This window comes from Loxodonta africana, chromosome 7 (assembly GCF_030014295.1).
Source record: "Loxodonta africana isolate mLoxAfr1 chromosome 7, mLoxAfr1.hap2, whole genome shotgun sequence".
NCBI lineage: Eukaryota > Metazoa > Chordata > Mammalia > Proboscidea > Elephantidae > Loxodonta > Loxodonta africana.
In genome coordinates this window covers 22,672,843-22,744,931 of record NC_087348.1, presented here as the reverse complement: position 1 = coordinate 22,744,931, position 72,089 = coordinate 22,672,843, and the positions used below count along the sequence as shown (strand labels likewise).

Genomic DNA, 72,089 nt, shown 5'->3' with positions numbered 1-72,089 from the left:
AAAGTATTTGATTACTCAAATAGTCTGTGTTAGTGGCAGAGAAATAAACCAAAAAAAGTAGAAGAAAATATTGATTTTTTTTATATGAATAAAATGACATATTAACAGAAAAAAAAATTAAATTGGTACTTCAAATAATTAATAATCTATGCTGGCAGAATATTTTACTGATTTGTAGAAAATAGGTTTAGATAGTCTTTCACCACAAAAAAAAAAAAAATCTAGGTGGGTTGAAAACAGGATTATTTTAAAAGTTGTTTACAAAACAAAAAAAGATTAAAATGTATAAAGTCAATGAAAGGAAATGGAATTCTCCAAGTATATGTAAATAAAGAAATCAAAAAGTAAAATATTTTTAAATATAACATCTGTATGTAAAAACAATCATAATTACAATATGAAAAACATATAAGGTAAACATTTGTAGCAAATATCAAACAAAATTGATACATATATTTAATATATAAAAAGATCATCAAAATTCATCAGTAAAATTCTGGCTCCATTAGACTGAGAATTCAAAAATACAAATAATTTACAAAGATTTCTGGGGTCAATTCTACATCCCACATGTTGCGCAAGAAAGAGAGGGCACAAAAATAATTAATTTTCCACCATCAGGTAACTCAAAAATCAGTGAATATAAATAAACATTTAATTAGAATTTTTATCTAGTCACTTGATATAACTATGCACATTTGAAAAAGCCAAAAGTGGAGGATTTAGTTATGCTAACTTAGACCAACCAAATGTTTGCTATTATTTGATGAACAATGTTATGCTTAGGGAGGGTTGAGATGGTATAAGAAATAGCCATGTAATAATACTGGAGATAAATACCAGGATACAAAGCCATGCATGCGGGGTGCTTTACCAGGGAAATGGACTGAATCCCCCATTGCAAAACCAAACCCACTGCTGTTGAGTCCATTCCGAATCACAGCAACCCTATAGGACAGAGTAGAACTGCCCCATAGATTTTCCAAAGAACACCTGGTAGATTCAAACTGTGGACCTCTTGGTTAGCAGCTGTAGCACTTAACCACTACACCAGCAGGGTTTCCCATTGCATTACATCATCATAAAAGAAGATTAAATAAGAGAGGCAGGGACCACGAGTGCCTTTGACCACAAGTTTCCTACTATCACAGGGGTAAATAATATTTTAAGCCTGATTCAAAAGAAAAATGTTCACAAAGATGTAATGAATGAGGCCTCTATCAAATAAAACAATCTATTCCAATCTCTTTCTTACCTAATAATCTGCATTCACCTAGGAAGAGACGTGAGGATGGAAACAGCATGAATGGTCAGCATCATTCTTGAAATGAAATCATGCAAAATAATCCATTGTCAAGTTCTGGAGTGTATAACTGAAGCTCATTGATTATGGATTTTGCTAATTTTCCATGAGAATGGCAGGGTCTAGGTCCTTTTGGAAACCTTGGTGGCGTAGTGGTTAACAGCTACAGCTGCTAACCAAAAGGTAGGCAGTTTGATTCAACGAGGCACTCCTTGGAAACCCTGTGCGGCAGCTCTACTCTGCCCTACAGGGTTGCTATGAGTTAAAATTGACTCGAGAGCAATGGGTTTGTTTGTTTGTTTTCCTTTAGGACCTTTTAGAAGGCCATGAAACACTATGAGCAAGAAGGAGATGGGATATTGAAAAATAGCAAAGCCTTCATTAAGTATTTTAAATGACTTTAGAAGACGAATTCATCAATTTATGCAAATATAACACCAAAGCTGCTCCATTTGAGGAGATAAGATGATTTCCCATTTGGGAAAATAAGATTCAATTTTCTGCCTGTCTGCCTTGCTCATTCACATTCTTTTTGTATGTTTAGCCTCCTTATCGACGGCAGTGGGTTTAGTGGGTGGAGCCTCCTTATAATTAATTTAGAATTCTGAAGCATTCTTATAAACCTTAATATGCTAACCAGTATAAGCAAGCACTATATTTAAAACATCTTGCAGATACAAAAATAAATACATAAATTTCTAAGTAATATGTTCTATCTCTGGGGTGGAAGGAACAATTTTTATATTTCAAAATGTATTATTCTGAAATTGACAATGAGTACTACTAGTTGTGAAAAAAGGATTAGATTTATTTAAGAGACATGAGAGAACCTTCCATCAACTAAGATAGATTTCTGGCATTAGATTTAGCATACGTCATCACACAGAATGTAAATCCATAGACTCAACAGAACTATTCTACATAAAAAAAAAAGTATGTATATTTTCTTAAGAAATAAAAATCTTAAAAATATATTTTCAACAAAATTAATCATTGCAGATATCCTAATAAATGTTTTCCATCATGCACAATCATGATGACTTGAGGAAATATTCACTACAATTAAATAATTACACACATCTTTTTTTTTTTTTCCCCCTGGAATTGACTGGATGGCAGTGGATTTCAGTTTTTTCTTTTGTTTTCCTGGAAGGGAAAACCTTTATTCAAAGTAGGTGATGCATTTGCCTGTTGCCTCATTTTCTTTTTCTGGCCCAAAGCTTCTTCATGGCATTTTCATCTCTGAATTTCTCAGAGTATAGATTAAGGGATTAAACATAGGTGTGAAAACAGTGCAAAACACCGTCAAGAATTTATCAATGGGTAAGGTGGAAGGAGGTTTCATATACAGAAAAATACAAGGGACAAAGAAGAGGACCACCACGGTGATGTGGGAGCCACAGGTGGATAAAGCTTTGCGCCTCCCTTCCTGACTAAGATTCTTCAGGGAGTGCATAATGACTCCATAGGAGATGAATAATAGCATAAAGATGACCACACATATTACCCCATCATTGGCAATCACAGTGAGACCAATGACATAGTTGTCAGTGCAGGCAAGCTTTAATAATGGATACATGTCACAGCAAAAGTGGTCAATAACATTGGGACCACAGAAGGGAAGATTGTAAACAAAGAGAAGGTGAGCTATACCATGCACAAAACCTCCGACCCAGGTCACCAGCAACAGCAGAACACGCACCTGTTGGTTCATGATCATCATATAATGCAGGTGTCTACAGATAGCCACGTAGCGATCATAGGCCATGACTACCAGAAGTAAAATCTCAGAACCACCAGATAAGTGTTCTGCAAAAAGCTGGGTCAGGCAAGCTTGGAAAGAGATGGTTTTCTTCTCATAGAGTAAGTCTATAATCATATTTGGGGTAACTGTAGTAGAATAAACAGCATCCATAAATGATAATCAGCCAAGAAAGAAGTACATAGGAGCATCCAGTGTTGGACTGACCACCATCATGACAATGAGGAGGTTGCCCACCATTGTCACAATGTAGATGAGCAAGAACACAACAAATAATACCGTCTGACCCTGGAGACTCTGAGTGAGCCCCAAGAGGGCAAACTCAGTCACATTGTTCCATTGTTCCATACGTTCTTCGGTGTGTCCTTATTTTAGACGTCAGGACAAATTTACCTGTAAATGTAATCACAACTAGTGACTTTATGAAATCTCCAAATAAATTGTTTATTCATTCAACAAATAGGCATGATGATTTATTATGTTTCAGCACAGTACAATTTTTTAGGAAGATAAGGCTGATTAAAATATGGTCCGTAACATCAGTGATCTTATCAAATAACAAAGATAAACAAGTATTTAGAAACATATGGGAAAAGAGCAGATTATGAAATAAATAGATTTAACACGCTAACTTGCCACATCTGGTAGAAAATAAAATTGGGTATATATACTCAATACTGTTTATAAAAATAAAATGTAAATAAAGCTTTAGTACAAAAATAAAGGAAGATTTACTTAATATTCACTTTCATGTTAGTAAATGAGATTTTTTTTTCTGCATTGTAGGAATGGCAGAATCTTTTTAACTAATAACTGAAATCCACAAAGGACATATTTTACAATTTTAAAAACACTTATCACAAGTACTGTTGAAAAACAAAGAAATAAGCATGAAATTATGTATAATGCTATTATAAAACAAAATAAAAATAATTATGTGAGCATGAATAAAACAATGATAACAAATTTTTGTTGAAAACCATTTACTTTTTGCTGGTGATGTGTGTGCAGGAGTGAAAAAGATTAGAGAAGAGATTCCAAGGAAAAAATGAAATGAAGATGATGAAGATGGCACACACACACACACACACACTCACAAACTATATCATAAATATCTTCAATATTAGCCAACCCTGGTTTCTCTTAAAATAATCCTAGTAATGATATCCAGTTACTCATGAAGCCCCTATTGACATTTGCTTCAATATCTGACATCACAATTCTTCTGGACCTCTTCTTCACAATGCATGAATTTTCTGTTTCCATGACCAAACCCTCTGTGTTCACTAGATCCCATCTCTTTAACACTCTTAAAATAGTCCTCCTGTAATTGTCTCTTCCATTTTCTATGGTAACAATTTTCCTCTCTATATTTAAACAGTGTAGTATCTCCATTGTTTAAATAATTAATCCATCTACTCCACATCTATTTCAAGCAAGCAACCCAATTCTGTGTTCTTTATTGTAAAAACACGATTTCACTATTTGCTAAGCCTACTGATCAATTTCAGTTCTCTTCTTACCCAATCTATCACTCCCATGAATTGAAGTAATAACTTGCTTGCATAAGTATCATCTTAGGTCCTTGAAAGCCACTCATGCAAGGTTTAAAGATTTACGTTATAATCTAATCATTAACAGATTACAGAGCACTTCTGTTGATCCTATATGAGCTTTACAAATCTCTGCCTATTAGAAAAACCCCCAAATACCCTTACGTTAGTTTCTAAGAATACTGATGTAAGAGGAGGTAAATGTATTTTAGGTCTTTCCACTATGAAAGTATCCAAAAGGGTATTTCAGAATTAAGTCAATCCCCATATTTTTATCGACCACAAAGGTTCTCTAACATGGCTCATTATCAAAATCACTCAGCAGACCTTTTAAAAGACTATGACTTTTCAAATCACAGTACCAATGTACCCTTGCATCATATAGACTCTAATGAAGACTCTTATGTGTACAAATACTTCCTAGGTTACCTACATAATGAAACAGTCATTCATTCTAAGTTCTGAATTGTGGTTCCTTCTCCCTTGTCCTAAAAGATAATAGCCTCATACACTGATGCCGTCTCTGTGAACACAGAGAGTAAGATAGTACATGCACCATCACCTGAACTAGAAGTGTTTCTCTGTGACCAAACTTTCCAAGTTTCAGGAAGTGTGTCTCAATCTTTCATAAAATTGTTACCTTTTAAATTATTGGGACTTCTAACACAAATATCAAAAATGTCCTCTAACCAAAAGAAGTCTGAATCTTCATTATAAGCAGAGAGCGCCAAAGACCTCAACACGGGGATAATTTGTTCTAAAAAATCAAATGTTAAATAAGTTTGTATGAGGTTAAAAAAATAAATAAAAAGTCAATTTTGTGCGAGAGAGAAGTGTGAATAGAAAAATATTTTATATTTTGTGGTTTAGATGTGAAATAGCCCTTACAATATTTTGATTCTCAATCTGTTATATTGGTCTGACTTCCTACAAAAAAGTCAAACTTTGGTTTGTCTGAAGGATGGAGAATAGTTTCATTTTCATATGTCATTACGCTTTGGGTCCAACATTTCAATTCCTGAAAGAACTAGTCATGTAAACACTCACGTAGGCAAGCACTCTCTGTGGTAACATAAGAATCTTTGGCATTTTATTTACACTTGAACTACAAAAAATATTTTTGAGTCATTTAATAGATGCATCTTAAATAGTGATGCTTCCATCATTAAATTCATTGTGACCTTAATCATAATTCTGAGAGTAGGTTCTGCATCTCCAGAGATGTTGCAAGGATAATTACCCATGTAAAATAGGATTTATAGGACCAGGTACTCAGGGGAGAAAAATCACAAAAATATAACCTGTGGCCAAATCACCCAAAGGGAAGAGTCCAGATTGGGAATAATTTAAATAGGTAACAATTCTATTTTTTAAGTCATGATCTCCAAAATAGGCAACCCTTTTGAATGTGTACTTTTAAGTTATATCTTTGCAGATGATGTCTGAACTCGCTCCCACTGGACGAAGACTATTGATTTCAGAACAAATCATTGCAAATTCAATTCAAATATATGTAAAGCAGAGTTCTCACTTATTATGGATTGAGTTGTGTCCCTCACAAACATAAGTTGAAGTCCAAACCCCCATACTTGTGAACGTGACTCTTTTTTGTAATTAGGGTCTATGACAATGTTATTAGTTAGATTAATAAGAGATTTTACTGGAGTAGGGTGAGTCACACTGGTGATTTTATAAAAGAGAAGATACACAGAGATAAAGAGAGAAAGATAAAGGACTTCATGTGATGCTGCAGTAGCAATTCAGGAATTCTTGGAGCTACTAGGAACTAGGGTAGAGGAGGAGAACAGACCTCCATCAAAGCCTCAGAAAGAATCAACACAGTTGACACCCTGATGCTGAACCTCCACCTCCAAACCTGAGACTAACTTTCTGTTGTTTAAAGCCACCTACTTTGCATTATTTTGTTATGGTAACCCTAGGAAACTAATATATCATACTAGCAGTAACAGTCTTGAGTTTGTCACGGTAAGAGTTTCAGACAGGCAAATTGGTAAAATCTGTATTAAACATGAAATAAAGGAAGTAAAAAAAATTAAAGGAATAGCTTGCAAATCTAGGATTCTTAGTGTTAGACCTTATATTTCCAGGGAAATCAGTAGTCCCAGATTTAAAAAAAATTAAATTTCCCAGCATTCTTTGAAAACTAAGGTGGCATAAGATAATTGCTGAGTAGAATTCACTGTCCCTAAGAAACCTACTCTGTACTTCTTTTGTAAACAGAAAATCAAAACTCTACCTTGTTAGGTCACAGTTCTTTTAGATCTTTCTTACTAGCAGCCCCCAAATCATCTTAATTACACTTCAGAATGTATGGTGAAGGATTCTGTGCCATGTCCTAGTTCTATTTCAGGCTGCTCACTCTTGATAGAAATGAAAATTGTTGCATACATCCATGGTTCCCCACTATCTAATTTCCTTGTGTAATCAATCCTATTGTCAAAAATCATGTGTGTCTATTCACAAGTTAAAATATGCAGCTTATTTTTTTAAACATTTCATACAATTTTATTAGCCATTATCCATAAAAGAGTGCTTAAATCGACAATTACCTACATTTCATTCTGAAGAAATTTTTAGAAATAAATATTTCTAGATTGGAGTATAATTACAGACATAAATTCATTTTAAGGAAATGATAAAATCACTGCAATTTGTACTACAAAAAGAATTTGTATACAATTATCTCTTAACATTAAATCAGATTATAAAACTCAACCCAAAATTCCTATAATAATTCTAAAATGAGAAGTTATAGTTTGTACAATAAAATGTTGGGTAATGATCATCTGACTTAAAGCTTTATATTAAACCAATAAAGACAAAAGTAAAGTGACGGTATGGCAATAGAGAAGAGAAAGGAAATGTGGGACTATTCTATTTATCACAAAGTCCTCATGGATCATTCACCAAAATAGACAATATCCTAGCACAAAACAAGCTGCAATACATTTCAGAGGACTTATACAGAAATATGTGTGATAATATTAACATTCAACTAGGAAATTTGATTAAACAAGTAACCATACACTCCCCAACTATTTACAAATTAAAAAACACAGTTCTTAATAAGCTATGGATCAAAGAAAAAGTCACAATGAAAATTAGAATGTATTGTGTACATTATTATATTATAAAAAATACTAAAATTTGTTGGATGCAGCTTACTTAGTGCATAAACAGAAATGTATACCTTAAATTGCAAATATTAGAAAATAGGAAAGATTATTAAAAAAATGAACTAGCTTCTATCTCAAGAAGCTAGAAAGGAAAGAGCAAAATAAACCCCAAGAATATTGTAGAAATGAAACAGTAAATATAAAAAAGAAATCATAAACATAGAAATTAATTTAAAATAGAGAAAATACATAAAACTAGGAGTTGGTTTTTGACAAGACTAATAAAATGGATAAGTGTCTAATAAAATGGATAAGTGTCTAACAAAATGAATTTAAAACAAAAGAGGAAAAACAAACCGAGATCTGGTAGAGAAGAAAGTGTCATCACTGCTGATTCTGTATATTCTAAAGGATAATAAAAGGATATTCTAAACAAATACATGCCAATATTTTTCTCAACTGAGAAGAGGTGGAGGAAGCCTTTGAAAAATACAACTTTCTGAACACGCACACACAAAATTAAAAATCATAATAACATGATACCTGTTAAATGATGCTTTAATTGCTCCCCCCTCCCCCCCCCAGAAAAAAAGATCCATTCACATATACCTTTATCAATGAATTCTACTCAACATTTCAGCAAGAAATCCTTTTGGGACAAAAGAAAATTAAAATACTTTCAAACTCATTTTCTAAACACAGCATAACTCAAGCAAAGATAAAAAAGGAGTTACAAAATTTTGTAAAATTCATCAAAATACCCTCAAAATCTCTCAAGTATTATTTACCAATTCAAATACAGCCATATATTTTAAAAATCTAACATGACAAACTAGGTTTTATTTTAAGAAAAAAATCTGGCCTTAATATTTGAAATAAATTGATATAATTCAAATGACTACAGGAAGCACCGTAGCCTTTCACTTGCCACTTTTTTGAAAAGTAGTGTCTATTTTGATAATCTTGCATTCCCTCCCATTGTATGTTGTGTGTGTGAAAGAGAGAACATGACTCCAGTTCATATATCTTTAAATACAGAGAAACAATAATTTAGGAGCTGTACGAAATGAACTGTACCCAAGGAGTCTCACCCATACCTGATATGGATTTAGAAATTGAGGTCCTGAACTTCAAGCTGAGGCAAGAATGAGATAAGATGTTGGTGAAGAGGATGAGTGTACCTTGCCTGTGTATGATTGTTATTGTGACCTTAGGAGAACTGATACAAATTGTATTTCTAAAGGTGGACACAACTCTTCTATCTTATACTTTTCTACATGTTATGTTAAAACTACCCAAAGATATGGTGTCAGTTTCTTCACCCTTATCAACCTGGACAAGTATATGGTTGCCTTGGTCTCTAGAATATGACAGAATGTTGAGCCATTTGTGGGGATCGCCCTTAACTAGCCTGGCAGCTTCTATGTGCTCTCTCTGAGAGGCATGAGTAGTCATTTTAGAAGTCTAATAAGCTCACTGGAGAAATCTTCTCTACATAGCTCTACATGGACTACAGAACAAATGTAATTAACACTCTGTTACACTGTTGCACAATTACACAAACAGTTGAACAAAATTGAACACAGAGTCTAGAAATAGAACCACACATATATACTCGTGAATTTTCAACAAAGTTTTATTAAATTCAATAGGAAAGTGAAAGACTTTTAAGGAATGGGTATTCGAATACCTGGATACCCATGTTGAAAAATGAATCATGTGAATCCAGCCTACATTACATCCTAGACAGATGCACCATGCCATCTTTCTGCAGCAAAGACCCAAAAAACTAAGTAAAAGAGGTACAAACATCAATCCTGGAACTTTAAGCATCAAATGAAGGGATGAGGAACTAGGTCAAATACTGAATGAAAGAAGATATTGACAGAAAGCAGAGAACTAAGAGAGACATGAAGTAGAGGTCCCTGTCAACTATTATGAAACAGCCAACAATGACCCCAGAGAGGGAAGACGGGAATCAACTTCAAAGTGCTCACAACACAATGCAGAATGCTTCATAACCAGAAAAACAAGCTTTTTCACACCTCACCCTTCAATACATATGCCACTTTTTCCCCTTTATCTTGGACCCCCTCCCTGCTGCCAAGGCTAGAGCATCCCCAACACTCAGGCATACCTCCACCCCAGACTCCCATTGCATGTGCCTTTTCACCACTCTACCAACAGCTGAATGGTGGGCAGTGAACCTGTACCAACACCCATCTGACACCCTGTTCCATATGGTGAGGGGTTGTGAATGCTTCCACACCTCTGGACCAACATCAGAAAACAAATATTACCCACCCAAGCAACCTTCACCCACCTCACCAAATCAGTGTAGAAAGAAGTGGCCTTACCCTGACTGCTGCTGCTCTGCCCACCAGACAAGGTGGTGAGAACTATTGTGTCCACAACAAGCAAGCAGCAAGCAAGCCCAGCCTACCCACCCTGACATCAAAACAAAAGAGAAAAACAGGATGAAACAAACAAATATACAATCAATAAACAAAGAAAATGAGACCTTAACGTCTTAGAGACAGCAGAACAAGTTGGCTCCAGAAAGTGACAAAAATAAAGAATCAGATAAACTTCTGGTAGAAGAAAAGGCAGTGGAACTACCTGATAATACAAAACACTAATATTTAGAGTTCTCCAAGACATTAGGAAAGAGATAAAGAAACACACACACACACACACACACAAAAAAAATACACAAAATTGTGAAAAAAATATAGATGAAACCAAGAAAAACAAGGGCCAAAAAAAAAAAAAAGGAACACAGACAAAAATATAGAAGAATTCAGGAAAACAATACAAGAACAAAACTACACAATAAATAAAGAATTAGAAATCATGCAAAAAAGGCAACTAGAAATCAGAAAGATAACAAAATTTCAGAAATAGACAACTCAATAGAAGGCTTTAGAAGCAAAATTGAAACAATGGAAGACAGAATCAGTGACATCGAAGAAAAATATATGGACACCACTTTGAGGAAAAATTAGAGAAGACAATGAACAAAAATTATGAATTATGTGGGATACAATTCAGAGCAAAGTTTGCACATGATTGGAGTTCCAGAGCAGGGGAAGAAAGTGGAAAAAACAGAGAAGATTGTTGAAGATGTGCTGACAGAAAACTTCCAAAATAGCATGAAAGAAGAAAAACTGACCATCCAGTAAGTTCAAAAACCCCATATAGGATGGACTCAAAAGAAGTTACCATGATATATCATAATTACACTTTCCAAAACCAAAGAAAAAGAAAGAAAACTGAGAGCAGCTCCAGAAAAACAAAAAGTCACTTACAAAGACGAAAAATAAGATTAAACTCTGATTACTCAGCAAAAACAATGCAGGCAAGAAGGTGATGGGATGACATATAAAAAACCTCTAATTAATACAATTGCCAACCAAGAGTAATATATCCTGCAAAACTCTCCAATAAAATAGCAAAATTAGCACTTATCCAGATAAACAGAAATTAAGGGAATTCTAAAACCAAACCAAACTTACAGGAAATATAAAGGGAGACCTTCTGTTATAGAACTAACATCAGACAACAACCGCAGTCTAGGACAAAGGTAAGCATCAGCCAGATACCAACCTAGGCAAAGAACTCTCAATAAAAAAAGAAAGCTAAAGACTCGAAAAGGAAAACAGAAACATCAATCAATAAATGATGGCAATGTCAAAACAATAAAAAGGATAATAAATGGGTAGGTATAGAACTTTCAGATGGAGAGGCAGTCAAGGCAATATCAAGTAATAAATGACTGATTCAAACATAGGAAGATAAGAGTAAAATTCAAGGAAACCATAAAGAAAGTTAACAAACCTAACCATCCAAAAAAAAAAAAAAAACACACACAAAGACTCAGTAAACACAAAATTTATAGTAATGAAAGAGAAGAAAAGAAAAACCACAAACAGAAGGAACTCAGCATGGGAAAGTAAGACAAAAAAGAAAACGTCAGCACCACAGAACAAAAGCACAGTGTGACAGCAATAAACTCATACCCATCTAACAATAATTACACTGAATATAAATGGCTTAAATGCACCCATAAAGAGACAGAGAGTGGCAGAATGATTTAAAAAAAAATAATTCACCAATATGCTACCTACAAGAGACATATCATTAACAAAAAGACATAAAAATACTAAAAATTAAAAGACAAAAAAAATCAAGCAAACAGTAACCAAAAAAGAGTAGGAGTGGAAATATTGTTCTCAGATAAAATAGACTTTGAGGTAAAATAGAACATAAAGACAAGGGAGGACAGTATATAATGATTAAAATGACAATCATATATCTATACATTCAATGACAGGGTTCCAAAATACATAAAACAAACTCTAAGATCATGGAGAAGAGAAATACTCAGTTCCACAATAATAGCAGAAGATTTCAACACATCACTGTAAAAAGGACAGAACATCTAGAAAGAAATACAGGAAAAATGCAGAAGATATAAAGGCCATGATCACCCAACTCTACATCATAGAATTATATAGAACACTCCAGCAAACAACAGCAAAGTGTGCATTTTTTTCAATGCACATGAAACATTCTCCAGAATAGACCACATTTTAGGGACAAAACAACTCTCAATAAAATCAAAAACATTAAAATAATACAAAACATTCTTTCTAATCCCACCACCATAGAAGTAGAAATCAACACCAAAAGAACAAGGGAAAAAAAAATCAAATACATGAAACCTGAATAACATCTTACTTAAAAACCACTGGCTAATAGAAGAAACCAGAGAGGGAATCAAAAAAATTCCTGGAATCAAATGAGAATGTAAACATATCATGTCAAAGCCCTTGAGAAACAGCAAAGGCAGTGTTCAGAGGTCAATTTATAGCAGTAAATGCACACATCAAAATAGAAGAAAATATCAAAAGAAAAATAGTATCTCTACAACTACAACAAATAGACAGAGAATAGCAAAAAGAGGCCACAGTCAACAGAAGAAAGGAAGTAATAAAGATTAGAGCAGAAATAAATGAAATATCAGAAAAAAAAGAATATAAAGAATCAACAAGACCAAAACTTCGTTCTTTGAAAAGACCAAACAATTCTGCAAACCATCAGACAAGCTGACGAAACAAAGAAAAGGAGAGAAAAAAATAACCCAAATAAAATGAGAAGAGAGACATTACAACAAACCTATCTAAAATAAAAAAGATCATAACAGAATACTACGAAAAACTGTACTCCAACAAATTGAAGAAACTAGTGGAAATAGTTAAATTTCTAGAAACACCCTACCTACCTAAATGAACAAAAACTGAGATAGAAAATCTGAAAAATGCATAACAAGAGAAGAGATAGAATGGGGTAAAAAAAAAAAAAAAAAAAGAACTGCCAGCAAATAAAAGCCCTGGCCTGAATGGCTTCACTGGATAATTCTACCAAATATTCGAGAAGAGCTCACACCAGCACTATTCAAACTATTTCAGAGCAAAGAAATGAAGGAAATCTCCTAAATTCATTCTATAAAGTCAGTAAAACCCTGGTACCAAAGCCAGGAAAAAACATAAATTAAAAAAATAAAAGTACGGGCTAAATTTTCTCTCTCATGGACATAAATGCAAAAATGCACAGCAAAATTCTTGCCTACAGAATTCAGCATCGTATTAAAAAAGTAATACACCACTATCAAGTGGGATTCATACCAGGTGTATAAGGATGGTTCAACATTAGAAAATCAATCAACATAATCCATCATACAAAAAGAATGAGAGAAAATAATCACATGATTTGACAATTGACTTTTTTTTAAAGCCCAACACTTATTCCTGATTTAAAAAAAAAAAAAAAAAAAAAAACCCTCAATAAAATAGGAATAGTAGAGAAATTTAAGGAACATTTATACAAAACCAAAAGCCAGCATCATTCTCAATGGATAGAGGTTGAAAGCATTCCCCCTGAGAACAGGAACAAGACATGGAGGCCCTTTATCACCACTCCTATTTAACCTAGTGCTGGAAGTCCTAGCTGGAGCAATAAGGCAAGAAAAATAAATAATGGCATCCAAATTTAAAAAGAATTGTTATAACTATCCATATACAGAGATGATATGATCCTACACATAGACAACACCAAATATTCCATAAGGAAACTACTGGAATAAGAAAATCTAAACAATATTCTTTAAGGATACATACATACATAAACTATTTTTAACTATGGTTAAAAATTAGGATTGGGATTAATTCTGAGAAGAGGTGGAGAAATGGCATCAGAGAAGTGAAATCACGTAGTTTTGATGATACTGATAATATTCTAGGTAAGAGGCTACAAGATTTATAAATAATTGCATATGTAGCTGGATATACATGAAAAATTATGCACTAAGATTTAAAAAATAAGAAATGTTCTAAAATCTTTCTTTTAGTTAGAAAAGTAAACTCTTGTTAAGCATAGATAATGTTCCATATTACACTGAGAAAATTCTTTCCACTTTCTGGTTTCTGATGTTCCTGGATGGGCTGTAGACTAAGAAAAACTTATTTTTTTTATATAATATTGAAAAAATAAAATTTTTGTTTTTATCAAAACAAATCATTACTAAGTGCTACATAAAAAAGCATTTAAGTTTAATACAACTTTTAGGGAACATGCTGCTTATGAAAAATAAGACATTTCTACATCTTCAATTTCATGGAGATAAAATCAGAAGCTCTATTTAATCTTTTAAGAACCACAAAAAATGCACATAACAACTAATGAGGAAAATATAAATATGTTTATAACTTAGATTAATGTCATTTTCAACTCCAAAGGGAAAGAGTAGTATCTTTCCTCTAATCGAGAACTAGATTGGGTTTTCCTCATCAACCACATCGCATCTATCAAAATTGCTCACTGATGGTGTCTCAAACCAAACACAATATCAAGTCCCACTAAAATATGCAGAATTGTAAATACATAGACATTGCCCAGAGGAACAGACGTAATCTTAAACACAAAACGGATAGTGGAGCTAAAAAAAACTGTTGTGCTAATAGAATAATGAACAGTAAAATTTTAAAACCACACTCTTGGCCTCAAAAATTTGTTCTAAGTATTGGCCAAAGAGGTTTCTCATTAATTTGGATGATAGAAAATTTTTGCAAGTAACTTGTTTTTTCTCTTTTTAAAAGGAAAAAAAATAATTTTTTCTAAGCCCCGTTTCAGTATATACTGAGAAAAATAAAATTAAATGTGAGCTTATTTTTTTTTATAACAGGAAAGATACGGCTTCTGTCCAGCCTCCAGAATGTCTTGATTACTTTCATTCTAATGTCAAAGGATAATTTATTCTACATTTTGGATGCCTTTACATCAGTAAACAGAAGTATTCCTAGAGAATCCATTGAATTGACTTAATCATTCCATGTAATAATTCATTGCCTATTACTTGCTTTAGAATTACCAATATTTTCAGTGTGGATGCAAATTCTTATTCTACATGTGGTTAACTTTCTACTCCAGATTTTTTCCATAGCATTTTTCATCTCAGAATTTCTCAGAGTGTGTATCAGAGGATTCAACATGGGAGTGATAACTGTATAAACCACAATCATAAATTTGTCAGTTGGAAAGTTGGAAACAGGTCTAACATACATGAAAATACAGGGAACAAAAAAGAGGGCAACCACTGTAATGTGGGAGCTGCAGGTAGACAGGGCTTTGCGCCTCCCTTCCTGACTGTGAGTCTTCAGGGAGTTTAGGATGACCCCATAGATTAGTAGAAGGATAAAAATTACCATACAGATGGCTCCACCATTGGCAACCACAATGAGGCCAATAAAATAGGTGTCAGTGCAAGCAAGTTCCAATAACGGGTACATGTCACAGCCGAAGTGATCAATGACTTTGGGGCCACAGAAGGGGAGGCTGTACACAAAGAGAAGTTGAACCACAGAGTGCAAAAAACCTCCAACCCAGGCCACCACCAGCAACAGAATGCAAACCTGTCGATTCATGATGGTTTAGTAATGCAGTGGCTTACAGCTGGCCACATAGCGATCATAGGCCATTGCCACCAGAAGAAAGATCTCAGCACCACCAAATAAGTGCTCTATAAAGAGCTGGCCCATGCAAGCTGAAAAGGAAATAGTCTTTGTATCATAGAGTAAGTCTACAATCATTTTGGGGAAAATGGCAGTGGAATAAACAGCATCAATGAATGACAGGTAGGCAAGGAAGAAGTACATGGGGGAGTCCAGGGAGGGGCTGACAACAACAGTCATGACAATGATCGGGTTGCCCACCATTGTCACAATGTAGATGAGCAAAAACACGACAGTTAACACTCTTTGGCCCTCAGGATCCTGCGTGAATCCCAGGAGGACAAATTCTGTTACATTGTTACTGTGTCCCATTTACTCTTCTATAAGACCTACTTCAGAGATGAGAGCTCAAGAGAACAAGACCTGTAATGAAATCATGAACATCACTGTGAACATGTCCATTAGGTCTTAGAGTTCTTCTTCACTATTAATCTTGTGCAGTGGCTTATTCATAATAAACATTTAGAAATATGTACTGAGTTTCTATTCCAAAGATCCCAGTATGTCTTCCCTTAACAATTCTACTTCTATTCATGTGCCCATGAATAACAGGTTGATCTCTAAATCTTAGTGGATCTTCTACAGAGAAGATCAGTCAGGGGCTCAACAGTCTTTCATTCATTTAATACTCCTATTTTAAAACATGACAGTGCTTGGCACAGAGGTCAGCAATGACAAAGAAGGAAAGGAATTTTGCTCTCAAGAAACATTCTCTGGTGGCGAAGATAAACTCTAAACAAATAAATTGACATAAAACCAGTACTTACAGTTGATAATATTTGTGGTGAGTCCCTTTACAATATGATCTATATAGCACCAAAAATAACCCCTCTTCAGGAATATCTCACTAAATATTGTGATATTCCACTATTAGAAGTTTGGTCCTTCCTGCCTCAAATGGTTTTCAATCTTTATGAGTCTCTCATTAAATTTGAAGAGCCTGGACTTTGAAATGCATCAGATAACTACAAAATTATTTAGTATATTATTCCCTGTAGCAATTATTTGGACATAGATTTTCTGTCTCTTCTTAAGAACTCATAATGCCTTCCATTTTCTGTTTGCTTATCCCACAACTCCTAACATACTTCTATATTCTATTGACATACAGTCAGTACTTTGAGTTGGTAGTGTTTGTGGTGAGTGCCCTTACAATATGATCTATATTTTCAGCAAACATTTTTGAACTGAAGTCAACTGACACATAAGAATTAACAACTAGTACCTTAGCAGCCAGCATTTTTCAAATCCATTGCAGGTGTGCTGGGTAGCCATGGGGGAGAAAATAGACACTGTAAAGAGAGATAGAGGACAAAGGAAGAGGGATATATAGATAATACTTAGGCACTGAGAGTGGTCAGAATTAGACTTCGATATCCAGACCTTGAAAAGGAACGTACTCAAAGGAAAAATCGAAACTCAGTGTAAGAAGGTATGAGTTTTAGTTATTTTCTTTATTTAGCCACAAATCTGTCTCAATTTACTCATTGGAAAATAAAGAATTGAACTAGATGATCTTAGAATCCTTTCTAGTCCAACTGTCTATGATACTATCAGTGAAACCCCATCTTATTTTATTCTGCTGGATATTTCTATTTACATATTTGTAATTAAACAACAGTCTCGAAGCTCATCAATGATACTTTAAAAAATGCTAGTCAGTGTTGGAATTGGATCACTCAAGTGACCAAATAATGGTTAGCTTTCTCACTCAGTGTGTGCCTGTTTAAGGCCCAGGACACCCCTGGAAACAGCGCACAGCACAGTGATGAATAATGTGTACTCTGTGGCAACACTGTGTTTGAATTCCACCTTCACCACTTACGGTCTCTGTGACCTTGTGCAACTTCATAATCCTCTTTGTGCCTCAGTTTCATAATTTGAAAAATGGGGAAATCAATCGTATGTATCTCTGAAGTTAGTGTGTGTGTGTTTTTACATGCAAAGTACCTAAAGCACTGTCTGGATCCTGATAAAGAATCAATAAACGATAGCTTTTTATTATTGTCCTTGAATGTTTCTCTATGGACATTTGATCAGAACAAATTATTTGGATCATTTTCACATTAGGAATAAGTATTTTACTTATAAAAAGAATATTACATATTTATAATTCACAGACACACATTTTTGGACATAGGATAAAACTGTACATTATAAGAATTATCTATTTTATTGAATGTGTGTCTTAATATCTACCTCTAATGGTGAGTATATTGATGAAAGTTAAGCAGAAAAAAAGGAAAAACTTGTAGCCATGCATCAGATGGAGACCTAAAGAGTAGAAAATGAAAGAAAAGAAGAATCAAATCAGGAAGCAGAAAAATTATATTTAAGAAATTAATATACACAGGTAATGGGGATATTAATGTGTTAAGTGGGGATAGCTTTCTTAAGAAATCTTCAGAAAGATTTTCTCATGAAAGAGTGCTGGAAGGCCAACCACTGAGGCTTCCTGAACTTACTCAGGAGGCTTCTTGGGAAGCCATTACAATTAAACACAGAGTCCATCCTACAAAATAAAGAATAAAAAGGGAAAGGAAGGGGAAAACAGAGATGACAGTGAAACAAACAAAAAAAAAAGAAGAAGAACAAGAGTGGAGGAAAGGAGAGAAGGAAAGAGAAAGGAAGTGAAGGAAAAGGGGGAAAAAGAAAAGAAAATTCAAAGAAAAAAAAAAAAAAAAGAAGAACATTGATCCCTCAGAGGCCCTAGCACTTACGGTTAAAGACAAACTCAAATAAGAGAGGATAGTACATATATAGATACAAACACAATCTTTAGGATTATTCTTTCTTGCAGAAAATTGCTGAATTACTAAACCTCAAATGTAGACAAGCTGATTTCATTGATATTGATTTGGTTGAGGGGAAAGAACATGTGCAGTGGAATTTTGAGCTATCTTTTAGGAACCAGCTCTAATGAGTCTTCTATATGTCTGGGTGGTTCGGGAGTTCTTTCATTTTTGAAGCTGTAGATTAATAAAGGCACAGCTGTTGAAGAATATAATGGTTAAAGATAGTTTATATCTAATTTTTCTTTACCTATTTTCTTCAAGGTCTAGTGCTCTTAATTTTATTAATGTCAATGCTGGATTTCACCAAAATAAATATTCTGTTGGCCAGCTAAATTATTTCCATGTAAAACAATCAGTATGTGAAGTATCCACTATAGTTTCAGTCCTCAAAGATCTGATACTATAAAAACTAAAATAATTACTAGGCTCTCGATGTAAACCACTAAGCTTACACCTTTCTAGAAAAAAAAAACATTTAACTTATTTTCGTAAGGACATGGCTTTTTACAAATAGAAATTAAAATGTCATAGTAACAAAAATAACCTCTATAATACATTATAATTACAGTTTTATAAGTCTCTCTAAGTGGCAGTAGGCAAGGTACTTCCTGATCACCAGTTTCTTTTTGTATAATTAAAAAAAGTGTGTATATATATATATATATGCATTTGTACATATGGTTGTTGTCATAATTTTGTATATATACAAAAAGGTATACATATGTATAAATGTATACATATATATGGTTGTTACCATAATTTTAAAATATTCCCACTTAAAAGCACATATCCAATTTCCAGACATAAATTTTTTTTTACACCCTGACACTTAATGTAATACATAGTTTTAAATTTTCTTGTTCAAATATGGAGCCTCGGTGGTGCAGTGGTTAAGAGCATGGCTGTTAACCAAAGGTCAGCAATTTGAATCCACCAGCCCCTCCCTTGAAACTCTATGGGGCAGTTCTACTCTGTCTTTCAGGGTCACTATAAGATAGAATCCACTTGACAGCAAAGGGTTTGGTTTTTTGATTTAGCTCAGATATTTCTAAAATAACTATAAATATTTATTAATATATCACATATCCTACCAACCAAGATTACAAATCTATTGACTTATTCTAATGCATAACTTGCTTCATTTGTTATCTGGCAAATGGACAGTAAACATTTATCAGGATAAAATACTTAAGCGAAATAGACTGTGTATGTTCTGGCTAATTTCTGTGTTTCTCTTGCTTAATTTTACAAATTCACAATTAATCTAGTGGAATATATTTAAGAAATTAACTCTATTTCAATATATCATGGAAATTTTTAATGAGTGTCCTCCATCAGATGTTTCAAAAACTCACATCTTGGTTCTTGTCCTTGGTCCTGAAAATCAGTGGTTCTTTCATTGAGAGTAATTGTAGATACCTCATGTATTTATCTAAAATCACAGAACACATGGCAATGTGCACTGCTCAGTGGATCTAGAAATAGTTCCAAGTGGTTACACTTTTCATACTTCCTCACAAGCTGCCCATCATATCATTTTTTTTTTTTTCCGAAAACTGTAGAAGTGTATATGTGGATGCCTGGAACACGAAGACACTTAAAAATAATAGTAAACAGTTGAACGTTCTCACCTGTTAGAAAATGTGCTGGAAGAACAATGAGGATGCTATGTTTGCATGACTATGTAAAAACTGGGCAAATTAATGGAAATTAACCTGGCCAAGCCTGTTATTTAGTGACAGAAACAAAGTAAAAATCACTGAAATTAGTTATTTGAAATTTTCTTTGTTTAATCAATTATGATGAAGCAACCAAAAGTTTTTGACGGAGGATTTAGGGTCATACTCATGTCTCCCTCCTCATTAATTCTATACTTAACAAGGCAAAGGCTGGGATTTAACTTCCTAGAAAAGCCAGTGACAGAGCTTCTCACAGATAGGAACAGAACTTTTCAGCAATTCAGTCATTCAAAAAGCATATCCAAAGACCATTTCTTTCCTCACTAGAAGAATGCCCTACATCTCTCCAACTGCACTCCAGAAAATCATGACTTTCCATAAATTCCAACAAGCAATGACAGATAGATATCAACAGAAAATATAACATGAAACCATCTACAGGACTAGATGCTAATTACAGAGAGTCCCCATCCTAGACAGGAATTTGAGTTTTCAGAAATCTCTTGGGTCATTCTATCAGGAAATAATTCTTCCATTTATATGTGCAGACATAGTGTATGGATTTTTATATCAATACTGTTTTTTTTTGTTTTCCATTTTTTTTTTATTAAGCTTCAAGTGAACATTTACCATTCCAATCAGTCTGTCACATGTAGGTTTACATACATCTTACTCCCTTCTCCCACTTGCTCTCCCCCTATTGAGTCAGCCCTTACAGTCTCTTGTTTCGTGCCAATTTTACCATCTTCCCTCTCTCTCTATCTTCCCATCCCCCCTCCAGTCAAGAGTTGCCAACACACTCTCCCGTGTCCACCTGATTTAATTAGCTCACTCTTCATCAGTATCTCTCTCCCCCCCACTGACCAGTCCTTTTCATGCCTGATGATTTGTCTTCGGGTTTGGTTCTCAATTCTGTTTTAAATGAAAGATAATGCAAGTTCATTATAAATTAGTTTGTTAGAATATTTGGAACAAATTCAAATGAAGTTACCTCTCCTGGACACTTTTCTTCCCTAGACAATTCCTAGAGGAAAAAGGCTTGAGTCTTGCCAAGAAAAAGTAGTGGAAAGCCAAGTAATGTGAAATGTCTGTAATGTGAAGAGAAAATTCTAAAATAAAGTGAATACTAAATTATGAGTTTTATATTAGCAAATCTTTAGGTAAGGCAGATAACGTTTATTCCAAAATGAATGGAGAACAAGCAGCAGATTCTCTTGCCTAACCATATTCTTAGCAGAAGAAGGCCTTACTCTGACTGTTAGAGCCTCTATACCCAATAAACCCTATGGCTCAGAGGCAGAGAACACTGGGACTAAGTAAGTTACTGAAATTTACCTTCCAATTTTTGAAAAGGCAGATAATCACAGTTCTGCACTTCTGGATTAGAGCAGATGTTGTTGATCTAAGCCTGAATCTAGGTCAGCTGGAACCATAACGATTTATTTCTCAAACACAGTCAGCAGTTGTTTTCATGAATAGTCACAACATGATCCAAGAGGATGTATCTTAACTTAGTCACTTTATTCTCAGTTGTATCAAGACTCAACTTGACTAGGACTTAAAACAGGTACCTTAACTTTCAGTGAGCTGAATTTTATTTGCGTGCATGGCTCTATTGCAGAAATCGATATACTTTATCAACTAATCCTGAAGCTTGCCATAACCTTGAAGTTTATAGTTACTATGACCAATTAATAAGTACATTTATTGTTCAAAAAGTTTTTAGTTGAATTTTCTGTCATTTGCAACCAAAAGCAACCTAACTGAAACACCCCGATCTTAAAGGTGTATATGAATTTAGGTGAGTTTATGTGTATGAGTGTGTTTTTTAAGCAGTATCACTTGATTTTGATTTTTACATCATAGCCTGTCTTATTATCAAAACAGTTCATTAATCTTTCAAAATTTAAATGTATTTTCCATATTTTTCTGCTTCCAAATGAACTTTTTGAATTAGAGAAATTCTAGGCATAGTTATATGCAGAAAAAAGTGAACTATATATTTACATTTTTCCCCAAGGATTGACTTAGCATACTGTCACATTTTTGTGAGATAAAATCTACACATGATCCTATTCAAAGTTAATTCATTACGTTCTTCTGACAATCCATGCTATATTAAATATCTTTTGCTAACGCCACAACTCGGATGTACTAATTCTCCTTTTGTCTTCTTTTTTCTTTGTACAGCTTTTGGATTAGAAAGACATAATCCCAGTGCTCAGATAACTTTGGAAATGTCTATTATATGAATATTTGCACATGGAGACACTGGCAGAAGCCTAATACTGCCACCCAGTGATGAACGCTAGGAGGCGGGATTAGTAAGTTCCCTGATACACTGGTAACATGCATCCTATTTGAAAGACAGCTAGTGTAAGGTCATTGGGTTTCATAGTGACACAAGCAAATGCACCGTGAGTGCCCTTATGTCATGCTTGATGTCAGAGGGTCATTCACTTAAAAACTAAGCAGCATAACAAAAGTCCTTAATAACAACAAAATTGTACATACAGATATATGGCCAGGAATGAAGCTGGGGGAAGTATATCATATTCATAAGTATAATTTACAGAACAAATGAAACCTCCGTCAAGATTTCCATTTCTGTTGTTGAGTGATATGAATGCAATGCTCACTTCCTGAAAGAAAAAAAAAATTTTTGCTTTCAAAAGAGAATTCTTAAATAGAAGGGTGTAGTGTAGTAGTCAAAGAGCTCAGCTTCTAACCCCAAAATTCAGCATTTTGAATCTACCAACTGCTCCTTGGACACACAATGGGGCAGTTCTGCTCTGTCCTATAGAGTGGCTATGAATCAGACTAGACTCAATGGTAATGGATTTGGTTTCTTTTGGTGGGGGGGGGGATCAGGTACAAATAACATTAAAAATATTTGATTACTGAAATAGTGTGTGTTAGTGGCAGAGAAATAAACCAAAAAAATAAAAAAAAGTGGAAGAAAAGATTGATTATTTTAAAGATGTATAAAATGACATATTAACAGAAAAAAATTTAAATTTGTACTTAAAATAATTAAACACCTAGGCTGGCAGAATATTTTACCAATTTGGAGAAAATAGGTTTAGATATTCTCTCACCACAAATAAAAATAAATTCTAGATGGGTTGAAAACAGAATTATTTGAAAAGTTATTTATAATACAATACCAAATATAAAGATTAAAATGTATAAAGTCTGTGAAAGAAAACAGAATTCTCTGAGTAAATGAAGAAGTCAAAAAGTAAAAGAATTTTTAAATAGAACATCTGTATATAAAAACACTCATAATTATAATATGAAAAACATGCTAAGGTAAACATTTGTAGCAAACATCAAACTGGTACATATATGTAATATATAAAAAGTTCATCAAAATTGGTCAGTAAAAATTCTGATTCCAATAGATTGAGAATTCAAAAAAAAATAATTTATAGTTTCTGGTGTGAATTCTATATCCCACACATTGCACAAGAAAGAGAGAGCACAAAAATAATTAAACTTTCTACCTTCAGATTACTTATAAATCTTCTATATTGAAGGCAAACATATGTACACCACCTTCTCTGAGGAAAAATTAGAGAAGACAATGAAGAAAAATTAAGAATTATGTGGGACACAATCAAGAGCAAAAATTTGCATCTGATTGGAGTTTCAGAACAGGTAGAGAAAGTGGAAAACACAGAGAAGGTTGTTGAAGATTTACTGACAGAAAACTTCCAAAATATCATGAAAAGAATATCAAGAAAACCTGACCATCTAATAAGCTCAAATAGCCCCATACATGATGAACTGCAAAAGAATGTCACAACAATACATCATAATCACACTTACCAAAACCAAAGACAAAGAAAGAATCCTGAAAGCAGATCTAGAAAAACAAAAAGTCACTTATAAAAGGGAAAAATAAAATTAAACTCTGAATACTTGGCAAAAACAATGCAGGTAAGAAGGTAATGGGATGACATATATAAAACCTTGAATTGATAAAAATACAAACAAAGAATAATATATCCTGCAAAACTCTCCAATACAATTGCAGAATTAGTACATATCCAGATAAACAGAAATTGAGATAATTCTGAAAAACCAAACCAAACTTACAAGAAATTTTAAAGGCAGACCTTATGTTAGAGAACCAGCAACATCTGACAACACCAGAGTCTAGGACATAGGTCAGCATCAGCCAGATACCAACCTAGATAAAGAACTCTCAATATTAAAATAAAGCTAAAGACTTAAAAAGGAAAACAGAAATGTCAATCAGTAAATGATGACAGTGTCAAAAAAATAAAAAGGAGAATAAATGGGGTCAACATAGAATTTTCAGATGGAGAGGAAGTCAAGGCAATAAGTAATAAATAACTGATTCAGACTTAGGAAGATAAGGGTAAATTTCAAAAAATCAGAAAGAAAGTTAACAAACCTAACCATCCAAATAAGAAAAAGAAGAAACACACAAAAATTCAGTAAACACAAAACCTACACAAACGAAAGAAAAGAAAAGAAAATCAACAAACAAAAGGAACTCAGCACAGGAAAGTAAGAGCAACAAAGAAAACATCAGTACCACAAAAGAAAGGCACAATATGAAGGCAATAAATGCATACATGTCTATCAATAGTCACACTGAATGTTAATGGCTTAAATGTACCCATAAAGAGACAGAGAGTGTCAGAATGGATTAAAAAAAAAATGATTCATCAATATGCTGTCTACAAGAGACATATCATTGACACAAAGAAATAAACATAACAAAAATTATAAGAAAGAAAAACTATATTAAGCAAGCAGTAACCAAAAAAGAGTAGGTGTAGCAATATTACTCTCAGATAAATAAGACTTTAAGGTAAAATCGATCATCTAGACAAGGGAGGACATTACATAATGACTGAGGTGACAATCAACCAATAACACATAACCTTAATAAATATCTATGCACTCAATGACGGAGTTGAAAAAAGGAAAAAAGAAATGCTCAGTTCCACAATAATAGTAGAAGACTTCAACACATTGCTAGGTAAAGGACAGAACATTTAGAAAGAAACTCAGCAAAAATACAGAACATCTAAAGGCCATGATCACCCAACCTGACCTCAGGGATATATGTAGAACACTCCACCAAACAGCAGCAAAGTGTGCATTTTTTCAAAGTATATGAAACATTCTCTAGAATAGACCACATTTTAGCACAAAACAAGCCTCAATAAAATCCAAAACATCAAAATAATACAAAACATTCTCTCTAATCACACCACCATAAGAGTAGGAATCAACAATAAGAAGAGCAAGGGAAAAATCAAATACGTGAAACCTGAATAACATCTTGCTTAAAAACCACTGGCTAATAGAAGAAATCAAGAGGGAATCAAAAAATTCCCCGAATCAAATGAGAATGTGAACGTATCCTATCGAAGCTTTTGCAACACAGCAAAGGCAGTGTTCAGAGGTCAACTTATAGCAATAAATGCACACATCAAAATAGAAGGACAAATCAAAATGAAAATGTTAGCACTATGACTCAAATAGAAAGAGAATAGCAAAAAGAGGCCAGAGGCAAGAGGAGAAAGGAAGATTAATAAGGATTGGAGCAGAAATAAATGAAATATCAGGAAAAAAAAATAACCAACAAGACAAAAACTTCGCTCCTTGAATAGATCAAAAAATTCGGCAAACCATTGGACAAGCTGACAAAAGACAGAAGAGCAAACCACCCAAATAAGATGAGAGAGAGACTTTACTACAGAAATAACTAAAATAAAGAAGATCACACCAGAATACTATGAAAAATTGCACTCCAACAAATTTGAGAAACTAGAGGATATGGACAAATTTCTAGAAACACACTACCTACCTAAACTAACAAAAACTGAGATAGAAAATCTGAAAAATGCATAACAAGAGAAGAGATTGAAAGGGGTAAAAATAAAAAATTAAATTAAATTAAAAGCTCCCAACAAAGAAAAGCCCTGGTCTGGACAGCTTCACTGGAGAATTCTACCAAACATTCAGAGAAGAGCTCACACCAGTGCTATTCAAACTATTTCAGAGCATAGGAATGCAGGAAATCTCCCAAATTCATTCTCTAAAGCCAGTATAACCCTGATACCAAAGCCAGGAAAACACACAAATTTAAAAAATAAAAATACAGACCAATATCTCTCATGAACATAAAAGCAAAAATGCACAGCAAAATTCTAACTAATAGATTTCAGCATCATATTAAAAAAAGTAATACACCCCTACCATGTGAGAGTCATACCGGGTATGCAAGGTTGGTTCAACATTAGAAAATCAATCAACATAATCCATCATATAAACAGAACAAAAGAAAAAAAATCACATAACACAATAGACATTTGATAAAACTCAACACTTATTCCTGATAAAAACTCTCAATAAAATAGGAATAGTAGAGAAATTCCTCAACATAATAAAGGATATCGATGCAAAACCAAAAGCGAACATCATTCTCAGTGGAGAGAGGCTGAAAGCATTCCCCCTTAGAACATCAGCAAAACAAGGAGGCCCTTTATTGCCACTCCTATTTAACATTGTGCTGGAAGTCTTAGCTAGAGGAACAAGGCAAGAAAAAGAAATAACGGCATCCAAATTGAAAAGGAATTGGCAAAACTATCCCTATTTGCAGATGATATGATCGTACACATAGACAATACCAAATTGTCCATAAAGAAACTACTGGAATAAGAAAATCTAAACAATATACATTAAGGATACATACATACATAATTAAACTATTTTTAACTATGATTAAAAATTTAGGATTGGGTTTACTTCTGAGAAGAGGTGGAGAAATGTCTTCAGAGAAGTGCAATCAGGTAGTTTCAATGATATTGATAATATTCTAGGTAAGAGGCTACAAGATTTATAAATAATTGCATATGGTGCTGGATGTACATGAAAATTTTTAACTAAAATTTAAAAATAAGAAAAGTTCTAAAATCTTTCTTTTAGTTAAAAAAGTAAAACCTTGTTAAGCGTAGATAATGTTCCATATTACACTAAGAAAATTCTTTCTGTTTTCTGGTTTTGGGATGTTCCTGGATGGGCTGTAGGCTCAGAAAAACTTTTTTTTTTTTTTTTTTTTACTAAAATCGAAAAAAAAAAAACCTTTATTTTTACCAAAACAAATCATTACTAAGTCTTTATGTTAAAACGAATTTAAGTTTAATACAACTTTTAGAGAACATGCTGCTTATGTAAAATAACACATTTCTTCCCTTAAATTCAATTTCACAGAGATAGAATCAGAACCTTTACTCCTTGGAAACTCTATGGGGCAGTTCTACTCTGTCCTATAGGGTCGCTATGAGTTGGAATCGAATTGACAGTAGTGGGTTTTATAGTGGGTTTTATCTAATCTTTTAAGAATTGCAAAAAATGCACATAATTACTAATGAATAAAATATTAATGTTTATAACTTAGATTAATGTTATTTTCAAATCCAAAGTGAGCATACTATCTGTCCTCTAATCAAGAGCTAGAATGAGTTTTCTTCATCAACCACATCGTATCTACCAAAATTGCTCACCAATGGTGTCTCAAACACAATATCATGTTCCACTAAAATATGCAGAATTACAAATGCACAGAGGAACAGAAGTAACCTTAAACACAAAATTCATAGTGGAGCTCAAAAAAAAGCTGTTGTGCTGATAGAATAATGAAAGGTAATATTTTAAAACCATACTTTTGGACTCAGAAATTTGTTCTAAGTATTGCCCTAAGTGTTTTCTCATTAATTTGAATAATACAAATTTTTCCAAAGTAACTTGTTTTTTCTCTTTTTAAAAGGAAAAAAAAGAATTTCTTCTAAGTCCTGTTTCGGCATGTACTGAGAAAAATAAAATTACAATGTGAGCTTAGTTTTACTTTTATTTATAAAAGGAGAAATACAAATGCCCTTCATCCAGCCTCCAGAATGTCTCTATTAGTTAATTCTAACCTCAAAGAGTAATTTATTCTACATTTTGGATGTGTTTGCATCAATAATGAGAAATATTCCTAGAGAATCCAATGAATTGACTTAATCATTCATTGTGATCATTTATTGCCTATTTCTTGCTTTGGAATTAGCAATGGTATTTTCAGGGTGGATGCTCATTCTTACTCTACCTGTGGTTAACTTTGTACTCCAGATTTTTTCCATAGCATTTTTCATCTCAGAATTTCTCAAGGTGTATATCAGAGGATTCAACATGGGAGTGATAACTGTATAAACCACAGTCATGGATTTGTCAATAGGAAAGTTGGAAACAGGTCTAACATATATGAAAATACATGGGACAAAAAAGAGGACAACCACTGTGATGTGGGAGCTGCAGGTAGACAGGGCTTTGCGCCTCCCTTCCTGACTGTGAGTCTTCAGGGAGCTTAGGATGACCCCATAGGAGATTAGTAGAAGGATAAAAATTACCGTACAGATGGCTCCACCATTGGCAACCACAATGAGGCCAATAAAATAGGTGTCAGTGCAAGCAAGTTCCAATAATGGGTACATGTCACAGCCGAAGTGATCAATGACATTGGGGCCACAGAAGGGGAGGCTGTACACAAAGAGAAGTTGAACCACAGAGTGCAAAAAACCTCCAACCCAGGCCACCACCAGCAACAGAATGCAAACCTGTCGATTCATGATGGTCAAGTAATGTAGTGGCTTACAGATGGCCACATAGCGGTCATAGGCCATTGCTACCAGAAGAAAGACCTCGGCACCACTAAATAAGTGCTCTATAAAGACCTGGCCCATGCAAGCTGAGAAGGAAATCGTCTTTTTTTCACAGAGTAAGTCTACAATCATTTTGGGGGAAATGGCAGTGGAATAAACAGCATCCATGAGTGACAGATAGGCAAGGAAGAAGTACATGGGAGAGCCCAGGGAGGGGCTGACAATAACAGTTATGACAATGATCAGGTTGCCCACCATTGTCACAATGTAGATGAGCAAAAACATGACAAATAACAGTTTTTGGACCTCAGGATCCTGAGTGAGTCCCCGGAGGACAAATTCTGTTACATTGTTACTGTGTCCCATTTACTCTTCTATAAGACCTGCTTCAGAGATGAGAGTTCAGAAGAACAAGACCTGTAATGAAATCATGAACACCACTGTGAACATATGCATTAGGTCATGGCGCTCTTCTTCACTATTAATCTTGTACAGTGGTTTATTCATAATAAACTTTTAGAAATATCTACTGAGTTTCTCTTTCAAATATCCCAGTATGTTTTCCCTAAACAATTCTACTTCTTCTAGGATGACTGGATTGGGCGTATGATTATGAGGTTGTATCTCTAAATCTTAGTGGACCTTCTATAGAGAAAATCAGTTAGAGGTCCAACAGCCTTTCATTCATTTAATACTCCTTTTTTAAAACGTGACAGTGCTTGGCACAGAGGTCAGCAATGACAAAGAAGCAAAGGATTTCTGCTTTCAAGAAACATTCTCTAGTGGTGAAGATAAAGTCTAAACAAATAAATTGACATAGAATCAGTACTTAGAGTTGGTAATATTTGTGGTGAGTCTCTTTACAATATGATCTATATAGCACCAAAAATAATCCCTCTTCAGGAATATCTCACTAAATATTACAATATTACCCTGTTAGAGTTTTGGTCCTTCCTGCCTCAAATGTTTTTCTGCCTTTATGAATCTCTCATTAAATCTGAAGAGGCCAGACTTTGAAACGTATCAGATAACTACAAAATTATTTAGTATGTTATTCCCTGTACCAATTATTGGGCCATAGATTGAATGTCTCTTCTTAAGGACCCATAATGCCTTCCATTTTCTCTTTGCTTATCCCACAAGTCCTGACACACCTCTATACCCGATTGACATACAGTCAGCATCTTGAGTTGGTAGTATTTGTGGTGAGTGCGCTTACAATATAGTCTATATTTTCACAAATATTTTTGAGCTAAAGTCAACTGACACATAACAATTAACAACTAGTACCTTAGCAGCCAGCATTTTTCAAATCCATTGCAGGTGTGCTGGGTAGCCATGGGGGAGAATACAGACACCTTAAAGAGAGATAGAGGACAAAGGAAGAGGGATTTAGAGATAACACTTCTTAGGCACTGAGAGTGGTCAGAGTTAGAACTTCAAGGACAAAGTTCCAAAAAGGAACATACTCAAAGGAAAAATCCAAACACAGGGTAAGAAGTTATAAGTTTTAGTTATGTTGTATATTTAGCCACAAATCTGTCTCAATTTACTCGTTGGAAAAGAAAGGATTGAACTAGATGATCTTAGAATCCTTTCTAGTCCACATGCCTATGACACTATCAGTGAAACCCCATCTTATTTTATTCTGCTGCATGTTTCTATTTATATATTTGTAATTAAGCAACAATCTCGAAGCTCATCAATGATACTTTAAAAAACGCTAGCCAGTGTTGGAATTGGATCATTCAAGTGACCAAAGAATGGTTAGCTTTCTCACTCAGTGTGTGCCTGTTTAAGGCCCAGGACACCCCTGGAAACAGCGCACAGCACAGTGACGAATAATGTGTACTCTGTGGCAACACTGTCTGTGTTTGAATTCCACCTTCACCGCTTACTGTCTCTGTGACCTTGTGCAACTTCATAAACCTCTTTGTGCATCAGTTTCATAATTTGTAAAATTGGGAAACCAATCGTATGCATCTCTGAAATTTGTGTGTGTGTGTTTTTACATGTAAAGTGCCCAGAGTACTGCCTGGATCTTGATAAGGAATCAATAAACGATAGCTTTTTATTATTGTTCTTGAATGTTTCTCCATGAACATCTGATCAGAACAAATCATCTGGATCTTTTTCACATTAGGAATAAGCATACTTCTTATAAAAATAATGTTATATACCTGTAACTCACAGACACACATTTTTGGACATAGGATAAAACTGTACATTACAAGAACTATCCATTTTGTTGTATATGTGTCATAATATCTACCTGTCATGGTACGTATATTGACGAATGTTAAACGGAAAAAAAGGAAAAACTTGTACCCATGGATCAGATGGAGGCCTAAAGGGTAGAAAATGATGAAAAGAAGAGTCAAAAAAGGAAGCAGAGAAATTATATTTAAGAAATTAATATACAGAGGTAATGGGGATATTAATATCTTAAGTGGGGGTAACTTTCTTAAGAAATCTTCAGAGAGACTTCTTCTAGTGAAAGAGTGCTGGAAGGCCAACCTCTGAGGCTTCCTGAATTTACTCAGGAGGCTTTTTGGGAAGCCGTTACAAATAAACACAGAGCCCATCGTAGAAAATGAAGGAAAAAAAAAAAAAAAAGGAAAGGAAAGAAAAGGAAGGGGAAAAGGGAGACAAGAGTAAAACAAAAAAAAAAAAAGAAGAATAGCAGAGGAGAGAAGATGGGAGGAGAGGAGAGAAAGAAAAAGAAAATTCAAAGGAAAAAAAAAAAGAACATTGATCCCTCGGAGGACCTAGCACTTCTGGTTAAAGACAAACTGAAATAAGACAGAACAGTACATATACAGATACAAACACAATCTCTAGGATTATTCATTCTTGCAGAAAATTGCCAAATTACTACTCCTCAAATGTAGACAAGCTGATTTCATTTATATTGATTTGGTTGAAGGGAAAGAACATGTGCAGAAGAATTCTGAACTTTCTTTTAGAAACCAGCTGTAACGAGCACTGTGTATGTCTGGGTGATTCAGGAGTTCTATCGTTTTTGAAGCTGTAGATTAATAAAGGCACAGCTATTGAAGAACATAATGGTAAAGATAGTTTATATCTAATTTTTTTAACTACTTTTTTTCTGCAAGGCCTAGTGCCCTCAATGTTATTAATAATCAGTGTTGGATTTCACTGAAATAAATATTCTGTTGGCCAGCTAAATTATTTCCATGTAAAACAATCAGTATGTGAAGTATCCACTATAGTTTCAGTCCTCAAAGATTTGATACTACAAACGCTAGAATAATTACTATGCTCTCAACTTAAACCACTAGGTTAACACCATTCTAGAAAAAAAAAAAAAAACATTTAACTTATTTTTATAAGGACATGGCTTTTTACAAACAGAAATTAAAATGCCATAGTAACAAAAATAACCTCTATAGTACATTACAATTGCAGTTTTATAAGTCTCTCTAAGTGGCAGTAGGCAAGGTACTTCCTGTTCACCAGTTTCTTTTAGCATAAATTAAAAAAAATTACATATGTATCATTACGGTTGTCAAAATTTCGTATATATATAAGCTTGTTGTCATGATTTAAAACATTCACACTTAAAAGCACATATCAAACTTACAGACATAACAAACATTTTGTTTTACACCCTGACACACTTGATATAACACATAGTTTTAAATTTTTTAGTTCAAATATGGAGCCTGGGTGGTGCAGTGGTTAAGTGTACGGCTGTTAACTAAAAGGTTGGTAGTTTGAATCCATCAGCTGCTCCCTGGAAGCTCTATGGGGCAGCTCTACTCTGTCCTTCAGGTTCTCTATGAGTTAGTTAGAACCCACTTGACTCAAAAAAAAAAAAAAAATTTTTTTTTTTCCAAAGGCACTAAAAACATAAAAAAATTTTTTTTTATTCATTTCAAATACATTTAAATTAATTTTACATCTTTATTAACATCGCATATCCTATGAACCAAGATTACAAACCTATTGACTTCCTTGTAATGCACAGCATGCCTCTTTTGTTTTCTGGCAAACGGACAGTAAATGTCTATCCGATAAAATACTAAAGCGAAATAGACTGTGTAGGTTCTGGTTAATTTCTGTGTTTCTCTTGCTTAATTTTACCAATTAGCAATTAATCTAATGGTATATTTTTAACAAACTATCTCTATTTCTATATATCATGTAAAATTTTTAATGAGTGTCCTCCGTCAGATGTTTCAAAAACTCACCTCTTGGTTCTTGTCCTTAGTCCTGAAAACCAGGGCTTCTTTCATTGAGAGTAATTGTAGATACCTCATGTATTTATCTGAAATCACAGAGCACATGGCAATGTGCATCTGATCAGTGGATCTAGAAATAGTTCCAAGTGGTTACACTCTTCACACTTGCACACAAGCTGCCCACCATACCATTTTCTTTTTCATATAACTGTGGAAGTGTATATGTAGATGTCTGGAAAATGAAGATATTTGAAAATAATAGTAAACAGTTGAACGTTCTCATCTGTTGGGAAAATGTGCTAGAAGAACAATGAGGATGCTATGTTTGCATGACTATGTAAAAACTGGGCAAATTAATGGAAATTAACCTGGCCAAGCCTGTTATTTAGTGACACAAAGTAAAAATCGCTGAAATTAGTTAAATGAATTGTTCTTTTTTTAATCAATTATGATGAAGCAACTGAAAGTTTATGACAGAGGATTTAGGGTCATACTCATGTCTCCCTCCTCATTAATTCTGTACTTAACAAGGCAAAGGCTGGGATTTAACTTCCTAGAAAAGCCAATGACAGAGCTTCCCACAGATAGGAACAGAACTTTTCAGCAATTCAGTCATTCAAAAAGCATATCCAAAGACCATTTCTTTCCTCACTAGAAGAATGCTCCTACATCTCTCCAACCGCACTCCAGAAAATCATGACTTTCCATAAATTCCAACAAGCAATGACAGATATATATCAACAGAAAATATAACATGAAACCATCTACAGGACTAGATGCTAATTACAGAGAGTTCCCATCCTAGACAGGAATTTGAGTTTTCAGAAATCTCTTGGGTCATTCTATCAGGAAATAATTCTTCCATTTATATGTGCAGATGTAGTGTGTGGCTTTTTACATCATCATTGTTTTAAATGAAAGACAATGCAAGTTCATTATAAATTAGTTTGTTAGAATATTTGGAACAAATTCAAATGAAATTTCCTCTCCTGGACACTTTTCTTCCATAGACATCCCTAGAGGAAAAAGACTTGAGTCTTGCCAAGAAAAAGTAGCAGACAAGCAAGTAATGAGAAAAGTCTGTAATGTGAAGAAAAAATTCTAAAATAAAGTGAATACCAAATTATGAGTTTATATTAGTAAATCTTTAGACAAAGTGTTGTTGTTGTTGTTAGGTGCCATCGAGTCGGTTACGATTCGTAGAAACCTGATGCACAACAGAACTAAACACCGCCTGGTTCTGAGCCACCCCTACAATTGCTGTTATGCCTGAGCTCATTGTTGCAGCCACTGTGTCAATCCACCTCGTTGAGTGTCCTCCGCTTTTCTGCTGACCCTGTACACTGCCAAGCATGATGTCCTTCTCCAGGGACTGATTCCTCCTGATGTGTCCAAAGTATATAAGACACAGTTTCGCCATCCTTGCCTATAAGGAGCATTCTGGCTGTACTTCTAAATCAGGTTTGTTCGTTCTTTTGGCAATCCATGGTATATGCAATATTCTTTGCCAACACCACAATTCAAAGGCGTCAATTCATCGGTCTTCCTTATTCACTGTCCAGCTTTCACATGCATACGGTATAGTTGAAAATACCATGGCTTGGACCAGGCCCACCTTAGTTTTCAAGGTGACATCTTTGCTCTTCAATACTTTGAAGAGTTCATTTGCAGCAGATTTGCCCAATGCAAAGCGTCTTTTGATTTCTTGACTGCTGCTTCCATGGCTGTTGATTGTGGATCCAAGTAAAATGAAATCCTTGACAATTTCAATCTTTTCTCTGTTTATCATGATTTTGCTCATTGGTCCAGTTGTGAGGATTTTTGTTTTCTTTATGCTGAGGTGCAATCCATACTAAAGGCTGTGGTCTTTGACCTTCATTAGTAAGTCCTTCAAGCCTTCTTCAATTTCAGCAAGCGAAGTTATGTCATCTGCATAATGCAGGTTGTTTATGAGTCTTCCTCCAATCCTAATGCCCCGTTCTTCTCCATATAGTCCAGCTTCTCGTATTATTTGCTCAGTATACAAACTGAATAGGCATGGAGAAAGAATACAACCCTGACTCACACCTTTCCTGATTTTAAACCAATCAGTATCACCTTGTCCTGTACAAACAACCACCTCTTGACCTATATAAAGTTTCCTCATGAGCACAATTAAGTGTTCTGGAATTCCATTCTCCGCAATGTTATCCATAGTTTGTTATGTTCCTCATGGTCGAATGTCTTTGCATAATCAATAAAACACAGGTAAATATCCTTCTGGTATTCTCTGCTTTCAGCCTGGATCCATCTGACATCAGCAATGATATCCCTGGTTCCACGTTCTCTTCTGAAACTGACCTGAATTTCTGGCAGTTCCCTGTCGATATACTGCTGCAGCCATTTTTGAATGATCTTCAGCAAAATTTTACTTGTGTGTGATATTAATGATATTGTTCTATAATTTCCATATTCGATTCGACCACCTTTCTTGGGAATAGGCATAAATCTGGATCTCTTCCAGTCAGTTGGCCAGGAAGCTGTCTTCCATATTTCTTGGCATAAACGAGTGAGCACCTCAGGTGCTGCATCTGTTTGTTGAAACATCTCAATTGATATTCCATCAATTCCTGGAGCCTTATTTTTCACCAATGCCTTTAGAACAGCTTGGACTTCTTCCTTCAGTACCATTGGTTCCTGATCATATGCCACCTCTTGAAATGGTTGAACATCGACTAATTATAAAGTTGATAATATTTATTCCAAAATGAAAGAAGAACAAGTCCCAGATTCTCATGTGTTCCTATATCCCTAGCAGAGGAAGGCCTTACTCTGACTGTTAGAGGCATTATACCCAATAAACCTTATGGCTCAGAGGCAGAGAACGTTGGGACTAGGTAAGTTACTGAAATTTACCTTCCAATTCTTGAAAAGGCAGATAATCACAGTTCTGCAGTTCTGGATTGGAGCAGATGTCGTTGATCTAAGCCTGAATCTAGATCAACTGGAACCATAATGATCTATTTCTCAAACACCATCGGCAATTGGTTTCATGAATAGTCACAACATGAAGATTTAACTCCCGATCCAAGAAGATGTGTCTTAGCTTAATCATTTTATCCTTTGTTGGACCAAGACTCAACTTGACTAGGACTTCAAACTGGCACCTTAACTTTGAGTGAGCTAAATTTTAATTGCATGCATGGCTCCTTTATACAAAACTGATACACTTTATCAACTAACCCTGAAGCTTGCCATAACCTTGAAGTTTATAGTTACGATGACCAATTAATAAGTACACTTATAGTTCAAAAAGTTTTTAGTCGAGTTTTCTGTCATTTGCAACCAAAAGCATCCTAACAGAAACACCCTGATATGCATATATGAATTTAGGTTAGTTTATGTGTATGAGTGTGTTTTTTGGGCAGTATCACTTGACTCTAATTTTACATTATAGTCTGTCTTATTATTGACAACAGTTCATTAATCTTTCAAAATTTTAATGGAATTTCCATGTTTTTCTGCTTCCAAACGAACTTTTAGAATTAGAGAAATGTTAGGCTTAGTTATATGTAGAAAAAGTGAAATACGTATTTACACTTTTCCCCAAGGTTTGACTTAGCATATTATCACACTTTTGTGAAATAAAATTTAAACAGGATCATACTCAAAGTAAGTTAACTCATTACATTCTTCTGACAGTCCATGGTATTTTAAATATCCTTTGCTGACACCACAATTCAGATGTTCTAATTCTCCTCCTGTCTTCTTTTTTCTTTGTACAGCTTTTGCATTAGAAAGCCATAATTCTAGTGCTCAGATAACTTTGGAAATGTCTGTTATATGAACATATGCAGATGTGGATACTGGCAGAAGCCAAATACTGCCACCCAGTGATGAACACTAGGAGGCAGGATTCAAAAATTCCCTGATACACTGGTCACATGCATGCTATTTGAAAGACAGCTAGCGTAAGGTCATCAGAATTCATAGATATGCAAGGAAATGACATCATGAGTGCCCTTTACATCATGCTTGATATCAGAGAGTCAATCACAAAAAGATTGAGCAGCATAACAAAACTCCTTAATAAAAACAAAATTGTACATACAGATACATAGCCAGGGATGTGGCTCAGGGGAAGTATGCCATATTCATAAGTACAATTTTCAGAACAGATGAAACCTCTGTCAAGATTTCCATTTCTGTTGTTGAGTGATATGAATGTGATGCTCACTTTCTGAAAGAAAAACAAAATCCTTTGTTTTCCAAAGACAGTTCTTAAATAAAAGGGTGTGGCATAGTGGTCAAAGAGCTCAGCTGCTAGCCAAAAAGTCACCTTTCAATCTACCAGCTGCTCCTTGGAAACTCTACGGGGCATTTTTGCTCTGTTCTACAGAGTGGCTATGAGTCAGAATAGACTCGATGGCAACAGATTTGGTTTCTTTTTTGGGGGTGACCAGGTATAAATAACATTAGAAATATTTGATTACTGAAATGGTGTGTTTTAGTAGCAGAGAAATAAGCCAAAAAAAGAAAAAGTAGAAGAAAAGATTTGATTCTTTTAAAGATGTATAAAATGACATATTAACAGAAAAAAAATTTCAATTTGTACTTAATTAATGAGCTATGCTGGCAGAATATTTTACCAATTTGTAGAAAATAGGTTTAGATATTCTCTTTCCACATATAAAAATAAATTCTAGATGGGCTGAAAACAGAATTATTTGAAAAGTTACTTAGAAAACAAAACAAAAAATTAAAATGTATAGTCAATGAAAAGGAATAGAATTCCTCAAGTTTAAGTAAATGAAGAATTCTAAAAGTAAAAGAATTTTTAAATAGAATGTATGTAAAAAACATTTATAATGATAATATGAAAAAAATGGTATGGTAAACATTTTTAGCAAATATCAAAGAAAACTAGTACATATATTTAATACATGGAGAGTTCATCAGAATTCATCAGTAAAAATTCTGATTCCAATAGACTGAGAATTCAAAAATACAAATAATTTAAAAGTTTCTGGTGTAATTTCTATATCCCACACATTGCACAAGAAAGAGAGAGCACAACAATAATTAACTTTTCTACCTTCAGGTAACTTATAAATCAGTGAACATATATAGATAACGAACTAGAATTTTTATTTCATCGCTTGACATAACTATGCAAATTTTAAAATTGACTAAATTGCCAAAAGTGAAGGATTTAGTTATGTTAACTCAGACCAACCAAATGTTTGACATTACTTGATGAACTGTGTTAGGCTTAGGAAGGGTTGAGTTGGTATAAGAAATAGCCTTGTAATAGTACGGGAGATAAATACCAAGATACAAAGTCATGCATACAGTGTGCTTTACCAGTGAAATGGACCCAATCCCCCACCACATTAGACCATCATAAAATAGGCGTAAATTGGGGAGGCAGGGACCACGAGTGTCTTTGACCACAATTTTCCTACTCTCACAGGGGTAGATAATATTTTAAGCCTGTTTCAACAGAGAAATGTTTGCAAAAATGTAATGAATAAGGCCTCTGTCAAATAAAACAATATATTCCAATCTCCTTATTACCTAATAATCTGCATTCCCCTAGGAAGAGATGTGAGGATGGAAACAGCATGAATGGTCAGCATCTTTCTTGACAATGAAATCACGCAAAATAATCCAGTGCCAAGTTCTGGAGTGAACATGTGAAGCTCATTGATTTAGGATTTTGCTAATTTTCCAAGTGAACGTCAGACTCTTGGAAACCCTGGTGGCATAGTGGTTAATAGCTAAAGCTGCTAACCAAAAGGCGGACAGTTAGATTCCACCAGGCACTCCTTGGAAACCCTATGGGGCAATTCTACTCTGTCCTATAAGGTCTCTATGAGTCGGAATCGGCGACAGGTTTGTTTCTTTTTTTTATTGTTTAGGACCTTTTGGAAGACCATGAAACGCTATGAGCAAGAAGGAGATGGGATATTGAAAAATAACAAAGGCTTCATCAGATATTTTAAATGATGTTGGAAGTTGAATGCATCATCTTTATGAAAATATAACACCAAACAAAGCTGTTCCACTTGAGGAGATGATTTCCCAGTTTGGAAAACAAGCCAGATTGGGTCATTTTTCTGCTTATCTGCCTTGTTCATTCACATTCCTTTTGTATGTTTAGCCATCTTATGATTAATTTAGAATTCTGAAGCATTCTTTCTATAAACGTTAACATGCTAACCAATATAAGCAAAACTACATATTTAAAAGATCTTTCAGGTATAAAAATAAAAATATAAAATTCTAATGTAATATGAGGTATCTCTGTATGGGGTGGAGTGAAACATATTTTTATGTCATATTTAAAAATGTATTATTCTGAAATTGGCAATAAACATTAATTGTGAAAAAGGATTAGTTTTACTTAAGAAAGAAACATCAGAGAATCTTCTATCATCTAAAACAAATTTCTGGCATCAGCTGTAGCATAAGTCATCACATGCAACATAAATCTATAGACTCAACAGAACTATTCTACACCAAAAAAAAAAAAGTATATATTCCCAGGAAATGAAAATCTTAAAAACATATTTTCAACAAAAGAAATCATTGGAAGCATCCTAATAAATGTTTTTCATCATGCACGATCATGATTACGTGAGGAAATATTTACTACAGTTAAATAATTACACGCAGCTTCCCTGGAATTGAGTGGATGACAGTGGATTTCAGTGCTTTGTTTTGTTTTCCTGGTAGGGTGGTAGGGACAGTTTTTTATTGAATGTAGGTGATGCATTTGTTTAAGACCTCATTTTCTTTTTCTGGTCAAGAGCTTCTTCATGGCATTTTTCATCTCCACATTTCTCAGAGCGTAGATTAAGGGATTCAACACAGGGGTGAAAAAAGTGCAAAACACAGTCAAGAATTTATCAATGGGTAAGGTGGAAGGAGGTTTCACATACAGGAAAACGCAAGGGGCAAAGGAGAAGACTACCACAGTGATGTTGGAGCCACAGGTAGATAAGGCTTTGCATCTTCCTTCTGGACTAAGGTTCTTCAGGGATTGCATAATGACTCCATAAGAGATGAGTAACAGCATAAAAATGACCACACATATTGCCCCATCATCAGCAACCACAGTGAGACCAATGACATAGGTGTCAGTGCAGGCAAGTTATAATAAGAGGTACATGTCACAGCAGAAGTGGTCAATGACATTGGGACCACAGAAGGGAAGATGGTAAACAAAGAGAAGATAAAGTATAGCATGCACAAACCTCCAACCCTGGTCATCGACAGCAACAGAACAGTCACCCGTTGGTTCATGATGGTCATCTAATGCAAGGGTGTGCAGACAGCCACATAGCGATCATAGGCCATGACCATCAGAAGTGAAACCTCAGAACCACCAAATAAGAGTTCTGCAGAAAGCTGGGTCAGGCAATCTTGGAAAGAAATTGTTTTCTTCTCATAGAGTAAGTCTATGATCATATTTGGATTAACTGCAGTAGAAGAAACAGCATCCATACATGCTAAGTAGCCAAGACAGAAGTACATAGGGGCACCCAGTGTTGGGCTGACCACTACAGTCACGACAATAAGTAGGTTGCCCACCATTGTCACAATATAGATGAGCAAGAACACAACAAATAATATTTTCTGACCCTGAAGACTGAGTGAGCCGCAAGAGGGCAAACTAAGTAACATTTTTCCTTTGTTCCATAAGTTCTTCTGTGTGTCCTTATTTCAGAGTTCAGGACAAATTTACATGTAATTATAATGACTAGTGACTTTATGAAATCCCAGATAATCTATTTATTCATTCAACAAATAGTCATTGTGATTTATTATGTTTCAGCCCTGTACAATATTTTTAGAATACAAGGCTGATTAAAATATGGCCCATAACCTCAGTGATGTTATTAAATAATGAAAGACAGAAATGTAATTAGAAACATAGGGGAAAGGAATAGATTATGAAAGAAATAGGGTTACCACACTAACTGGCCACATCTGGTAGAAAATAAAATTCTGTATATATGGTTAATGCTATTTAAAAATATATATATATAAATAGAATAAAACTTTAATATAAAAATAAAGGATGATTTACTTAATATTTTCATGTTAGTAAATGGGATTATTTTCTACATTCTAAAAACAGTAAAATATTTTTAACTAATAACCAAAATCCCCAATGGACATATTTCACAATTTCAAAAACTGGAACTGACAAAGTACTGATGAGCAACAAAGAAATAAGCATAAGACTATGTATAATACTACCATAAAACAAAATAAAAATAATTATATGAGCATGAATAAAACATGGAAAGATAACAATTTTTGTTGTAAAAAGTTTACTTTTTTACTGGTGATGTGTGTGTAGGAGTGAAAGAGATGAGAGAAGAGATCCCAAGGAAAAAAGAAGACCACACACACACATACACACACACACACACACCTATATAATAAATATCATCAATATTAACCAGCCCTGCTATCTCTTCAAATAATCCTAGTAATGATATCCAGTTACTCTTGAAATTTCTGTTGCCATTTACTTCAATATCTGATGTCATAATTCTGCTGGACCTCTTCTTCACAGTACATGGATTTTCTGTTTCTATGGCTAAAACCTCTGTGTGTGCACTAGATCCCATCCTCTTTGTCACTTTTCCTCCTTTAAGGATACATACATAGTTAAACTATTATTTAAGTATGATTAAAAATTTAGAATTGCAATTACTTCTGAGAACAGGTGGAAAATGGCATCAGAGAAGTGAATCAGTAAGTTTCAATGATTTTGATACTATTCTAAGTAAGAGGCTACAAGATTTATAAATAATTGCATATGTAGCTGGATATACATGAAAAATTACACACTAAGATTTAAAAAATAAAAGAAGTTCTAAAATCTTTCTTTTAGTTAGAAAAGTAAACTCTTGTTAAGCATAGATAATGTTCCATATTACCCTGAGAAAATTCTTTCAGCTTTCTGGATTTGGGATGTTCCAGGACGGGCTGTAGGTGGAGAAAAACTTATTTATTTATTTATTTTTACATAAGATTGGAAAAAACAAAATTTTGTTTTTTCCAAAACAAATCATTACTAAGTATCTACGTAAAAAAGTATTTAAGTTTAATACAACTTTTGGAAACATGCTGCTTGTGTAAAACAACACATTTCTTTCCAAATATTCAATTTCATGGCGATAAAATCAGAAGCGCTGTCTACTCATTTAAGAATCACAAAAAGTGTGTATACTGACTAATGAGGAAAATATAAAATACGTTTATAACTTAGATTAGTGTTATTTTCAAATTCAAACTGAAAGAATACTATCTGTCCTCTAGTCAAGAAAACTAGAATGGGTTTTCTTCATCAAACACATCCTATCTACCAAAATTGCTCACTGATGGTGTCTCAAACCAAACACAATATCATGTCTCACTAAAATATGCAGAATTGCAAATGCATAGACGTTGCCCAGAGGAACAGACGTAATCTTAAACACAAAATTGCATAATGGAGCTTAAAAAAAGCTCCTGTGTGAAGAGAATAATGAAAAGTAAATTTTTTTCAAACCACACTTTTAGCCTCAGAAATTTGTTCTAAGTATTGGCCAAATTGTTTTCTCATTAATTGGAATGATATAAAAATTTCCAAAGTAACTTGTTTTTTCTCTTTCTAAAAGGAAAAAAACAAAGAATTTCTTTGAAGCCCTGTTTCAGTATATAATGAGGAAAATGAAATTACATTGTGAGCTTAGTTTTATTTTTATTTATAACAGAAAAAATATGTTTGCCTTTTATCCAGCCTCCAGAATGCCTCTACTAGTTTAATTCTAATGTCAAAGAATAATTTATTCTACATTTTGGATCCCTTTTTTTCAATAAAGAGAAGTATTCCTAGAGAATCCATTGAATTGACTTAATCATTCATTGTGATCATTTATTGCCTATTTCTTGCTTTAGAATTAGCAGTGGTATTTTCAGGGTGGATGCTCATTCTTACTCTACCTGTGGTTAACTTTCTACCCCAGATTTTTTTCATATCATTTTTCATCTCGGAATTTCTCAAGGTATATATCAGAGGATTCAACATGGGAGTGATAACTGTATAAACCACAGTCATGGATTTGTCAACGGGAAATTTGGAAAGAGGTCTAACATACATGAAAATACACCCCACAAAAAAGAGGACAACCACTGTGATGTGGGAGCTGCAGGTAGACAAGGCTTTGCGCCTTCCTTCCTGACTGTGGGTCTTCAGGGAGCTTAGGATAACCCCATAGGAGATTAGGAGAAGGATAAAAATTACCATACAGATGGCTCCACCATTGGCAACAACCGTGAGGCCTATAAAATAGGTGTCAGTACAAGCAAGTTCCAATAATGGGTACATATCACAGCTGAAGTGATCAATGACTTTGGGGCCACAGAAGGGGAGGCTGTACACAAAGAGAAGTTGAACCACAGAGTGCAAAAAACCTCCAACCCAGGCCACCACCAGCAACAGAATGCAAACCTGTCGATTCATGATGGTCAAGTAATGCAGTGGTTTACAGATGGCCACATAGCGGTCAAAGGCCATTGCCACCAGAAGAAAGACCTCAGCACCACCAAATAAGTGTTCTATAAACAGCTGGCCCATGCAAACTGAGAAGGAAATAGTCTTTTTATCACAGAGTAAGTCTAGAATCATTTTGGGGGAAATGGCAGTGGAATAAATAGCATCCATGAGTGACAGATAGGCAAGGAAGAAGTACATGGGAGAGCCAAGGGACGGGCTGACAATAACAGTCATGACAATGAGCAGGTTGCCCACCATCGTGACAATGTAGATGAGCAAAAACATGACAAATAACACTTTTTGGCCCTGAGGATCCTGAGTGAGTCCCAGGAGGACAAATTCTGTTACGTTGTTACTGTGTCCCATTTATTCTTCTGCAAGACTTGTTTCAGAGATGGGAGCTCAGGAGAACAAGCCTGTAATGAAATCACGAACATCACTATGAATATGTCCATTAGGTCATGGAACACTTCAGTATTAATCTTCTACAGTGGCTTATACATACTAAACGTTTAAGAACGTCCACTGAGGTTCTCTTTCAAAGATCCTAATATGTCTTCCCTTAACAATTCTACTTCTCAGATGACTGGATTGGGCCTACGAATTACAAGTTCTATCTCTAAATCTTAGTGGACCTTCTGTAGAGAAGATCAGTCAGAAGCCTAACAGACTTTCATTCATTTAATACTCCTTTTTTAAACATGACCATGCTTGGTACAGAGGTTAGCAATGACAAAGAGGGAAAGGGTTTCTGCTCTCAGGAAACTTATTCTCTGGTGGAGAAGATAAACTCTAAATTAATACATTGAAATAGAGTCAGTACTTAGAGTTGGTAATATTTGTGATGAGTACCTTTACAGTATAATCTATATAAAACCAAATAATAGCACCAAGAATAACCCCTCTTCAGGAATATCTCGTACATATTATGACATTCCACTATTAGAAGGGTGGGCCTTCCTGCCTCAAAGGTTGTTCAGTCTTTATGAATCTCTCACTAAATTTGAAGAGCCTGGACTTTGAAATGTATCAGATCACTATAAAATTATTTAGCACACTATTCCCTGTAGCAATTATTTGGGCATAGATTGTCTTTTCTTAAGCATCCATAACCTTTTCCATTTCCTCTTTCTTATTCCACAACTCTTAACACACTTCTACACTGTACTGATATACAGTCAGCACTTTAAGTTGGTAAGATTTGTGGTGAGTACCCTTACAATATGATCCATATTTTAAGCAAACATTTTTGAACTGAGGTTAACTCACACATAACAATTACCAACTAGTACATTAGCAGCCACTAGTTTCATACCAATTAGGGGTAAGCTGGGCAGTGATGGGGGAGAAAATAGACACTGTAAAGAAAGGTAGAAGACAGTGGAACAGGGTTTTGTATATAATGCTTCTTAGGCACTGAGAGTGGTCAAATTTAAGAACTTCATTGACAAGATTCCAAAAAGGAACATACTCAAAGGAAAAGCCCAAACAGTGTAAGAAAGTATGAGCTTTAGTCATTTTCTAAATTTAGTCACATGTCTGTCTCAGTTTACTCATTGGAAAATAAAGGGTTTAAACAAGATGATCTTAGAATTCTTCCTAGACCAACTGTCTATGATACTATCAGTGAAAGCCCATCTTATTTTATTCTGCTGGGTACTTCTATTTGTACCTTTAGAAATAAACAACAATCTCCAAGCTCATCGATGTTACTTTAAAAATGCTAGCCAGTGTTGGAATTGGACCATTACTGTGGCCAACTATTGGGTAAGGTTTCTCGCTCCATGTGCGCCTTTGTACAACCCAGGGCTTCCTTGAGGAGAGAGCACAGCACAGTGATGACTAATGTCTACTACAGAGCAACACTGTCTGTGTAGGAATTTCCCCTTCATCAGTTAATATCCTGGTGACCTTGAGCAACTTCATAAACCTCTTTGTGCCCCAGTTTCATAATTTGTGAATGGGGGAACTAATCGTACCTATCTCTTAAGTTTTTGTGTGTGTTTGTTTACACGTAAAGTGCCTAGAGCACTCCCTGGATCCTGATAAAGAATCAATAAATAATAGCTTTTTATTATTGTTCTTGAGTGTTTCTCTACAGACACTTGATCAGAACAAATCATCTGGATCTTTGTCACATTAGTAATAAGTATATTATTATAAAAAATATTATATACCTATAACTCACACACACACAATTTTGGACATAGGATAAATTGTACACTATAAGAATTATCTATTTTATTGTATATGTGTGGTAATATCAACCTGTCACGTTGTGTATACTGGTGGAAGTTAAGCAGAAAAAAAGGAAAAACTTGTACCCATGCATCAGATGGAGGCCTAAAGAGTAGAAAATGAAAGAAAAGAAGAATCAAATCAGGAAGCAGAGAAATTATATTTAAGAAAATAATATACACAAATAATAGGGTTATTAATGTGTTAAGTGGGGATAGAATTCTTAAGAAATCTTCAGAATGATTTCTTTTAGAGAAAGAGAGCTGAAAGGCCAATCTCTGAGGCTTCCTGAACTTACGCAGGAGGCTTCTTGGGAAGCCATTAGAAATAAACACAGAGCCCATCCTAGAAAATAAAGAATAAAAAAGAAAAGGAAATGAAAGCAAAAGAAGGGGAAAGGGGAGAAGAGATGAAAAGAAAAAAAGACAAGAGGACAAGAGAGATGATGGGAGGAGAAGAGAGGAGGAAAGAGGAAAGACAAAGGAAAGGAAGGAAAAGAAGAAAAAGAAAAGAAAAACCAAAGGAAAAAAAAAAGAACATTGAATCCTCAGAGTCCCTAGCACTTAAAGAGAAACTCAAGAGAGAGTAGTACATATGTAGATTCAAACACAATCTTTAGGATTATTCATTGTTACAGAAAATCACTGAATTGCTAAGCCTCAAATGTATACAAGCTGATTTCATTTGTATTGATTTGGTTGAGGGGAAAGAACATGTGCAGAAGAATTCTGAGCTTTCTTTTAGAAACCAGATGAAATGAGCACTCTGTATGTCCAAGTGATTCAGGAGTTCTATCATTTTTTGAAGCTGTAGACTAATAAAGGCACAGCTGTTGGAGAATATAATAGTAAAGATAGTTTATATCTAATTATTTTTTAACTACTTATTTTCTGCAAGGTCTAGTGTCCTTAATCTTAGTAATAATCACTGCTGGATTGCACTGAAATAAATATTGTATTGGCCAGCTAAATTATTTCCCTGTAAAACAATCATTATGTAAAGTATCCACTATAGTTTCAGTCCTCAAATATTTGATATTACACAAACTAAAAGAATTACTAAGCTTTCAACTTAAACCACTGTTTACACCTTTATAGAAAAAAAATCCTTTAACTTATTTTTATAAGAACATGGCTTTTTACAAACAGAAATTAAAATAGCATAGTAACAAAAATAACCTCTATAGTACACTACAATTACAGTTTTATAAGTCTCTCTATAGTAGGCAAGGTACATCATGATCATTGCTTTCTTTTTGTATATATAAAAAGATATATATATAAATATGGTTATTGTCATAATTTTGTACACACACAAAAAGGACATACAGTATAAAGTTGTCATAATTTTAAAATATTCACACTTAAAAGCACATATCACATTTCCAGGCATAACAGGCATTTTTTTCTTTACACCTTGACACACTTGATATAATACATAGTTTAAAATTTTCTAGTTCAAATACGGAGCCTTGGTGGTGCAGTGGTGAACAACAGGGCTGCTAACCAAAAGGTCAGCAGTCTGAATCCACCAGCTGCTCCCTGGAAGCCCAATGGGGCAGTTCTATCCTGTCTTACAAGGTCCCTATGAGTTGGAATTTGGGTTTGGATTTTTTATTTAGTTCATATATATCTAAATTAATTATAAATCATTATTAACATATCACAAATCCTATGAACCAAGATGACAAACCTATTGACTTACTTGTAATGCATAATGTGCTTCTTTTGCTACCTGGTAAAAGGACAGTAAACGTCTATCAGGATAAAATACTAAAGCAGAATAGACTGTGTATGTTCTGGTTTATTTCTGTGTTTTTCTTGCTTAATTTTACAAACTCAAAATTAATATAAATGAAATGTATTTAAGAAATTAGCTCTATTTCAATATATCATGTAAATTTTTATAAGTGTCCTCTGTCAGATGTCTCAAAAACTCACCTCTTGGTTCTTGTCCTTGGTCCTGAAAATCAGGGCTTCTTTCCTTGAGAGTAACTGTAGATACCTCATGCATTTATCTGCAATCACAGAATGCATGGCAAAGTGTGGGTGATCAGTAGATCTAGAAATAGTTCCAAGTGGTTACACTTTTCATACTTCCACACAAGCTGCCCATCATATCATTTTTTTTTCAGGTAACTGTAGAAGTGTGTATGTGGATGACTGGAACATGAAGATATTTAAAAATAATAATAAACAGTTGAACGTTCTCACCTGTTGGGAAAATGTGCTGGAAGAACAATGAGGATGCTGTGAGTACATGACTGTAGAAACTGGGCAAATTAATGGAAATTAATCTGGCCAAGACTTATTTAGTGACACAAACAAAAAAAAAGGAAAAAAATCACTCAATTTAGTTTATTGAAATTTTCTCTTTTTAATCAATTTTGATGAAGTAAGCAAAATTACTTTATTTTGACTGAGGTTTTAGAGTAACACTCATATCTCTAGTCATTAAATCTGTACCAAACAAGGCAAAGGCTGCGATTTAACTTCCTGGAAATGCCAATGACAGAGCTTCTCACAAATAGAAGCAGAACTTTTCAGCAATTCAGTCATTCAAAAAGCATATCCAAAGACCATTTCTTTCTTCATTAGAAGAATGCCCCTATATCTCTAACCACACTCTAGAAAATCGTGACCTACCATAAATTCCTACAAGCAATGGGACGTATGCATCAAAGGAAAATATCACAAGAGAACATCTACAGGATTAGATGCCAGTTAAAGAGGGTGTCTCCAGCCTGGACAGGAATTTGAGTTTTAAGTAAAGTCTTGGGTCATTCTGTCAGGAAATAATTATTCACTTTATATGTGCAGAGGTAGTGTGTGGCTTTTTTCATCATCACGGTTTCAAATGAAAGACAATGCAAGTTCCTTGTAAATTAGTTTGTTAGAATATTAGGAACAAAGTCAAATGAAATTACTGTTCCTGGACATTTTTCTCCCCTAGACATCCCTAGAGGAAAAAGACTTGGGTCTTGCCAAGAAAAAGTAGCAGACGACCAAGTGATTAGAAAAGCCTGTGATGTGAAGAGAAAATTTAAATATAAAGTGAATAGTAAATTATGAGTTTATATTAGTAAGTCTTTAGACAAAGTAAATAATATTTATTCCAAAACGAAGGAAGAACAAGCCCCAGATTCTCTTGCCTAACCATATTCCTAGCAGAGAAAGGCCTTACTCTGACTATTAGAGGGTCTAATACCAAAAACCCCTATGGCTCAGAGGCAGAGAACATTGGGACTAGGTAAGTTACTGAAATTTACCTTCCAGTTCTTGAAAAGGCAGATAATCACAGATCTGCACTTCTGGATTGGAGCAAATGTTGTTGATCTAAGCCTGAATCTAGGTCAGCTGGAACCGTAATGATCTATTTCTCAAACACAGTCAACAATTGCTTTCAGGAATAGTCACAACATGAAGATTTAACTCCTGCTCCAAGAGGATGTCTCTTAACTTAATCACTTTCTTTTCATTTGACCCAAGACTCAACTTGACTACGACTTCAAACTGTTACTTAACTTTGCATAAGCTAAAATTTTACTTGCATGCATGGCTCCTTTACACAAAATTGATATATTTTATCAACTTACCCTGAACCTTGTCATAACCTTGAAGTTTATAGATATGATGGCCAATTAATAAATATCTTTATATTTCCAAAGGGTTTTAGTTGAGTTTTCTGTCATTTGTAACCAGAAGCATCCTATCTGAAACACCCTGAATTTAGGTTAGTTTACATTTCTAAGTGTGTTTTCTGAGCAGTATCACTTGATTTTAATTTTTACAACATTAGAATCTGTCATATTATCAACAACAGCTCATTGCTTTTTCAAAATTTAGATGCAATTTCCATATTGTTCTGCTTCCAAATGAACTTTTAGAATTAGAGAAATGTTATCTGTCAAAAGAAGTGAATATATATTTACATTTTTCTTCAAGGATTGACTTAGCATACTATCACAGTTCAGTGAGATAAAAACTTAGACATGATCATACCCAAAGTATGTTAATTCATTACAATCTTCAGGCAGCCCATAGTATGTTAAATATCCTTTGCTAACACCACAATTCAGATGTATCAATTCTTCTTTGGTCTTCTTTTTCTTTGTTTGGCTTTTCATTAGAAAGCCATAATACGAGTGCTCACATAATTTTGGAAATGTCCATTATATAAACATAGGCAGATGGTGACACTGGCAGAAGCTGAATACTGCCACCCAGTGATGAACACTAAGAGGTGGGATTCAAAAATTCCCTGATACAGTGACAAGATGCATGCTATTTGAAAGACTACTAGTGGAAGGTCATTAGGCTTTCATAGAAACACAAGAAGATCACATCATGAGTGCCCTTTAGTTCATGGGTGATGTCAGAGGGTCATTCACTGAAAGACTGAACAGCATAACAAAACACTTTAATAAAAAAAAAATACTACATACAGATATATGGCAAAGAATGTGGCTCAGGGGAAGTCTATCATTTAGGTATAATTTACAGAACAAAATGGAACCTCTGGCAAGATTTCCATTTCTGTTGTTGAGTGATATGAATGATGCAACTTTCACCTCCTGAAAGAAAAACAAAATTCTTAGTTTTTCAAAGACAGTTTTCTAATAGAAGGGTATGGCTTAGTGGTTAAAGAGCTTTGCTGCTAACTAAAAAGTCAGCACTTCGAATCCACCAGCTGCTCCTTGGAAACTCTACAGGGCAGCTATAGGGTGACTATGAATCATAATAGACTTGATGGTAACATATTTGCTTTCTTTCAATTTTTTTTGACCAGGTATAAATAATATTAAAAATATGTGATTACTGAAATAGTGTGTGTTAGTGCCAGAGAAATAAGCCAAAAGAAAAAAAAAAAGAAGAAAAGATTGACACTTTTAGATGCATAAATTGACATATTAACAGAAAAAAATTTAAGTTAGTACTGAAAATATACTATGATGTCAGAATATTTTACTCATTTGGAGAAAACAGGTTTAGGTTCCTTCACCACAAATGAAGATAAATTCTAGATGGTTGAAAGCAGAATTATTTCAAAAGTTATTTACAGAACAGAAAAAAAGGGTTAAAGTGTATAAAGTCAATGACAGAGAATGGAATTCTCCAAGTATATGTAAATGAAGAAATCAAAAAGTAAAAGAATTCTTAAATATAACATTTGTATATAAAAAAGCACAAAATTATAATATGAAAAACATGGTACAGTAAACATTTATAGCAAATATCAATGAAAAGTGGTACATATATTTAACATATAAAAAGTTCATCAAAATTCTTCAGTAAAAATTCTAACTCCAATAGATTGAGAATTCAAGAATACAAATAATTTACAAAGTTTTGGGGGTGAATTCTTTATCCCAGACATTGTGCAAGAAACAGTGAGCACAAAAATAATTATCTGCTTTCAGGTAACCTATAAATCAGTGAACAAAAATAGCCAACTAACTAGAATTTTTATCTCATCACTTGTTATAACTATACAAATTTGAAAATTGATTAAATAGCCAAAAGGAGAGTGTTTACTTATACTAACTCAGAACAACCAAATGTTTAATATTACTTGATGAATAGTGTTATGCTTAGGAAGTGTTGAGATGGTATAAAAAATACCAGTGTAATAATACTGTAGATAAATATGAGGATACAAAGTCAAGCATACAGAATGCTTTCCCAGTGTAATGGACTCAACTCCCCAACACATTAGCCCTCATGAAATAACACTAAACAGGGGATGCAGTGACCAGGAGTGCCTTTAACCACAAGTTTCCTACTATCACAGGGGCAGATAATATTTTAAGCCTGAGTCCAAAGAGAAATGTTCACAAAGATGTAATGAATGAGGCCTCTGTCAAATAAAACAACACATTCCAATGTCTTTATTACCAAATAGTCTTCATTCCCCTAAGAAGAGATGTGAGAATGGAAACAGCATGAATGGTCAGCATATTTCTTGACAATGGCATGATGCAAGTTAACCCAGTGTCAAGATCTGGACTGTATATTTAAGTTCAATGATTATGGATTTTGCTAATTTTCCATATAAAAGGTAGGGCGTGGGTCTGTTTGGAAACAGTGGTGGCATAGTGGTTAAGAGCTACAGCTGCTAACCAAAAGATCAGCAGTTTGATTCCACCAGGCACTCCTTGGAAACGCTATTGGGCAATTCTACTCTGTCCTGTAGGGTCGCTATGAGTCGAAATCGGCAACAGGTTTGCTTTTTTTTTGTTTTGGTTTAAGACCTTTTAGAAGACCATGAAACACTATGAGCAAGAAGGAGATGAGATATTGAAAAACAACAGTCTTCATCAGATATTTTAAATGACCTTGGAAGATGAATACATCACCTTTATGAAAATATAACACCAAACAAAGCTGCTCCACATGAGGAGATGATTAACCAACTGGGAAAAGAAGCAAGATTGAGTCACTTTTTCAGCCTACCTGTCTTGTTCATTCACATTCTTTTTGTATGTTTAGCCTCCTTATGGTTAATTTAGAATTCTGAATCATTCTTTCTCAGAAACCTTAACATGCTAGCCAATATAAGTGCAACTACATATTTCAAATATTTTGCACATACAAAAATAAATATATAAGCTTCTAAGTAACAGGAGCTATCTCTGCAAGGGTTGAAGGGAAAGATTTTTATATTTCAAAAAATATTTTTCAGAAATGGGCAATGAGGGCTGTTAATTGTGAAAAAAGGATTAGATTGATTTAAGAAAGAGAAATTAGAGAATCTTCTATCAACTAAAATAAATTTATAGCATTAGCTGTAGCATAAGTCATCACATACGACATACATCTATAGACTCAACAGAACTATCCCACACCAAAAAAAGTATGTATATTTTCTAAGGAAAAGAAAATCTTAAAAATATATTTTCAACAAAATTTATCACTGGAGATATCCCAATATATGTTTTTCATCAGGCACAATCACGATGACATGAGGAAATATTTACCACAATTAAATAATTACATACAACTTCCCTATAATCAAAGGGATGGCAAAGGAATTCAGTGTTTTCTATTGTTACGTTTTCCTGGAAGGGACAGTTCTTTATTGAAAGTAGGTGATGCATTTGCCTGTCACCTCATTTTCTTTTTCTGGTCAAAAGCTTCTTCATGGTATTTTTCATCTCTGCATTTCCCAGAGTATAGATTAAGAGATTCAACATAAGGGTGAACACAGTGCAAAACACAGTCAAGAATTTATCAATGGGTAGGGTGGAAAGAGGTTTCACATACAGAAAAATATAAGGGACAAAGAAGAGGACCACCATGGTAATGTGGAAGCCACACATGGATAAGGCTTTGTGCATTCCTTCCCGATTAAGGTTCTTCAGGGACTGCATAATGACTCCACAGGAGATGAGTAACAGCATATAAATGACCACACATATTGCCCCATCATCGGCAATCACAGTGAGACTACTGACTTAAGTATTAGTGCAGGCAAGTTTTAATAAGAGGTACATGTCACAACAGAAGTGGTCAATGACATTGGGACCACAGAAGGGAAGGTGGTAAACAAAGAGGGGGTGAGCTATAGCATGCACAAAACCTCCAACCCAGGTCACTAGCAGCAGCAGAACACACACCTGTTGGTTCATGATCATCATATAATGCAGGGGTCTACAGATAGCCAAGTATCGATCATAGGCAATGACCACCAGAAGTAAAATCTGAGAACAACCAAATAAGTGTTCTGCAAAAAGCTGGGTCAGGCAACCTTGAAAAGAAATGGTTTTCTTCTCACAGAGTAAGTCTATAATTTTACTTGGGGTAGCTGTAGTAAATAAACAGCATCCATTAATGATAAGTAATTAAGAAAGAAGTACACAGGGGTATCCAGTGTTGGGCTGACCACAACAGTCAGGCCAAAAATTAGGTTTCCCACCATTGTCACAATGCAGATGAGCAAGAACACAACAAAAAATATTTTCTGACCCTGGAGACTCTGAGTGAACCCCAAGAGGACAAACTCAGTCACATTGTTCCATATGTTCTTCTGTGTGTCCTTATTTCAGAGTTCAGGACAAATTTACCTGTAAATATAATGGCAACTAGTGACTTTATGAAATCTCCAGATAATTTATTTACTCATTCAACAAATAGGAATTATGACTTATTATGTTTCAACCCTGTACAATATTTTAGGAATATAAGGTTGGTTAAAATATGGTCTATAACTTCAGTAATCTTATCAAATAATGAAAGACAAACAAGTAATTAGAAACTTAGGGGAAAAGAGAAGATTATGAAATAATTAGGGTTACCACACTAGCTCGTCACATCTGGTAGAAAATAAAATTGTGTATATATAATTAATACTATTTATAAAAATAAAATCTAAATAGAATAAGGTTTTAATATAAAAATAAAGGAAGATTTACTTAATATTCACTCTCATGTTAATAAAAGAGATTTTTTTTTTTTGCATTCTACTAATGGCAGAACCTTTTTAACTAATAACTGAAATCCCCAATGGACATTTTCACAATTTTAAAAATTGTTGCTGACAAGGTGCTGTTGAGCAACAAAGAAATAAGCATAAAATTATGAACAATACTATTATAAAACAAAATAAAAATTTCTGAGCATGAATAAAACATGGAAAGATCCAATTTTTTGTTGTAAACAGTTTACTTTTTTGCTGATGATGTGTGTGCCGGAGTGAAAAAGATGAGAGAAGAGATTCCAAGGAAAAAATGAAAGAGAAGATGGCACACACATACACACAAACTATATCATAAATATCTTCAATATTAACCAACCCTGATTTCTCTTAAAATAATCCTAGTAATGATATCCAGTTACTCTTGAAATCCCTACTGACATTTGCTTCGATATCTGACATCATAATTCCGCTGGACCTCTTCTTCACAGTGCATGAATTTTCTGTTTCTATGACCAAACCCTCTGTGTGTGCTCTAGATCCCATCTCTTTATCACTCTTAAAATAATCCTCCTGTAATTGTCTCCTCCATTTCCTGCAGTAAAATTTTTTCTCTCTATTTTTCTACAGTGTTCTATCTCCATTGTTTAAAATATTAATCCAGCTACTCCACATCTATTTCAAGCAAGCAACCCAAATCTGTGCTCTTCTTTATAAAAACACCTTCTATTTGGTAAGTCTCCTAAACAATTTCAGTCCTCTTCTTACCCAACCTATCACTCCTGTGAACTGAAGTAAAAACCTGCTTTCATGAGCATCACCTTAGGTCCTTGAAAGTCACTCATTCAATGTTTAAAGATTTACATTATATTCTAATTATTAACAGATTACAGAGCACTTCTGTTGATCCTATATGAGATTTGCAAATCTCTGTCCATTAAAATAACCCCCACACATTTACCCTTTAAACTAGTTTCTAAGAATATTGATGTTACAGGAGTAAATGTACTCTAGATCTTTATACTGTGAAAATATCCAAAAGGATATTACAAAATTAAGTCAATGCCCATATCTTTTATCGGTCACAAAGGTTCTCTAACATGGCTGGTTATAGGAATAACCCAGAAGAACTTTTAAAAGACTATGACTTTCCAAATCACGTTACCAATGTACTCTTGCATAATATAAACCCTAGTGAAGACTCTTATGTGTAAAAACATTTCCTGAGTTTCCTGCATAAGGAAACAGTCATTCAGTCCAAGTTCTGGATTGTTGTTCCTTCTCCCATGCCTGAAAACATAACACCTCATACACTGTTCCCATCTCTGTGAACACAGACAGTAAGAGAGTACATGTACCATCACCTGAACTAGAAATGTTTCTCTGTGGCCAAACTTTCCATGCTTTGGGAAGTCTGCCTCAACCTTTCATAAAATTGATACCTTTTAAATTATTGGGACTTCTAATACAAATATTGAAAATGTCCTCTAGGAATAAATAAATTCATAGAATGCAACGAGACTGAAAACACTTCCTATCAAAATCTCTGGGACACAGCGAAATCAGTGTTCAAAGGTCAATTTATTTCAGTAAATGCACACATATAAAAAGAAGAAAGAGCCAAAATCAGAGAGCTGTCCCTACAACTTGAACAAATAGAAAGAGCGGAACAAAAGAACCTGTCAGGCACCAGAAGAAAACAAATAATAAAAATCAGAGCAGAATTAAATGAATTAGAGAACCAAAAAACAATTGAAAGAATTAACAAAGCCAAAAGCTGGTTCTTTGAAAAAATAACAAAATTGATAAACCATTGGCCAGACTGACTAAAGAAATACAGGAAAGGAAACAAATAACCCAAATAAAAAAAGAAATGGGCCATATCACAACAGACCCAACTGAAATTAAAAGAATCATATCAGATTACTATGAAAAATTGTACTCTAAGAAATTTGAAAGCCTAGAAGAAATGGATGAATTCCTAGAAACACACTACCTACCTAAACTAACACAAACAGAAGTAGAACAACTAAATAAACCCATAATGAAAGAAGAGATTGAAAAGGTAATCAAAAAACTCCCAACAAAAAAGAGCCCTGGCCCCGAGTGCTTCACTGCAGAACTCTACCCAACTTTAAGAGAAGAGTTAACACCACTATGACTAAAAGTGTTTCAAAGCAGAGAAAAGGACAGAATACTCCCTAGCTCATTCTATGAAGCCAGCATATCCCTGATACAAAAACCAGCTAAAGACACCATGAAAAAAGGAAATTACAGACCTATAACTCTCATGAACATAGATGCGAAAATCCTTAACAAAATTCTAGCCAACGAAATTCAACAACATATCAAAAAAATAATCCACCACGGCCAAGTGGGATTTATACCAGATATTTTTATGTTTTTGTTTTTTTTATGCAAGGTTGCTTCAATATCAGAAAAACAATTAATGTAATCCATCAGAAAAATAAAACAAAAGACAAAAACCACATGATCTTATCAATTGATGCAGAAAAGGCATTTGACAAAGTCCAACATCCATTCATGATAAAAACTCTCAGCAAAATAGAAATTGAAGGAAAATTCCTTAACATAATAAAGGGCATTCATACAAAGCCAACAGCCAACATCATCCTAAATGGAGAGACCCTGAAAGCATTTCCCTTGAGAACAGGAACCAGACAAGGATGCCCTTTACCACCACTCTTATTCAACATTGTGTTGGAGGTCCTAGCCAGAGCAATTAGGCTGGATAAAGAAATAAAGGGCACCCAGATTGGCAAGGAAGAAGTAAAATTATCTGTTTGCAGACGACATGATCTTATACAAAGAAAACCCTAAGGAATCCTCAAGAAAACTACTGAAACTAATAGAAGAGTTCAGCAGAGTATCAGGTAACAAGATAAACATACAAAAATCAGTTGGATTCCTCTACATCAACAAAAAGAACATCGAAGAGGAAATCACCAAATCAATACCACTCACAGTAGCATCTAAGAAGTTAAAATACTTAGGAATAAATCTTACCAAAGATGTAGAAGACCTATACAAAGAAAACTTCCAGGTACTACTGCAAGAAACCAAAAAGGACCTACATAAGTGGGAAAATATACCTTGCTCATGGATAGGAAGACTTAACATTATATAAATGTCTATTCTATCAAAAGCGATCTATACATTTAATGCAATTCCAATCCAAATTGCAATGACTTTTTTTAATGTGATAGAGAAAGAAATCACCAACTTCATATGGAAGGGAAAGAAGCCCCAGATAAGTAAAGCATTACTGAAAAAGAAGAACAAAGTGGGAGGCCTCACTCTACCTGATTTCAGAACCTATTATACAGCCACAGTAGTCAAAACAGACTGGTACTGGTACAACAACAGACATATAGACCAATGGAACAGAATTGAGAATCCAGATGTAATTCCATCCACATATGAGCAGCTGATATTTGACAAAGGCCCAGTGTCAGTTAATTGGGGAAAAGATAGTCTTTTTAACAAATGGTGCTGACATAAATGAATATCAGTCTGCAATAAAATGAAACAGGACCCACACCTCACACCATGCACAAAAACTAACTCCAAATAGACCAAAGACCTAAACATAAAGTCTAAAACGATAAAGATCATGGAAGAAAAAATAGGGACAACGTTAGGAGCCCTAATACAAGGCATAAACAGAATACAAAACATTACTAAAAATGACGAAGAGAAGCCAGATCACTGGGAGCTCCTAAAAATCATCTAAAGACTTCACTAAAGGAGTAAAAAGACCGCCTACAGACTGGGAAAAATTTTTCAGCTATGACATCTCCGACCAGCACCTGATCTCTAAAATCTACATGATTCTGCTAAAACTCAACGACAAAAAGACAAATAACCCAATTAAAAATTGGGCAAAGGATAGGAACAGACACTTCACTAAAGAAGACATTCAGGTGGCTAACAGATACATGAGGAAATTGTCTCTGTTACTAGCCGTTAGAGAAATGCAAATGAAAACTACAATGAGATTCCATCTCACTCCAAAAAGGCTGGCATTAGTCCAAAAAATACAAAAGAATAAATGTTGGAGAGGCTTTGTAGAGATTGGAACACTTATACACTGCTGGTGGGAATGTAAAACGGTACAACCACTTTGGAAATCGATTCGGTGCTTCCTTAAAAAGCTAGAAATAGGACTACCATACTATCCAGCAATCCCACTCCTCGGAATATATCCTAGAGAAATAAGAGACTTTACATGAACAGATATATGCACACCCATGTTTATTGCAGCACTGTTTACCATAGCAAAAAGGTGGAAGCAACCAAGGTGCCATCGATGGACGAATGGATAAATAAATTATAGTATATTCACACAATGGAATACTATGCAACAATAAAGCATAGTGAGGAATCTGTGAAACATTTCATAACATGGAGAAACCTGGAAGGCATTACACTCAGTGAAATTAGTCAGTTGCAAAAGGGCAAATATTGTATAAGACCACTATTATAAGATCTTGAGAGATGGCTTAAACTGATAAGAACACATTCTTTTGTGGTGACGAGAGTGGGGAGGGAGGGACGGTGGGAGAGGGATATTTACTAATTAGTAGATAAGAACTACTCTAGAGGAAGGAAAGGACAACACTTAATACAGGGGAGGTCAGAACAACTGTTCTAAACCAAAAGCAAAGAAGTTTCCTGAATAAACTGAACGGTTCGAAGGTCAGTGAAGCAGGGGCAGGGGTTTGGGGGCCATGGTTTCAGGGGACATCTAAGTCAATTGGCATAATAAAATCTATTAAGAAAACGTTCTGCATCCCACTTTGAAGACTGGTGTCTGGGGTCTTAAATGCTAGCAAGCGATCATCTAAGACGCATCAATGAGTCTCAACCTACCTGGACCAAAGAAGAATGAAGAACATCAAGGACACGAGGTAATTACGACCCCAAGAGACAGAAAGCGCTGCAACAACTAGTGACTACATCATCCTGAGACCAGAAGAACTAGATGGTGCCTGGCCACAACGGATGACTACCCTGACAGGGAACACAACAGAGACCCCCTGAGGGAGCAGGAGAACAGCGGGATGCCAACTTCAAATTCTCATAAAAAGACCAGACTTAATGGTCTGACTGAGACCAGAAGGGCCCTGGTGGTCATGGTCCCCAAACCTTCTGTAGGCCCAGGACAGGAACCATTCCCAAAGCCAACTCTTCAGACATGGATTGGACTGGACAATGTGTTGGAGAGAGATGCTGATGAGGAGTGAGCTACTTGCATCAGGTGGACACTTGAGACAATGTTGGAATCTCCTGTCTTTAGGGTAGACGAGAGGGTAGAGGGGGTTAGAAGCTGGCAAACGATAACAAAAAGAGAGACTGGAAGGAGAGAGTGGGCTGTCTCATTAGGCAGAGAGTAATTGGGAGTATGTAGTAAGGTGTATGTAAGTTTATACGTGAGAGACTTGATTTGTAATCTTTCACTTAAAGCACGATAAAAATTATTTTTTTAAAAAATGTCCTCTAACCAAAAGAATTCCAAATCTTCGTTAGAAGCAAAGAGAGTCAAAAACCCCAATCCTGGCATAATTTGTTCTAAAAAATCAAATGTTACATAAGTCCTATGAAGTGAAAAAATAAATAAAAAGTAAATTTTGTGGAAGAGAGAACTGTAAATAGTTTAGAGAAACATTTTGCATTTTGTGTTTTAGAAGTGAAGTAGTCCTTACAACATTTTGATAATCTGTTATACTGGCCTGACTTCTTACAACATAGTTAAACTTTGGTTTGCATGAAGGATGGAGAAAAATTTCATTTTAATATTCCATTATGCTCTGGCTCTAACATTTCAATTCCTAAAACAACCAGTCATGTAAATACTCACATAGGTAAGCACTCTCTGGGGTAATGTAAGAACCTTTGGACATTTTATTTACATTTGAAATACAAAAAATATTGTTGAGTCATTTAGTTGATGAATCTCAAAGGGTGATACTTCCATTATTAAATTCATTGGGACCTTAATCATAATTCGGAGAGTAGGGTCTGCATCTCCAGAGATGCTACAAGAATAATCACCCATGTAAAATAGGACTTACAGACCCAGGTCTTCAGGGGACAAAAATCACAAAAGTATAACCTGAGGTCAAATCATCCAAAGGGAACAGTCCAGATTGGGAAGAATTTAAATATGTAAAAATTCTCTTTTTTAAATCATGACCTCCAAAATAGGCAAACCTTTCGAATGTGTAATTTTAAGTTATACCTATCAGATGAAATCTGAACTCGCTCCCACTGGACCAATAATACTGATTTCAGAAGAAATCATTGAAAGTTTAATTCAAATATATATAAAGCAGGGTTCTCACCTGTTATGGATTGAATTGTTTCCCTCACAAACATAAGAGAAAGTCCAAACCCCTATACTTGTGAATGTGACTCTGTCTGTAAATAGGTTCATGAAGATGTTATCAGTTAGATCAATATAAGATTCTATTGGAGTAGGGTGGGTCACACTGCTGATCTTATAAAAGAGAAGATACACACAAAGAGAGAGAGATGAAGGACGCCATGTGATGCTGAACTAGAAACTCAGGAATTTCTGGAGCTATTAGGAGCTAGGAGAGGAATAGAACAGATCTCCTTCAAAGCCTCAGAAAGGATCAACACAGTTGATACCCTGATGCTGAACCTCTGCCTCCAGAACTGAGACTAACTTTCTGTTGTTTAAAGCCACCTATTTTGCAGAATTTTCTTATCACAACCCTAGGAAACTAATATTTCACACTAGCAGTAAGAGTCTTGAGTTCTTTACAGAAAGAGTTTTCAGACAGGCAAATTGGAAAAAAACTGTACTGAACAGGAAAAAAAAAAAAAAGGAAGAATAAGAAATTTAAAGGTGTAGCTTGAAAATCTAGGAATTCTAAGTCTTATCACACAGCCCTTTCTGAGGAAGACACTACCAACAGTTTCTTTTTACAAAAAGCTTCAAGGAACTCTGTCCCTGTGGTTAGGAGGAAATTCCATCATTTGGAAATGGTCATAAAGAGAATGAAAATTTGTAGAAATTGTAGAGTTCTGGTTGCCTTCTTTATATTTTCTATCCCCTCCATCTTAGTGTTATACCTTATATTTCCAGGGAACTCAGTAGTCCCAGATTTAAAAAAAATTAGATTTCCCAGCATTCTTTGAAAATTCATGTGGCCTATAAGATACAAGTTAAAATCATTAAGTGAGACACACAGGAAGTGAGATGATTCAACTGGAAGCCAAACTCCCTTTTACCCTTCCTCTTTGATGTTTCTTTAGATCTCAGATAAAATGTTCAGAGCTCCAACAGCCATCTGTGATCACAATCATACCACAAGAATGGAAGTCAAGAGATTGGAAGGTAAGAGTCCTACTCTGTTTCTTTTCAAGATTGCTTAAGCAATTAAGAGCCCTTGGCAGTTCCATGCACATTTGAGGATTGATTTTTCCATTTCTGTAAAGAAGGCTGTTGGACTTTTGGGGGGGCGGGGGTGGATTTCCTTCAATTTATAAATTGCTTTAGGTAGTATTGACATCTCGACAATACTGAGTCTTCCAATCCATGAACATGAAATGTCCTTCCATTTATTTAAGTCATCTTTAATCAATTTTAGTACTCTTTTCCACCTTTCTTTACAAAAGTCTTTCTGAGATTATCCCTAGGGGTTATATTCTTTTAGATGATATTGTAAAAAGGAGTTTTTTTTCCTTTGTTTCCTCTTTAGTATGTTCATTGCTGATACAGAAAAACTCAACTTACATGCATGAGCACAAGAAAATTTTTCCCAGAGATATTCTTAAGTTTTAAATCTTAAACCAAAAGTGTCCCCTGAAGTCTTCTTTGAAGTAAAAAATAGATTATTTTAATTAGTAAATTACCTCTGTTTTGAGCATTCTGCTCTTTTAAAGAATGATGTTTGTGAGATCAAATTTAGAAATGGCAACTCAAAACATTGGATGGGAAACTTAGGTAGCAGTTAGTTTAAGATAATGGTGGTAGGATAATGTGGAAAGGTAGCTAGCAAAATGGTGGCACAATCTGAATAATGTAACCAATGTCACTGAAATGTACATGTAGAAATTATTAAAATGATGTACCTTTGGCTCAGTATACGTTCTCCAAAAAAAAAAGAAATTAAAAAAAATAACATGGAAGTCAAGAGTTAATAATTACTGAGTAGAAGAATTCAGTCTCCATGAGCATTTGGGACTCAATTCAGTCAACTTACTCTGTATTTCTTTTATAAACAGAAAATCAAAACTCTACCTTGTTAAGGTCACAGTTCTTTTAGATCTTTGTTACAGTCAGCGCACAAACCATCTTAATTACACTTTACAATGTATGCTGAAGGATTCTGGGGCATGTCCCAGTTCTCCTTCGGGCAGCTCAGTCTTGACAGAAATGAAAATTGTTACATACATTGATGGTTCCCCATTATCTAATTTCCCTGTGTAATCAATGCCTATTGTCAAAAATCATATAAAAAATAAATAAATAATAGGATATTATAAATGAATACACGCCAATATTTTTGCCAACTGAGAAGAAGTGGAGGAAACCCTTGAAAAATACAACTTTCTGAACACAAACACACAAAATTAAAAATCATAATAACATGATACCTGTTAAAATAAATGACACTTTAATTTCTCCTCCCCCCCCCCAAAAAAAAATCAATTCACGTACAGCTTTATCAATGAGTTCTACTCACCATTTCAGCAAAAAATGCTTTGGGACAAAAAAAAATTAAAATACTTTCAAACTCATTTTGTGTAACAGCATAACTCTTAAGCACAGATGAAAAAAGGAGTTACGAGATTTTGTAAAAATTCATCAATATAGCCTCAAAATTTCTCAAGTAGTATTTAGGAATTCAAATACTGCCATATATTTAAAAAATCTAATATGAAAAAGTAGGTTTTATTTTAAGAATGAAAGCTCGGCTAATGTTTGCAATAGATGTAATTCAACTGACTACAGGAAGCACCATAGTCTTTTGCTTGCCACGCTTTTGAAGTGTAGTGTCTATTTTGATAATCTTGCATTCCCTCTCATTGTATATTGTGTGTGTGAAAGAGAGAACACGACTCCCGTTCATATATCTTTAAATACAGAAAAACAATAATTTAGGAGTTACACGAAATGAACCGTACCCTAGGAGCCACATCCATACCTGATATGGATTTAGAAATTGAGATCCTGAACTTCAAGCTGACTCAATGAAGAGATAAGATGTTGGTGAAGAGGATGAGTGTCCCTCGCCTGTGTGAGTATGTGTGTTATTGTGACCTCAGGTGAACAGGTAAAAATTGTATTTCTAAAGGTGGACACAACTCTTCTATCTTATACTTTTCTACATGTTACGTTACAACCACCCAAAGATATGGTGTCAATTTCTTCACCCTTATCAATCTGGACATGTATATGGTTGCCTTGATCTCTGGAATATGACAGAACATTGAGCCATTTGGGGGGATAGCCCTTACCTAGCATGGCGGCTTCAGTCTTCACCCTCTGAGAGGCATGAGTAGCCATTTTAGGAGTCTAACAAGCTTGCTGGAGAAACCTTATCTACGTAGGTCTACACGGACTACAAAACAAATGTAATTAATACTCTCTTATGCTGTTGTACAATTAGACAAATAGTTGAACAAAATCGAACATGGAGTCTAGAAATAGAACCACACATACATGCTGGTGTATTTTCAACAAAGTTTCATTAAATTCTTTAAGGAAGGGAAAGACTTTTAAGGAATGGGTATTCAAAAAAGTGGATATTCATATTTAAAAAAATGAATCATGTGAATCCAGCCTATATTACATCCTAGACAGATGAACCATGCCATCTCTCTGCAGCAAAGACCCAAAAAAACTAAGTAAAACAGATACTAACGTCAATCCTGGAACTTTAACCGTCAAATGAAGGGATAAGGAATTAGGTCAAATACTGAATGAAAGAAGACATTGACAGAAAACAGAGAACTAGGAGAGACATGAAGTGGAGGTCTCCTGTCAATTAATATGGAACAGTGTTGCCACATTGAAGCCTAGCCAACAATGACCCCAGACAGGCAAGACAGGAAGGAAGTTCATGGAGCTCACAACAGGATACAGAACACTTCATAACCAGAAAAACAAGCTTTTTCATACCTCACCCTTCTGCCACATATGCCACTTCCTCCCCTTTATTTGGACACCCTCCCAGCTGCCAAGGCCATAGCATCCCTGACACTCACGCACACCTCCACCCCAAACTCCCATTGCACGTGTCTTCCCACCAACTGACAAACAGCTGAATGGTGGTAAGTAAGCCTGGACCACACTGCATCTGAAACCCCCACCCATCTGGTGAGGAGCTGTGAATGCTCCCACACCTCTGGACCAATACTGGAAGGCAAATAGCATGTACCCAGGCCACCTTCACCCACCGCACCAAATCAGTGTAGAAAGATGTGGCCTTGCCCTGACTGCTGCTGCTCTGCCCACCAGACAAGGTGGTGAGAGCCATCGTACCCACAAGCAAGCAGCAAGCATGCCCAGCCTACCCATCCTGATATCAAAACAAAGAGAAAAACAGGATGGAACAAACAAAGATACAATCAATAAATAAAGAAAAAAAGACCTTAATGTCTCAGAGACAGCAGGAAAAGAGGGCTCCAGCAAGTGACCAAAATAAAGAATCAGACGAAGTTCTGGCAGAAGAAAAAGCAGTGGAACTACCTGATAATTCCAAATAGTAATATTTAGAGCTCTCCAAGACATTAGAAAAGAGATACAGAAAAAAACACAAGGAAGGAAATACACAAAAGCATGAAAAAAAAAAAATAGAATGAATGAAAACATAGCATAAGAAAGGGAAAACACAGACAAAAATATGGAAGAATTCAGGAAAATAATACAAGAATAAAACATCACAATAAATAATCAGAAATCATGTGAAAAAGGGAACTAGAAATCAGAAAGATAGCAAATTTCAGAAATAGACAACTCATCAGAAGGCTTAAGAAGCAAATTTGAAACAATGGAAGACAGAATAAGCGATATTGAAGACAAATATATGGATACCACTTTGAGGAAATATTAGAGAAGACAAAGAAGAAAAATTAAGAATTATGTGGGACACAATCAAGAGGAAAAATCTGCATGTGATTGGAGTTCCAGAGCAGGGGGAGAAAGTGGAAAACACAGAGACCATTGTTGAAGATGTGCCAACAGAAAACTTCCAAAATGGCATGATAGAAGAAAAAGTGATCATCCAGTAAGCTCAAAAAAGCCCATATAGGATGGACTCCAAAAGGAGTCACCATGATATATCATAATTACACTTGTCAAAGCCAAAGATAAAGAAAGAATCCTGAGAGCAGCTCTAGAAAAAACAAAAAGTCGCTTACAAAGGGGAAAAACAAGATTAAACTATGATTACTTGGCAAAAATAATGCAGGTAAGAAAGCGATGGGAGGACATATGTAAAACCCTGAATTAATAAAATTGACAGCCAAGAATAATATATCCTGTAAAACTCACCAATAAAATAACAAAATTAGTATTTATCAGATAAAAAGAAATTCATGGAATTCTAAAAAACCAAACCAAACTTGCAAGAAATATTAAAGGGAGTCCTCTTGTTCGAGAACCAACATCAGACAACAACCAGAGCCTAGGACATAGGTAAGCATCAGCCAGATACCAACCTAGGTAAAAACTCTCAATACTAAAATAAAGCTAAAGACTCAGAAAGTAAAACAGAGATGTCAATCAATAAATGATGACAATGTCAAAACAATAAAAAGGAGAATAAATGGGTAGGTATAGAACTTTCAGATGGAAAGGAACTCAAAGCAACATCAAGTAATAAATGACTGATTCAGACTAAGGAAGATAAGGGTAAATTTCAAGGAAACCACAAAGAAACTTAATAAACTGAACCAGCCAAATAAAAAAACAAAAAAATAATAAAGAGTAAACACAAAATCTACAGTAATGAAAGAAGAAAAGAAAATCCACAAACAAAAGGAACTTGGCAAGTGAAAGTAAGAGGCACAAAGAAAACGTCAGCACCACAGAAGAAAAGCACAGTATGACAGCAATAACTTCATACCCATCTATCAATAATTACACTGAATGTAAATAGCTTAAATGCACACATAAGGAGACAGAGAGTGGCAGAATGAATTAAAAAAAAGATTCATCAATGTGCTGCCTACAAGAGACATATCATTGACAAAAACACATAAATATACTGAAAATGAAAAGATAGAAAAAATATATCAAGCAAACAGTAACCAAAAAAGAGTAGGAGTGGCAATATTGCTCTCACATAAAATAAAATTTAAGGCAAAATTGAACAGAAAGGCAAGGGACAACATTATACAATGATTAAAATGACAATCAAATATCTATACACTCAATGACAGGGTTCCAAAATACATAAAACAAACTCTAAGAGCATGGAGAAGAGAAATACTCAGTTCCACAATAATAGTGGAAGACTTCAACACACCACTGTATAAAAGACAGAACATCTAGAAAGAAACACAGCAAAAATACAGAAGATCTAAAGGCCATGATCACCCAACTTGACCTCAGAGACATATATAGAACCCTCCACCAAACAGCAGCAAAGTGCATATTTTTTACAACGCACATGAAACATTCTCCAGAATAGACCACATTTTAGGCCTAAAAATGCCCTCAATACAATCCAAAATATTAAAATAATACAAAACATTCTCTCTAATCATGACACCATAAAAGTAGAAATCAACAAAAAGAAGAGCAAGGGAAAAAACTAAATACATGAAACCTGAATAACATCTTGCTTAAAAAGCACTGGCTAATAGAAGAAATCAAATAGGGAATCAAAAAATTCCTAGCATTAAATGAGAATGTAAACATATCATATCAAAGCCTTTGAGACACAGCAAAGGCAGTGTTCAGAGGTCAATTTATAGCAATAAATGGAAACATCAAAATAGAAGAACATACTGAAATAAAAATGATAGTTGTATGGCTAAAACAAATAGAAAGAGAGTAACAAAAGGAGGCCACAGTCAACATAAGAAAGGAAGTAACAAAGATTAGAGCAGAAATAAATGAAATAGCTGGAAAAAAAAATAGACCAAAGATTTGTTGTTTGAAACGAACAAAAAATTCAGCAAACCACTGGACAAACTAACAAAAGAAAAACAGGAGAGGAAACAAATAGCCCAAACAAGATAAGAAGAGAGACATTACAGCAAACCTGGCTAAAATAAAGACAATCATAACAGAATACTATGAAAAATAGTACTCCAACAAATTCGAGAAACTATAGGAAATACATTTCTAGAAACACACTACCTACCTCAATGAACAAAAACTGAGATAGAAAATCTGAAAAATGCATAACAAGAGAAGAGATTGAATGGAGTTAAAAAAAAAAAAAAAAAAAAAACTCCCAACAATTAAAAGCCCTGGCTTGGATGGCTTCACTGAAGAATTCTAACAAATATTCGAGAAGAACTCACACCAGTACTATCCAAAATATTTCAGAGAAAAAAAATGAAGGAAATCTCCCAAATTCCTTCTATAAAGCCAGTAAAACCCTGGTACCAAAGCCAGGAAAACATACAAATATAAAAAATAAAAGTACAGAAAAAATTTTATCTCTCATGAACATAAAAGCAAAAATGCTCAGCAAAATTCTAGCCAAAAAAATTCAGCATCATATTAAAAAAGTGATACAACACTACCAAGTGGGATTCATACTAGGTATACAAGGATGGTTCAACATTAGAAAATCAATCAACATAATCCATCATACAAAAAGAACGAAAGAAAAAAATCGCATGATAACGCAACTGACATTTGATAAAGCCCAACACTTATACCTGATAAAAAAACCTCAATAAAATAGGAATAGTAGAGAAATTTGAGGAACATCTATGTAAAACCAGAAGCCAGTTTTCAATGGATAGAGGCCGAAAGCATTCCCCCTGAGAACGAACACAAGACATGGAGGCCCTTATCACCACTCCTATTTAACCTTGTGCTGGAAGTCCTAGCTAGAGAAATAAGGCAAGAAAAAGAAATAATGGGATCCAAATTGAAAAGGAATTGGTAAAACGATTCCTATTCACAGATGATCTGATTCTACACACAGACAACACCAAATATTCCATAAGGAAAGTACTGGAATAAGAAAATCTAAACAATATTCTTTAAGGATACACACATACATAAACTATTTTTAACTATGATTTAAAAATTAGGATTGGTGTTACTTCTGAGGAGGGGTGAAGAAATGGCATCAGAGAAGTGCAATAAGGTAGTTTCAACAATATTGATAATATTCTAGGCAAGAGGCTACAAGATTTATAAATAATTGCAGATATTCCGGATATACATGAAAAATGACACACTAAACTTTAAAAATAAGAAAAGTTCTAAAATCTTTCTTTTAGTTAGAAAAGTAAACTCTTGTTAAGCATAGATAATGTTCCATATTACACTGAGAAAATTCTTTCTGCTTTCTGGTATTGGGATGTTCTTGGATGGACTATAGACTGAGAAAAACTTATTTTTTTTACATAAAATTGAAAAACAAAATTTTGTTTTTACCAAAACAAATCATTTCTAAGTCTCTATGTAAAGAAGTATTTTAGTTTAATACAACTTTTAGGGAACATGCTGCTTATGGAAAATCACACATTTCTTTCCATGTCTTCAATTTCATGGAGATAGAATCCGAAGCTCTATCTAATATTTTAAGAATTACAAAAAAATGCACCTAATAACGAATGAGGAAAACATGAATGTTTATAACATAGATTAATGTTATTCTCAAACACAAAGTAAAAGAGTAGTATCTGTCCTCTAATCAAAAACTAGATTGAGTTTTCTTCATCAACGACATCCCATCTACAAAATTCCTTACTGATGGTGTCTCAAACAAAACACAATTTTATGTCCCACTAATATATGCAGATTTGTAAATATGTAGACATTGCCCAGAGGAACAGAAGTAATCTTAAACACAAAATGCACGGTGGAGCTAAAAAAAAGCTGTTGTGCTCATACTATAAAAAAAAAAAATAGTGAACAGGAAAATCTTAAAACCACACCCTTGGCCTCAAAAATTTGTTCTAAATATTGGCCAAATGGTTTTCTCATTAATTTGGAATGATAGAAAATTTTTGAAAGTAACTTGTTTTTTTCTGTTTTTAAAAGGAAAAAAAAATTTTTCTAAGTCCTGCTTCAGTATATTCTGAGAAAAATAAAATTACAGCGTGAGCTTAGTTTTATTTTTAACTATAACAGGAAAAATACTTATGGCTTTTATCCAGCCTCCAGAATGTCTCTATTAGTTTCATTCTAATGTCAAGGATAATTTATTCTACATTTTGGATGTCTTTGCATCAATAAAGAGAAGTATTCCTAGAGAATCCACTGAATTGACTTAATTGTTCATTGTGATCGTTTATTGCCTATTTCTTGCTTTAGAATTAGCAATGGTATTTTCAGTGTGGACACAAATTCTTATCCTACACTTGGTTAATTTTCCACTCCAGGTTTTTTCCATAGCATTTTTCATCTCAGAATTTCTCAACGTGTATATCAGAGGAATCAACATGGGAGTAATAATTGTATAAACCACAGTCATAGATTTGTCAATGGGAAAGTTGGAAACAGGTCTAACATACATGAAAATACAGGGAACAAAGAAGAGGACAACCACTGTGATGTGGGAGCTGCAGGTAGACAGGGCTTTGAGCCTTCCCTCCTGACTGCGAGTCCTCAGGGACTTTAGGATGGCCCCATAGGAGATTAGTAGAAGGATAAAAATTACCATACAGATGGCTCCGCTATTGGCAACAACAGTGAGCCCTATAAAATAGGTTTCAGTGCAAGCAAGTTCCAATAATGGGTACAGGTCACACATGAAGTGATCAATGACATTGGGGCCACAGAATGGGAGGCTGTACACAAAGAGAAGTTGAACCACAGAGTGCGTAAAACCTCCAACCCAGGCCACCACTAGCAACAGAATACAAACCTGTCGATTCATGATGGGTAAGTAATGCAGTGGCTTACAGGTGGCCACGTAGCGGTCATAGGCCATTGCCACCAGAAGAAAAACCTCAACACCACCAAATAAGTGCATTATAAAGAGCTGGCCCATGCAAGCTGGGAAGGAAATAGTCTTTTTATCACAGAATAAGTCTAGAATCATTTTGGGGGAAACGGCAGTGGAATAAACAGCATCCATGAGTGACAGATATGCAAGGAAGAAGTGCATGGGGGAGCCCAGGGAGGGGCTGACAACAACAGTCATGACAATGAGCAGGTTGCCCACCATTGTCACAATGTAGATGAACAAAAACATAACTGTTAAGACTTTTGGCCCTCAGGATCCTGTGTGAGACCCAGGAGGACAAATTCTGTTACATTGTTACTGTATCCCATTTACTCTTCTTTAAGATCTGCTTCACAGATGAGAGCTCAGAAGAACAAGACCTGTAATGAAATCGTGAAGACCACTGTGAATATGTCCATTAGGTCATGGAGCTCTTCTTCAGTATTAATCTTGTACAGTGGCTTATTCATAATAAACATTTAGAAATATCTACTGAGTTTCTCTTCCAAAGATCCCAGTATGTTTTCCCTTAACAATTCTACTTCCTCTCAGAAGGCTGGATTGGGCCTATGAATAAGAGGCTCTACCTCTAAATCTTAGTGGACCTTCTATAGAGAAGATAAGTCAGAGGTCCAACAGTATTTCATTCATTTAATACTCCTTTTATAAAACATGACAGTTCTTGGCACAGAGGTCAGCAATGACAAAGAGGGAAAGGATTTCTGCTCTCAAGAAACATTCCTTAGTGGTGAAGATAAACAACAAATAAATTTACATAGAACCAGTACTTACAGTTGGTAATATTTGTGGTGAGTCCCCTACTGTATGATCTACATACCACCAAAAATAACCCCTCTTCATGAATACCTCACTAAATATTATGATATTCCACTATTAGAAATTTGGTACTTCCTGCCTCAAATGTTTTTCAGTCTTTATGAATCTCTCATTAAATTTGAAGGGGCTGGGCTTTGAAATGTATCAGATAACTACAAAATTATTTAGTATATTATTCCCTTTAGCAATTATTTGGACATAGATTGTCTCTTTTTAAGGGTCTGTAATGCCTTCGATTTTCCTTTTCTTATCCCACAACTCCTAACATACTTCTATACTCTACTGAAATACAATCAGTACTTTGAGTTGGTTGTATTTGTGGTGAGTACCCTTACAATATGATCTATATTTTCAGCAAACATTTTTGAACTGAAGTTAACTGACACATAAGAATTTTTTTATATTAGCAGCCAGCATTTTTCAAATCCATTGAAGGTGAGCTGGGTGGCCATGGGGGAGAAAATAGGCACTGTAAAGAGAGGTAGAGGACAATGGAAGAGGGCTTTATATATAATACTTCTTAGGCACTGAGAGTGGTCAGAATTAGAACTTCACTCTCCACATTCCGAAAAGGAACATACACAAAGGAAAAACTGAAATTCAGTGTAAGAAGGTATGAGTTTTAGTTATTTTCTATATTTAGTCTCAAATCTGTCTCAGTTTACTCATTGGAAATGAAAGGATTAAACTAGATGATGTTAGACTCCTTTCTAGTCCAACTGTCTATGACACT

At 34.7% G+C, this 72,089-nt stretch overlaps 3 protein-coding genes and 2 pseudogenes across 3 annotated transcripts; all 5 read right to left on the bottom strand.

Moving 5' to 3' along the window:
- Positions 1–2,378: 2,378 nt before the first annotated feature.
- On the bottom strand, positions 2,379–3,274 carry LOC100653988 (olfactory receptor 4A47-like). The gene has a single exon (XM_023541544.2). It carries the CDS (start codon positions 3,216–3,218, stop codon positions 2,529–2,531), a length of 690 nt encoding a protein of 229 aa, XP_023397312.2. The 5' UTR covers positions 3,219–3,274; the 3' UTR covers positions 2,379–2,528.
- An 11,881-nt stretch (positions 3,275–15,155) lies between these two features.
- Positions 15,156–16,141, bottom strand: LOC100666508 (olfactory receptor 4A5-like; annotated as a pseudogene).
- Positions 16,142–28,364: 12,223 nt separating this feature from the next.
- LOC100653705 (olfactory receptor 4A5-like) lies at positions 28,365–29,351 on the bottom strand. Its single transcript, XM_003422330.3, has one exon. The coding sequence runs from the start codon at positions 29,349–29,351 to the stop codon at positions 28,365–28,367; it is 987 nt and encodes a 328-aa protein (XP_003422378.2).
- Positions 29,352–43,106: 13,755 nt separating this feature from the next.
- Positions 43,107–44,093, bottom strand: LOC100677410 (olfactory receptor 4A5-like). The gene has a single exon (XM_010601634.3). The coding sequence runs from the start codon at positions 44,091–44,093 to the stop codon at positions 43,107–43,109; it is 987 nt and encodes a 328-aa protein (XP_010599936.2).
- Positions 44,094–69,862: 25,769 nt separating this feature from the next.
- Positions 69,863–70,848, bottom strand: LOC100674439 (olfactory receptor 4A5-like; annotated as a pseudogene).
- Positions 70,849–72,089: the final 1,241 nt, after the last annotated feature.

Bases quoted from the DNA above. Each gene is read 5' to 3' on its own strand.
- LOC100653705 (XM_003422330.3), bottom strand. From the start codon at position 29,351: ATGGGACACAGTAACAATGTAACAGAATTTGTCCTCCGGGGACTCACT.
- LOC100653988 (XM_023541544.2), bottom strand. From the start codon at position 3,218: ATGGATGCTGTTTATTCTACTACAGTTACCCCAAATATGATTATAGAC.
- LOC100677410 (XM_010601634.3), bottom strand. From the start codon at position 44,093: ATGGGACACAGTAACAACGTAACAGAATTTGTCCTCCTGGGACTCACT.